At 49.7% G+C, this 71226-nt stretch overlaps 2 protein-coding genes across 2 annotated transcripts; one reads left to right on the top strand and one right to left on the bottom strand.

Moving 5' to 3' along the window:
* The first annotated feature begins 5538 nt into the window (after window positions 1-5538).
* LOC142360225 (olfactory receptor 14C36-like) lies at window positions 5539-6504 on the top strand. Its single transcript, XM_075412444.1, has one exon. The coding sequence runs from the start codon at window positions 5539-5541 to the stop codon at window positions 6502-6504; it is 966 nt and encodes a 321-aa protein (XP_075268559.1).
* A 37886-nt stretch (window positions 6505-44390) lies between these two features.
* Window positions 44391-45326, bottom strand: LOC142360223 (olfactory receptor 14A16-like). The gene has a single exon (XM_075412441.1). The coding sequence runs from the start codon at window positions 45324-45326 to the stop codon at window positions 44391-44393; it is 936 nt and encodes a 311-aa protein (XP_075268556.1).
* Between the last annotated feature and the right edge of the window lie 25900 nt (window positions 45327-71226).

The following is a 71226-nucleotide window of genomic DNA, read 5'->3' as shown; positions in this document are numbered from 1 at the left end:
TTTGCTTCAGAGCTGAGACATGCTGGAGGGGACGACAGGTGGCAATGTAAAGGAGAAATGAGGTGCCCACAAAGAGAGCAAACCCTGCTTTGGGCAAGGCCAGGAGAGGGGTATGCTGTCTGCTATGTCTCTGCAGCCCTGGGGGCCTGTGGTGGAGGTGAAGCTGATGTCAGGAAGGAAGAGATGATGTTGAAAATGTCCTTGGGTGTGGACATCCTGTGATCCAGGCACACCATGAAAATCATAGAATCATAGGTTGTAATAGACCTCTAAGATCATCAGGTCCAACCATCAACCCAACACCACCATGCCTACTAAACCATGTCCCAAAGTGCAATATTCACATATTTTTTGAACATGTCCAGGGATGGTGACTCAATCACCTCTCTGTGCAGCCTATTCCAATGCCTGACCACTCTTTCAGGAAAGAAACTTTTCCTAATATCTAACCTAAACCTCCCCTGATGCAACTTGAGACCATTGCCTCTCATCCTGTAACTAGGTACCTGGGAGAAGAGACCAACACCCACCTCACTACAACCGCCTTTCAGGTAGTTGTAGAGAGCAAGAAGGTCGCCCCTCAGCCTCCTCTTCTCCAGACTAAACAGGCCCAGCTCCTTCAGTCGCTCCTCGTAAGACTTCTTCTCTAGACCCCTCACCAGCCTTGTTGCTCTTCTCTGGACACGCTCCAGCACCTCAATGTCCTTCTTGTAGTGAGGGGCCCAAAACTGAACACAGCACTCGAGGTGCAGCCTCACCAGTGCCGAGCAGAGGGCCACGATCACCTCCCTACTCCTGTTGGCCACACTATTCCTGACACAAGCCAGGATGCCATTGGCCTTCTTGGCCACCTGGGCACACTGCTGGCTCGTGGTCAGCCAACTGCCGACCAACACCCCAAGGTCCTTTTCCACTGGGCAGCTCTCCAGCCACTCCTCCCCAAGCCTGTAGTGTTGCATGGGGTTGTTGTGACCCAAGTGCAGGACGCGGCACTTGGTCTTGTTGAACCTCATACAGTTGGCCTCAGCCCATGATCCAGCCTGTCCACATGCCTCTGCAGAGCTTTCCTACCCTTGAGCAGATCGACACTCCCACCCAGCTTGGTGTCATCTGCAAACTTACTGAGGGAGAGCTCTGTCTTCTCATCCAGATCATTGATAATGATGTTAAACAAGGCTGGACCCAAAACTGAGCCCTGGGGGACACCACTTGTGACTGACCACCACCTGGATTTGGCACTATTCACCAACACTCTCTGCACTCAGCCATTCATCCAGTTCTTTATCCAGCAGAGAGTACACCCATCCAAACCATGGGCAGCTAGTTTCTCCAGGAGGATGCTGTGGGGAACAGTGTCAAAGACCTTACGAAAGTCCAGGCAAATAATATCCACAGCCTTTCCCTTGTCCACTAGGCGGGTCACCTGGTCATAGAAGGAGATCAAGTTGGTGAAGCAGAACCTGCCTTTCAGGTATCCATGCTGGCTGGGGCTGATCCCATGGTTGTCCCTCACATGTCCTGTGAGCGCACTCACAATGAATCACTCCATAATTTTGCCCAGCACTGAGGTCAGGCTGACAAGCCTGTAGCTCCCAGGATCATTCCTTCCAGCCCTTCTTGTAGATGAGTGTTACAATGGCGATCCTCCAGTCCTCTGGGACTTCCCCTGTCAGCTAGGACATCACTACCAGCCTGATCCATGACTGTACCATCAAAGGGATGGTTAAATGATGGGTGAGAGAAGATCCAGCAGAGTTTGAGAGGGAATGCCCTCAAGTGGAGACCCTGCTGTGACGTGCTTGGTGTTCATGCACTGCCATGCATCCACTGGGTAGAGAAGGGACAGACCTTGCATCACTGCAGTGGTGGGACTCAGTGACTGCACAAAGGCACGAAATCTGTGTGAGATGCCCTGGGTGGTGCCTGTCACACAATGACTCTGAAAGAGGATGGGGTTCCTGCATGGGACTTGTACTGTCCATGTCAGATGCATGCAGTTGTCCTGGAGAGCCCTGGCACATTCCACAGTCATAGGTGTCTGTAAATGTGAAATAAATGAAGATTCAGCTGCCCTGAATGAGGTTAGGCAATGAAGGGATGCGCAGGAGACAAACCCCATCATACTGTTAAGGCCACGTGGACAAAACAGCTGACGGAGAACAGAAAGGGAGAGACTTTGTTCTCCCTGTGCCACAGGACTCCATTTGGTCAGGATGATTACATCCATCAGCAGCCCTGGACATAAGGAACATTTAAAGGTTGATTTGTCTTCAAGGTGGGCACTTTCTGTCATTGAAGTTGGCCAAAAGGTTTTCCCACCAGCCTCCAGGAAGGTGCCCTCAGACGCTGCCCTGTCTCTTTAAACTGCTCCATCAGAGCTTGTAGTTACCAGCAAGCATCTTGGTCATCTCTGGAACTAAACCTGTCACCAAGTGTCTGCGTCTGAACATCTTCCTCCTGCTCTCCACCTCCATTAATTACCAAGGGAGCTGAGAAAAGGATCTGCCATGCAGGAGGCTGTTTTGTGCCAATCTCATTTGAGGCAAGAGGAGTCCCACCTCCTGTGGGTTTTGTGGTGAGCATGAGAGAGACCTGAGTCCTCAGGACTTCAAACTCAGGATGAGATGCCTCCAATGACTAGGCTCAATCCCTTCCCTCAGCAGGGGCAAATGAGATTCCTTCCTGTCACTTTCTGGTTGTCCTGTCTTGTGATGGGGCAAGGAAAGGTGATTTTTGTTTCTAACTCTTTCTCTGAGAGGAGAATTGACGCTGTTGAAACTGAGTGTCTCTCCCCAGCTGAGGGAGGCAACAGGACTGATTACTTCAGCCTGTTTCACAGCAAGTTGTCCTGGAGACCAAAAGACACCTCGAGGGAGCCCAGAGTGGGTAAGGATATTGCTGCCTTGTGCTGGTCCTGTGCTGCTGATCTGGGCTGGGCTCCTGGGATGGAGGGAACTCCTGGCAAGTGGGCAGCACTTGCAGAGAAACAGCTGTGCCCAGGAGCAGCTCCTCTGCAAAGCACAGCAGGGCTGAGGGCACTGCCTGCAGGCAGCGAGGGGAGAGGTGCGAGGTGGACATAGGTTAAAGGCAGTGCGGGGTGGGAAGACGCTGAGAGCTCACTGAGGGAGAAATTTTCACAACCCATGAAATGGTAAGTCCCTGGAAGCAGGGCAGTGAATCTGCTGCTGCTGGAGGGATCTCCAAAAGCTGGCACATCCTACAGCCTACAGGATCTTTGTGGAGGATTGTCACAGCTTCTCAAGCCTAGAGGGGGAAGACACCTTCCAGAGAAGTTTTTCCCTGCCCTGCCATCAGAGGAGCAGGGCATGCTGACTGCCTTCTCCGGAGATTACTGGTAGGATGTTACGCCAGGTGTGTAGCCAAGTGTGCCCAGGACGGTCCTCCAGAGCAGGGTCCCTTTACTGCAGGAGTCTGTATGCTGGGGTCAGTGCTCAGCCTGCCCGGGGAGCTCCAGATCGTGCTGTGGGGAGAATCTGTGGGTGGAAGAAGGGACCCCCAGTAGGGCAGTGTTTTTCTCCTACCAGGAGACTGCTGCATGGGTCAGCTGCTCACAGCTCCAGTTCACCCCCAGAATATTTCCTAAGGCTGACTCAAGAAGAAGGTCATGCGCAGGATTACTGTAAAGATAACAAAAACTTCCTCAATTTGTGTTATCAGTTTCCCTTTTGGAAGAGGGAGGGCGGTGTAAAAGGGATAAATGGAACAGGAGCTTTCAGCCTTGAAGCAGTCACTGAGATTCCTGAGCCAGTGATCAGTAACTCTGATAGGAGCCTCCTAAAGCACCCTCAGCCATTCCTCTGCCTATGGACAGCACCAGCATCACCTTTCCTGGACCTACCAGGCTTAGCCTGACCTTTCATTTTCCACCTGCAAACAGGAACACACACCCAGGCAGTGCCCTGCAAACAGGCAGGTTTCTGTAGGGCCAGGGTGAGTGCACAGGGGTTGGGATGGGGTCTGTGAGTGCTGTAATGGAAAAGACATGGGAGAGTGAAACATCTTTCAGGAGGAAAATTTCCAGGCAGCAGATATATCATCAGGGAAGGAGCAGAACAGAAAACCAGATATGATGGGAGGGAGAAATCATAAAACTCTGCATCATCCCCTCCAGTGCAGAGCCCTTCCTCTGAGTAAGCCCCCTTGCCTTCTCTCCCACCCAGCACAGCCTCTGCCCTCAGGGCTGAGGTCTCCAAACCATGAACCACCTCCTCTGCAGCAGAGCTCCAGCAGAGCCAGGGGGCAGCTCTCCAGCCACATCTCCATTTCTCTGCTGCAGATGACAGGGGCTCAGAGCTCAACTGCCCGGCAATGTTGGTGTCTGGGAGGGGACGTGCCCAGCTGGGTATGGGTAACGCTGTGCTGAGGGCGTGGCTGCCTCTGCCCTGGCTTTTCTCAGACACCCTATTGCTGGATATTTGCTTGTTTCTCCTCTTGTCTGTGTTATTCCTATTGTTGTTTCATTGTTGTCATCAGCTTCGTTAGGGAGCTGGAGTTTCAGCTGTAGGGTCACAGACTGATCTTGTGGGTCCTTTCCTGCAGGCGTGTCCGTGGGAACAAGTGCCCCAACTTTCATCTCCCCTGTGGGGCTGTGGTCAATGCAGTCTGTGGGGCTGGAGGATCAGCTGCTTTTCACTTCATCAGATGCTATTGTTAGGACACTTGGCTGTCTCCTTGAGGTGTACTTCCAAGCTCTGAGCTGCCCTCTACAAAGTGAACTTCTCTCCTCACAACCTTTTATTATCTAAAAGCCCCACGGAGAAGCACAGAGATGCTACAATGGAGGAAATGCTGTTGGGTTGGTGAAAGGAGCCATGAGTGTCCTTGGCTAGAAGTGAGGTGCTGAGACCTTTAGAAAGAGTGAGATATTTAGCAGTCTGCACTGAATCCCTCTGTTTTCAGTAGCGTCTGGTTATTTTTCAGGGTAATGCAGCAGTGTGATCACCTTCCATCTCACAAAGAACAAGCCCAGGGCAGGTCAGAAGAAGTCAGAGGGACAGACCAGCTGCCCTCACTCTGCATTAAGCCAGAAGCAATTTCATATGCCTCACCAGTGTCCCTCTCTTCTCCCTGAGTGCAGCAGAAATGCTGAAGGTGTCTGAACTCCAAGAAAACTCCCCAGGTAAGCTGGGGGAGCTTTATGAACCCCAAACTTCTCCAACTTTTCTCTGTTATTGCCGTTCCTAGCACTGAGAGTGCAGAGGCTGACAAGGTGATTTTCTGTGAGGAGCGGTTTCATCTGACCAAGTCAGACACCAGGATAGACCCCTGACACCACTACTCCCATGAGCTCCTTGCTGCATAGCAGGGCAGACTCCTCAAAAGGCGGAGGACAGAGGTCCTGCTCCTTACAGTACCTTCAGCCAGCACCAACCAGACCTCGAACAAGGAAGCTGAAGGAAGTTCTCATTGAAAATGAATGGAAAATGCTCAGAAGTTCAGCAGTATTAAAGTTCTAGGAGTATGGCTTTGCATTTCCAATGACAATTCTCCTCTAACACTTTATTGATTCTTCCTCTAATGACAGGATCCCATGCCCAAAGGAAACACCTGTCCAACAGCAGCTCCATCACCCAGTTCCTCCTCCTGGCATTCGCAGACACACTGGAGCTGCAGCTCTTGCACTTCTGGCTCTTCCTGGGCATCTACCTGGCTGCCCTCCTTGGAAAGACCCTCATCATCACCTCTGTAGCCTGTGACAACCACCTCCAAACTCCCATGTACTTTTTCCTCCTCAACCTCTCCCTCCTTGACCTGGCATCCATCTCTATGACTGTCCCCAAAGCCATGGCCAATTTGCTCTGGGACACCAGGACCATCTCCTATGCAGGATGTGCTGCCCAGCTCTTTTTGGTTTCCTTCTTAGTAGTAGCAGAGCATTGTCTTCTGACCATCATGGCCTATGACCGATACATTGCCATCTGCAGACCCCTGCACTACAGGACCCTCCTGGGCAGCAGAGCTTGTGTCCACATGGCAGTAGCTGCCTGGAGCAGTGGCTTTCTCAATTCTCTGCTGCACACTGCCAATACATTTTCAATTCCTCTCTGCCACGGCAATGCTGTGGATCAGTTCTTCTGTGAAATCCCCCAGATCCTCAAGCTCTCCTGCTCACACTCCTACCTCAGAGAAGTTGGGCTTCTTGGGTTTAGTGTTTCTTTATCTTTTGGGTGTTTTGTTTTCATTGTGCTGTCCTATGTGCAGATCTTCAGGGCCGTGCTGAGGATCCCCTCTGCACAGGGACGGTACAAAGCCTTTTCCACGTGCCTCCCTCACCTGGCTGTGGTCTCCCTGTTTTTCAGCACTGCAGTGTTTGCCTACCTGAAGCCTCCCTCCATCTCTTCCCCATTGCTTGATCTGGTGATTACAGTGCTGTACTCAGTGGTTCCTCCAGCAATGAACCCCTTCGTTTACAGCATGAGGAACCAGGAGCTCAAAGACGCCCTGAAGAAGCAAATTCAATCTGTAGTATTTCAACAGCAATAAGGTGCCACATCTCTTCACAAGTGGTTTCCAACATATCTAGGGAACCTCCTGTGCTTTGGACATTTTACCTGTGACAATTCTGCTTCTCAAGAACCGTGAACCCAGCTTGTCTGACAGAGTTACCTTTGCATATGTGTCTGGCACAGTGGAAAAGGTGCCCTCCCATGCCATGTCTCTGTAATAAACCAGGATTTTCTAAATGCCAGTGTCTCCAGGCTTTGCTCTCTTCCCAAAGCTGAGGTCAGGAAAAAGCTGAAAATATTCTCCCCATGAGGCTGTGCTGCTGTGCTGGGGTTCTCCATGCACTGAGGGGAGGAGTATATGGGGTGATATGTTAGGGAATAGGACTAGAGTGAGCTTTCACTGGTGTCCTCCCTGTTCAGCCCTATCCAGCACCAGCCACTCACCAAAGGTTTATGTGTGAGCTTTTCTGCACAGCCTCTTTGCTCCTCCCGCTGGGTTCAGTGCCTGCACAGGGGGAACAACCAGCCCTTCTCGACCTCTCTCCTTGTACAGACCCTGGCAGACTTCAGAGCAGGCATGTCTGCTAAACCCCACCTGGGATGCAGATAGGGCTGGATAGGTTCCACAGCCTGTGGGAGGCTGTTTCAAGTAGGAGGAACAGAAGGGGAACAGGGTACAAAGAGATGTACTGCAGATCATGAGAGGCAAGCTGCTCCTCACACCGAATACACCCTTCCCCATGCTGCACCTGAACACTGCAGCCATCGGACCATGTGTGGGACAGCAGGGCTGGGCTGGGACAGGCCAGGGAACTGACAGGGGCCACTAAGCACCACTTGCCACGGGGTGACCACCTGGAATTTGTGGCTGCAAGGAGTCAAGAGCAAAGGGAAGAGATTCAGATTTCACATCTCCAGGAATAGTACTGACGAGCTGGAGTGGGTTTAGCAAAGGTTCCCCAGGACAGCCATGGACTGGAGAGCATTGCCTGTTAGGAGAGGCTGAGGGAGCTGGGCTTGTCAAGCCCAGAGAAGGGATGGCTGAGGCTGACATCATCCCAGCCTGCCAGTACTTACAAGGAGATCATGGAGAATACAGACCCATCTCTTCAACAAGATTCATGGTGAGAAGACAAAATTCAGTGGGAGGAAGGTGAAAGAGGAGAGGTTCAGCCAGGACAGAAGGACAAGATTTTTCCCCAGGAGCTCATCCAAGTGCAGGAACAGGTCACCCAGAGAAGCTGGGCAGTCTCTGTCCCTAGGAGTTTCAAACTTGGACTGAAGCAAGCATTGAACTACTTGGTCTGACCAATTTTCAGACAGGTTGCGTTGAAGATTTCCTTATGTCCCATCCAGCTGCAGTTGTCTTCAATTCCTGCGACTATGGGCCCTGTTTCTAACAGGAGCAGAGCAGAGGTCTGTGGGGCTTGAGTCCTTCTGTGCTGTAAGGGACCATTTACACCAACATCTAAACAGGGGTAGAGAGGCTGACACCAGAGTGTGACTTGCTCTGGGCAAAGACTGAGAAGTGCCAGGCAAAGAAGTTTTGGGACACATAGGGCTCTTTGCAAGACACCAAATGATCTATTTTTAATACCTTTAGGTTTTTCAGATGTCATTTAATGACAATGAAAATTTCTGCAAGATTAACTGAAAACAAAGATCTAAAGCAAGAAATATGTCAACACTTCTCAGCTTTTTTTCAGTCTTTAGGTGTATTTTGTGACTTACTTCTATTACCAATACTGTGTCTCTTATTTCATCTCCCTCATCATTCAGGAGTTGCTACCACTCCAGATCCAATGGCCATGTCTAAGCATATCTTCTCAGCAGACTTACATCAGTACAGAGTAGGAGCTGACCTGCTGCAAGGCAGCTCTGTGGAGAGGGACATGGGTGTCTTGATGGACAACAAGTTGAGCATGAGCCAGCAGTGTGCCCTGGCTGCCAAGAAGGCCAATGGGATCCTGGGGTGCATTAAGAAGAGTGTGACCAGCAGGTCAAGGGACGTTCTCCTCCCCTGCTAATGGAGAGAGTCCAGCGGAGGGCTAAGAGGATGGTGAGGGGACTGGAACATCTCTCCTGCAAGGAGAGGCTGAGGGAGCTGGGCTTATTCAGCCTGAAGAAGAGAAGGTTGAGAGGGGACATTAGAAATGCCACTAAATATCTGCAGGGTAGGTGTCAGGAGGATGGGACCAGACTCTTTTCAGTGGTGCCCAGCGACAGGACTAGGGGCAACGGGCACAAACTGAGGCACAGGAAGTTGCATCTGAACATGAGGAAGAACTTCTTCCCTCTGAGGGTGACGGAGCACTGGAACAGGCTGCCCAGGGAGGTTGTGGAGTCTCCTTCTCTGGAGATATTCAAGACCCTCCTGGACGTGGTCCTGTGCAGCCATCTCTGGGTGTCCTTGCTTCGGCAGGGGGGTTGGACTAGATGTCCCACAGAGGTCCCTTCCAACCCCTACTATTCTGTGATTGTGCTAAAGGCAGGAAGAAGACCTGAATTATTGTGGAATAGGTTGAGTTTCGAATTCGAGGCAGCAGAAGGAGGACGTGCATTCCAGTGCTGGGATGCGGAGAGCAATAGCAGATCCAAGCAAGTCTGTGGCTGTGACATCTTGCGTGCTAGAGAAGCATTAACAGGGTGTTGGAAAAAAGCAGTTGCTGGGAAACCAAGAGACATTGGCATACCCCCAGGTAAACACAGCTTTTTGTTTGAAGCAACAGTGAATGAGGACAGAGGGACATCAGTAAAGCTTGGGAGATCTGAGGGTCAGAGTGAGGTGGGGAAATGGGGCAGTAGCTAAAGTCTGCAAGGAAACAAGCACAGGCATAGGACAGTGTAACACAGCCTGTGGTGGGGATGACCAAGGGCCTTGGTGTGGCTGGGACCACCCCCTGACAACACAAATGAGGTCTTCTTCAGTTTGGCTATGGCTGCTCTCCCTTCCACTGAGGCCCATGAGAAGAGACCAGTGCCTTACAACCCGAGGGCATTGTTGACTCCTCACTCACCCCTACAGAGCCTGGGAGGTTTCCCATTGCTCTCCTGCACTGAACATTCCACACCCCACATCACACTGCTCCAAAGAAGAGCCACGAACAGGCTGTGAGGCAACAGACCCCCATTCCCAGGGGATGGGGATCAGGGCTTGGCTGTCCTGCTTTGCAAAAGACATCAAGGCCTTCCACAGCCACACTCCACATCTGATTTTCCACCTGTAACCGGTGCCTCTGACTTCTTGCTTCACCCTGGGGGATGCATCAGGGATGGTCACATCTTCTTGTAATTCCCTCCACGATCCCTTTGCAATGATGGTCCTCAGTGGGGCATGCCGACATCCTTAGAAACTTGAACGTCTGCTGATGAATTTTACTTCTCTAGAGACTTGTTCTCTGGGAAGAACTTCGCTTAAAGTTCTCAATTTTTCTGTGGTTAACTAAAGAGCTTTCAGGAGCGAAAGTCAAAGTGAAAAAACAACAATAAGAAAAGATTTTCCCCCCTTTTTTTGGATTCTTTACACGTTACTTGGTGTCAGCAATCTCCACCTCATAATAATCCTGAGCTTCTCCTAAAGCAGTCTGAATATATATGAAAATAAAGGCCCTTTGTTTACGACAATCAAGTAGTCTTTGTCCCTTCCCCCAACCCCACCATTTCCCTCTTCAAACACCTGGGACTTCAAGAAGCCTTGTTCCAATCTCAGCTTCCTCCCCTTAAGGCTGTAGATACACGTCTCAGCCTGTTGGCACAAACTCCCACCTGTTTTACTTGGAGAACGAGCTGCGTGTAGACACAGAAGGCTTTTTCTTAATGGTCAACAAATAAAAAGAAAAAGGCATGATTTAAAGAAAAAAAAAAATCATTCCTCTGCTTTATATTAAATCCGCTTTACCCCTACTGAAGTGCACTTTCCACAACAGATAACCTTAGACCAACAGAAAACACCTTCTGTGTCAAGCACAGACCCCAAGATCCCCCCGAACACTGTCCCCTGTCCCAGACTCTGTCGATATTTCTTCTTTGCACACAACAAGCTGCCCACTAAAGTCACTAGCTCCCTCGATTCATAGGGCGAAGAAAGGAGAAGTGCTCTCTTTTGCACAGCCAAATCTGCACTAATCCCAATATTTTGAGGTTACAGGGACTTTACCAAGTGTACCCTGCAGCATCTACCACCACTCATTTCTTTATTTTCTGCAGGGTAAACTACATGTGTCTCCAAAGTAGTGGAAGGCAGAGAACAGAGTTATCTCATCTGGTGTTGGACACCTTGCACTCAATTGCCCAGGCTTCCCTTTCTAGTCAAGAGAAAAAAATCAGCTCTCTTAACGGAGATGCCTTGGGCTTCCCTGCCTGGCCACCAGCTCCTCCTCCACGTATGCTCCTATAGGACCTGGGTCACATTTCCCAGTCCCACGTGGGGTCTTCAGCTACCTCAGGGTGTCTTGGAGGCAGTGCCCACCTCTGTGTGGGCAACTGAATCAACCCCCAAATGAAGACTTTAGGTGCACAATGGCATATCACTATGGGCCTCCAAGTGCCAGACCCCAAGTGAGGCCCGGAGCACAGGGGTGTCAAGAGGCCCAAGTCACACCCAAGTAAAACAAAATGACTCCTATTTTCAAGAAGGAATTAAAGGAGGACTCAGGGAAAGACAGGTTGGTCAGCCTCACCTCAGCCTCCACTAAGGTGAAGGAGCAGCTAATCCTGTCAACCATTTCCAGGTACAGGAAGGACAAGAGAGTCATCAGAAGCAGTCTGGCTTCACGAAGGGGAAGTCATTTTTAGCTGACCTTATAACCTTCTCCAATGACATGACTGGCTTGGTAGATGAAGAGAGAGGAGTGGTGATTTGCCTGTATTTCAGAAAATCTTTCAGCACTGTCCCCCTATGATATCGTCATATAGAAGCTGTTAAAATCTGGACTGGATGAGAAGAAAGAGAGGTGGACTGAAAACTTGCAGGCCTAGAGAGTGGCAATCAGTGGCATGAAGTCTAACCATCCACTGCAGGTTTTTCTCCTCCAGGGTCCTGCCTCCAGCCACAAAGGCCTGGGAGAACACAGAGTCAAAGAAGCCATTGAGTACCTCAGCCCTACCTGCTCCTACTCTAATGAAGCTCAGCAGCAGGCTCACATTACACCTCTACATTCTTTTAATGAAGCAGTATCAGCTCATCTTGCAGCCCTTACCATCCTCTGCAAGTATCAAGACTACGGGAGCTTTGGCTTTGTCGTCATTCTCACATCCACGGACGAGGTTTCTAAATTCCTCCTTTGCATCTTCCCCTGTTTCCAACTCCTGTGTTCTGCCTTTCTGCTCTGGAACTCAAACAGCTCACGTCCTCATCCTCCTGAGAAGAATGCTTCTCTTCATGGGTGTTCAGATAGAGCATTCTTGTCCTCCGAGGAGGCTGTAAGCCTTATCAGATTTCCTGAGCTCCTTCCCCCTGCAGAGCTGCTTCCCACCACACCACCGGTATCAGTCTCCCAGGTATGTCAAAGTCTTCTTCTCTGGACTTCACCCGTCTGTACTCCACTGCTGGCCTTCCTCACTCCTGGCACCTGGGACCCCACCATTCTCTGGTCACTACAGCCAAGGCACACGCTGATGATCACTTCCCCAGTCAGCTCTTCCTTGTTGGCCGGGGCCAGGTCCTGGTGAGCATCGCCCTTCTCAGCCCACTTGGCAGCTGTGTTAACAAGTTGTCCCAAGATCCTCCAGACTGCTGGCACCCTGTTTACTTGCCTGGCTGAGGAATGCCAGGGCAGTTACTGTCCCCCATGGGAACCTGCTCATTGACCTGAGACTTCCTCGGGTTGCACACAGAAGACTTCTTCTGCTTCCTCACCCTGATCAAGTAGTTTGTAACTTCCAACACAATGTCACTCTTGCTGACTTCTCCTCTCAACCTCACACACAAAAGCTAACCAAACACGTTACTCAGCTTCTAGAGGAGCTCCATATATCCAAGCTGATCCCTCACACACAGAGCCTCCCCCTGGTAGTCATCCTCTCTGTTACTTCCTGCGGCTGAGCCTGTATCTTTCTGTTGCATCACCCGAGCTCAGATAATTGTCCCACCACATCTCAAGTAATCCAAAAACTTGGTAGTGCTGTGACAAGTCATTGGGCTTCAGCTCCTCCTGCCCGTGCTCCAGCTCCTCCTGGCCATGCACATTCGGGTTGCAACATCTCAGCTGTCGCACCAAGGTAGAGCGCAGGCTGCTCACAGGGAAAGCTGAGCTCTGCTCCTGACCAGAAGACCACTGTAGATTGAGCAGTTCGTGCTGCGCTGCATAGATCGCTCAGCAGCAGGACAACCTCAGCAGCTCATTGTCACAGTGGAGCCTGCAGGCAGCTCCCACTCGGTACTGACCATTCCACCACCTGAGTGGCCTTGTCTCTATCTAACAGTGTAGCAAGAAGTTCTCATGAGAACATCCTTTCTGTTGGGTTTAGAGATGATGAATAGAGCTGTTACCTTGCAAAGAAGTACAAGAAGAGGTTGAATGACTGAAATGAGACAATCTTTTCTATGGAGGGGGTCTGCAAGGCATGATGCATGTGGGTGGGAGTACCTGTTGATGCCACACCGCCCAGGCGTACAACCACCTAAAAGGAAGAAAGACTGCCTATACTATTCTCTCCTTACAATCTTCATCCTAACAGCACATTACCTCACAGAATCAGAGTACCTTTCTTAATTGGCATCCTAACTGACAAGCACCTCCCGGTAAAAAACTCTCGAGGCATACATAGATGCAGTGCCTCTGCTCCCACGGACTGGTAAGGCTGTAGTCTGCAAAAGTAACCACTGGCCTGATCCCCATCCACCGCTGTCTGTTCTCCAGACTCCTGTCTCAAAGCTTAAAGTCCTGGGAGACCTTGTTGGCAGTAACTGAGGCAAAGAGGTCATAGACTATGTGAGATCTATCTAGACCTCCGCTTATTAAATTCAGCAGTGGTCCCACCCTCTCTCTCTCTTTCTTCTTTAACTGTTCCTAATGCAGCACAGCTCATTTTGGTGCCCATTGCATTACCTTTTCAGTTTCAATTCAGTTAAGGATTAATGCTTAAATAATAAGGATTTTAGCTGGGCCTGGAGGAGGCTGTCCTTGAGGACAAGCTGTATCCAGGCACACTGTGAAAAGGATTGTTCTGTTCCTTGACTGTGTCATCATGGCTGTGCGCAATGCCTGCAGCTACTGGATAGGGGAGGGACAGACCTTGCCTCTCTGGTGACATCTGATGACCGATGCCTCTGACTGAAGGCATCAGTCAATGTCACTGAGGCACCAAATCACACTCATTGCGATGGCATCTGGGGTGACCTTTCACACATACCCCGCCCAATATGAGAATTGCTTTTCAGCAGGTCCTCTGCTGTCCCTGCAAGCCCTGGCATCTCAGGTAGCTCTGTGGGCCTGGATTTGGACATGAAATTGAGGAGCTGCCCTGAATTCTCTAAAGCGACCTGGGGAAGAACATGAAACTGCCAATGTAGTCAATGGAGACCTGGTAAATAGAGACAAAGATGAAGAGAGAGACTGAGCTCTTCCTATGGCCCAAGACCTGAATCATTCAGGTGAATGCCTGTGTCGGTCACCCTGAACATAATGAGTAGGGACAGGTTCGGTTGCCCTTATTTTGGGCATCAGCTGTCATTTCTGTTGGCCAAAGGAAATTGCCAGCAGCCTCTAAGAGGATGTCCCCAGATGTTGCCCTGTCTCGACAAACTGCTCCATTTGTACCTGCACATATCTTAGACCACCTCTGGTATCTCACATGCCACCAGACATTTGCACCTGAACCCCTCCGTCCTGGCCTCCATCTCCATTAATTAGCATGGGAGTTGTGCATTTAATGCCCACCTGAAAAGAAGCAAGAGGAATCCCACCTCCTGTGGGGTTGTGGCAGGCACTGGGGGAGCTGAATCCCCTTTGAGTCCCAGGGCTACAGACGCAGGATGAGATGTTTCATTTGACTCATCTGATTCCCTTCCCTCAGCAGGGGTGAAGGACATCCCTGCCTGTCCTGCACTGGCTGTCCTGCCTAAAGATGGGACAAGGAAAGATGATCCTTGGAGCTAGCTCTTTTGGTGACAGGAGAAACGCCACTTTGGAAAATAAAAGATTTCCTCTCTCTCCATAGTTGAGGGAGGAAACATCAGTAATTGCTTTGACGAGTTTCAAAGCAAGTTGTCCTGGAGACCAAAAGACATCTCAAGGGAGCCCAGAGTAGGGAGAGGTGGTACCTTGGGCTGGTCCTGTGCTGCTGAGCTGGTCTGGGCTCCTGGGATGGAGGGAGATCACAGCAGGTGAGGAGCGCTGCAGACAGTGAGCTCTTGCCCAGGAGCAGCTCCTCTACAAAGCCCAGCAGGGCTGAGGGCACTGCCTGAAGGCAGTGAGGGGAGAGGAGCGAGGCAGAGAGAGGTTAAAAGCACTGTGAAGTGGAAGGATGCTGAGAGCTCACTGCAGGCAGGAATTTTTTCAGCCTTTCACACAGTAAGTCTCTGCATGCAGGACAATGTGTCTACACTTTGTGGAAAGATCTCCTTAAGCTGGAACACCCCAAAGCGTACGGCATGATGTACCATGAGGAATATCACAGTTTGTGTCTTATTGAAGATGAGGATGTGCTGCAAAGGAGTGATTGCCTGCTGCACCCTCAGAGGGACAGGCCATGACAGCTGCCTTCTCCCGAGGACGGCTGCAGTGTTGTGAAGGTGGATGTGCAGCCTGGGCTTCCCCAAGCTGTCCTTCAGAGCAGGGTCTGTACACCCCAGGGGCTGCGTGCTGGGGCAGGGACTCTGCTGCCTGCCAGGGTCAGCACTAAGCCTGCCTGGGGAGCGCACGGCATCACGAGGAGAAGCTGTGGGTGGAAGTAGTGACCCCCAGCAGGACTGGGCAGGGTCCTTCTGCTGTTGACGAAGAACTGAACGGTTCAGGGCTGCTCACAGATTCAGATCACCTCAGGATATTTTCCTAAGGGAGTATGTGAAGGGGAAGGTCAAAGGAGGGATGACTATCAAGCTCTCCAGCCACATGCCCATTTGCCTCTGAGAAGGACAGGGGCAGAGAGCAACTGCCTGGCAATGTTGGAGTCTGGGATGTGTGCAGCTGGAGAAGTGTAGCAGTGTCCTGAGTGCCTGGCTGACTCTCCCTCTTTCACGTAGAACCTCACTGTGTTTCTCCTTATTGCTCCACTCGTCTGTGTTACTGAAGTAGTACCCATGTTCTCTCAGTCAGGCTTTCTGGGGAGAGAAGTTTCAGCTGCAGAGTCAGACACTGATCTTGTGGGTCCTCCCGTGCAGTGTGTCCATGGGAATGAGGTGTTCCAGTTTTGTCTAAGCTGTAGGGCTGTGGGCAGTGAAGACTGTGAGCCCAGAGAACAAGCTGGTTTTCCCTTAATCAGATGCCATCATTAGGACACTTGGCTATCTTTATGAGGTGTCCTTCCAAGCTGTGAGCTGCCCTCAACAATGCAAACCTTTCGCATAACAGAATTATGTAATCTCCATGCCTCAAAGGAGAAGTGCAGAGATGCTGTGCCCGACCGAGGAAATGCTCTTGGGTCAGTGAAATGAACCACATGTGTCCTTGACTAGAAGTGGGATGCTGAGGCCTCGGCAAAGGGTGGGATGTTTAGTGGACTCCTGTGGATCCCTCTCCTCTCAGCAGTGTCTGACGGCTTTTCAGGATAACATGGGAGTGCGATCAATCTCCATCTCAGAATGGTGCAAGCCCAGGGCAGCTGGGTAGCTCTGTTCTCCCTGAGCACAGCAGAAATGCTGAGGGTTTCTGACATCCCAGAACACTCCCCAGGTGAGATGAGGAGAGCTCAAAAAAAACAAGACCTTTAAAACTGTCTGCTGCTCTCCCGGTTCCTTGGTGCTGGGAGTGCAGATGCTGCCGAGTTCTTTTCAGTAAAGAGCAGTTTCAGCTGCCAAAGTCGAACACCAGGACTGACCTCTGCCCACACCTTTCCTGTTAACCTGTAAACTCCTCAGCAGCCAGTGGGCAGAGGTCCTGCTCCTCACAGCATGTTCAGCCAGCACCAACAGGGAGTCCAGCCACAGAGATAAATGAAGGTATCCTAGAAAAAGAAAAACTGTGTGTCTCAGGGAGGGGGTATTGGGAATGGCTTTGACTGTTCCCAGAAACTTCTCCCCTTACTTGACACTGCTGTTTCCTCTTTGGACAATGCTCCATGCCCAGAGGCAGCAGATGTCCAACAGCAGCTCCATCACACAGTTCCTCCTCCTGGCATTCGCAGACACCCAGGAGATGCAGCTCTGGCATTTCTGCCTCTTCCTGGCCATCTACCTGGCTGCCCTCCTCAGCAATGGCCTCATCATAACCGCCATAGCCTGCAACCACCACCTCCACACCCCCATGTACTTCCTCCTCAACCTCTCCCTCATTGATGTGGGCTCCATCTCCACCGCTCTGCCCAAAGCCATGGCCAACTTCCTATGGGACACCTGGACTATCTCTTACGCAGGATGTGCTGCCCAGGTCTTTCTGTTTGTATTTCTCATTTCAGCAGAATATTTTCTACTCATCGTGATGGCCTATGACCGCTACGTTGCCATCTGCAAACCCCTTCACTATGGGACCCTCCTGGGCAGCAGAGCTGGTGTCCACATGGCAGCAGCTGCCTGGGGCAGTGGTTTCCTCTACGCTGTGCTGCACACTGCCAATACATTTGCACTACCGCTCTGTCAAGGCAATGCTGTGGACCAGTTCTTCTGTGAACTTCCCCAGATTCTCAAGCTCTCCTGCTCAGATGCCTACCTCAGGGAATTTCGGCTGCTTCTGATTAGTACATTTGTCTTTTTGGGGTGTTTTGTTTTCATTGTGCTGTCCTATGTGCAGATCTTCAGGGCCGTACTGCAGATCCCCTCTCAGCAGGGACGGCACAAAGCCTTTTCCACGTGCCTTCCTCACCTGGCAGTGGTCTCTCTGTTTTTGATCACCGCCATATTTGCTTGCCTGAAGCCCCCCTCCATCTCCTTGCCATCCCTGAATCTAGTGGTGGCTGGGCTGTACTTGGTGTTGCCTCCAGCAGTGAACCCCCTTATTTACAGCGTGAGGAACCAGGAGCTCAGGAATGCAGTGTGGAAACTGGTGACTGATTGCTTTCCGAAAGGTATAGAGTGCCTATCATCTTCAACGTATGACTCATAATGTAACTCCTTACAGGCCCAGTCTGTCTTTATTTGGCTGTTTTTGTTGTCCTTGCTGTTGGCTGGGATTTTTCTTGTTTTTTCTTTTTCTTCTTGTAATATCATTGCCACAAAGAAATGTGGACACCTCAGTTCTATTTTATTTTCTGCCTCAGTAGTGTGACCTCACAACTGACTGTGTGAACAAGGAGCTATATACCATCTTTAAAGGAAATAAATGTGCTTGCAGTGATTTGTCTGTCTGACCCCCAAGCAGCTAAAAATGAACCAGTGTTCTTACTCGTAAGTTCCCTGCCATGTTAGAGGAGAAAAGCAGACCGTAGAGCCTTCCATGGAGAAAAGGCAATGGTGTGGTCATGAACTTCCCCCTACTAGGGACTCAGAATGTTAGACAAATCTCTCCCTCCTCTCTCTCATGACCTGAATGGTGTTTGCGCTTGGGAAAATCCTCATCATTGTGCAGGTGGTGGCAAACCAGCATTTGCACATCCCCACGGGCTTCTTTTAGGACATTTATTCTCCCTGGAGACCTGCATACCCATCACCCTGACCCAGTCTATGGCCAGCTTTGTGGTTGGGAACAGCACCATCTCTGTTCATGACGGTGTTACCACTGTTTCCTGCACCTATTGCTTGTACAGAGCATTTATTAATGGTGACCAGTAGCACGCTGTGTGCCACACCCTGCCATCTGCGAGACCCATGAACTGGGGCATCTGTCTCCAGAGGGCAGCTGCACTCTATCTAGGGGGATTTCTGTCATCTACAGAAATGGTTTTGGTGGTGACTCAGATACAGTGCTGTGGCCCCAGTGGAGAGGAACGCTTCTTCTATGATTTCACCTCATTGCTGGAGCTCTCGCGCCATGACACCATGACACTCATACTCTTTCCTTTCCTAACTTGCATTTTAGAACCCATCCTCTTTTTCCTGTTTGTGTGGTTATATTCTGTGGGCATCATATCTGTGTGGGCAGGGAGAAGGCCTTTTCCAGCTCCTCTTCTCAACTCACTGGTGGCACTGCTTTCTATGACACCCTCTTTCCTGTCTGTGTGATGCCTAGAACAGCCTTCCTGAAATAGTATGACAAAACTCTTTTTTTACTTTATCCTCACTCTCCTGCACCATCCCCTCATCCACAACCCGAGGACCAGAAAGGTTGCAGAGAGGCAGATGCTGAAAAAATGCCCAGGAAAGCTGTGAGCTGTACAGAGATCCCACCGGAGTCTTGGCCCTGATGGAAGAAATTACTTCTGTTGTTCTTCTGAAAAGCCCTTGAGGACTTGAAGAGGTGTTTGCTGTGTCCCAGGCACTCCCCTGGAAGTGTGTAGTATGGAGAAGGCTTTTGGTGTGGGAAGGGGCAGAGAGGTGATGTCAGAGTTAGTTGGTGTCATTGGGAGACCTCTCTTCAACACCTTGGAGAATCCAGAGAGATCATGGAAGTTCCAAGGTCCTCAGAAAAGGCAAATAGAAAACCCAGCTTCAAGAAGGGCAAGAAGGAGGACTGGGAGAGTTAGAGGCTGGTCAGCTTCACCTTAGTCCCTGGGAAGGTGATGAGGCAAATGCTCTTGCAAGCATCCCCAGGCACTTGGAGGACAAGAAAGGGATTTCTCCCATGTGGGAGGGGAAAGAAGGGCGTGTTGTGTTCCTGGACTTTTGCAAGTTCTGGGATATAGTGTCCTTAGAGCAAATTATTTATATCTGGGCTGAAAAAGTGGATGATGCGTTTGGGTGGGAAGATGGCTGGGTGATCAGGAACAAATGCCATCTGTGGTACAAAGTTCTCTGAGGGACCAGATACTTTCAGCACCCCTCAGTGATCAGCAAAATTTCATTAAAAAACATTAATAACCTAGCAATGCTGGATATCAAGACTTTTTTCAGCTGCTCTCTAAAGTTCTTTTTCTGCATAGGTTTCAAATTTTTTTTAAAATTTGGATTCTGGGCTTGATTCATTTGTTCACACAGAGGTCACCTCTGCTGAGGCAACTGGGGCTGTTTACTCTGAAGAAGAGGAGGCTGAGGGGAGACCTTATCACAACTACCTGAAAGGAGGTTGTAGTGAGGCAGGTGTTGGTCTCTTCTCCCAAGCAACTAGCGATAGGACAAGAGGAAATGGCCTCAATCATAGAGCCATTCAGGTTGGAAAAGACCTCTAAGATCATTGTCCAACTGTCAACCCAAAGCCACCAGGCCTACTGAACCATATCCCGAAGTGTCACATCTACAGGATTTTTGAACACCTCCAGGGATGATGACTCCACCACTGCACCGGGCAGCCTGTTCCAATGCCTGACCACTCTTTCAGTAAAGAAATTTTTCCTAATATCCAATCTGAATCTCCCCTGATGCAACTTGAGGCCATTGCCTCTTGTCCTGTCACTAGATCTGTGGGAAGGAAGAGAGGCTTGGCCAACAAACACTAAAGAAAATGTGAAAGGTGTTATGGTGATGTTGCTGTGAAAACCCAGACAGTGAAAACATTCATGTTTAGCCCTTACGCTATCAGTAACCAGTAACCTCAAGCCTTAACCCTACCCTAAATACTACTCCTCATCCTGGCAGTAATCCACAGTTACTAACCTAGCTGAGCTTAGCCTATCACTGACCTCAGACCTTACATCAAAGACATATCCCAAACCCTCAACTCCTTACCCTTACTCTTACCTTATTGCTGACCCTAGCCCCTAGCCTTTATCCTTAGCTTTAATTGCGAGCATTAATTGTTGCCCTCACCCCAGCCCTAAACCAAACCCTAAACCACCAAGATAGCCCACAGCCTTAGCACTAAGCAGGCACCCTCAGAAGAACACCAAACCCTCCCCTGATGCCTTTGCCTAACCCGCAACGCTGAAAGGTGAGCTCTGATCCCTGAGACCTCAGCTGAACACCCAACCCTCCAAAGCCCTCATTCCTCTGCTCTAACTCCCTCCCCTTCAACCCTTCTGTTACGGTCCGGGAAGACCCGAGACATAAAGTTTCTTTCTTATTCCCAGAGTGAGATTAAGACACAAACGAGGTCAAATGCCACCAGTTAAAGAGGTTTATTGATCAACTATTAAAATGAAGGCACGAGGAACCAGTGACAGGAAAGAGAGGAAAAGACAAGAAAGAAAGAAACCTAGCAAGCAGTCGGGATGACAGAATTGCAAGAGACAGTCACCACCGTGGATCCAGTGGCGTCCCGTTGGTCCATAATTTCATTTTGCATCAGTGGTGAGGGTCCCCCTGTTGTTTGGTCACACGACCTTTTCCAATGTGTTTGGGGAAATTGTTCCCTAGGCGATGGCGCATACCCTACCTTCCCCCAGTCCCGTGCATGTGCTTTTTTCTCAGTCCTGGCTCCAGCAGGTCGAGGAGGGGGTCGGTGCCTAGACACATTTTCCACAACGAGGTACCTGTCCTCCAGATCCCTCCAAAGCTGGTTTCGGGTGGCTGATTTCTATTTGGCTGGCCCACCAGGAGGTTCAGCTGGGCTGCAAACAAGATTTACTGGCCTGCCAGGAGGTCCTGCAGCAAGCTTTGCAACAAAGCTTTGAGGCCACTGTCTTAATATATGGTGTCAGACGCCTTCTTAATCCTAACTTATGCTCTTTGGCCTCTTGGGCTAGGGCAGGGATCATGAGGCCCCAGAAGAGTCACATGGCGTTGGAAGAGGACTGTGAGGTGACCTGTGTCTGATCAGCTCAGAGGTCACAAGAGGAGATGGATAGGAATATTATGGTGAGGTCAGCTGTATCTCACGGTCTCACAGGCCAGCAGGAGGCACATGGCTGTGAAGGTGGCTGTGAGGTCACTTCTATCTTTAGAGTTGAAAAGGCAGCAGCAGGAGCATGGCTGGGAAAGGGCTGGTGAGGTCACCTCTCTCTGCAGTAGCTGGTCGGTCAGCCCTTGACTCATGGCTGGGTTATGAGCTTTTTGGCTCACATCTGCCAGCACCCCAAACAGGCCAGCAGAAGGCCTGGGGTTGGCAAGGGAATTGTGTGAATCCCTTTCCTTGGGTACCTGGTAGGGCCATCCAGGAAGAAGGCTTGGATATGGGTTGTCACAGCCCTTCCACCTGGGTACCTCATGGGACAGCAGCAGGCCCATGGCTTGGTTGTGTCTGCCTGAGAAGCTGGCTTGGAAGATTATGGTGTTTGCTTTCCTCTGGTCAGTTTATAGGCCGCAAGAAGGCTGACGGGTTGCAATATCATTATGACATCAACTGTGTCTGAGAAGCTCATAGATGAGTAGGAAACACATGATCATGAAGGTGAGTGAGAGGTCACTTCAGTCTCCAATCTTCTTAGGTGACTGGCCACCAGCAGACACATGGCTGGGGTGCTGACTATGACATCACTTCTGCCTGAAAACCTGACAGCCAGCAGCAGGCACGTTACTGGGTTGTAGTTTTGTACCTAGAGGTTCTGGATTGTTATGTGCCCATGAAGAAAGGTGCATAGACTCTGTGAAGTATCATTTGAAAGGCCATTTGACAGAGCAAACACTACCAACCAAGAGTGAAGACGCCAGCTACGTACAGGGCTGCAGTAGGAGGAGCGTGGCCACCCAAACAAGGGGGTTACCATCCCCCTTGACTCAGCACTGGTGTGGCTGCATCTGGACAACTGTGTCTGAGTGTGGGGCTTTGCGGCCTGCAGGAGCGGGAAGAACTGGAGAGGGTGCAGAGGAAATCTGCCAGGGTGAGGTTTGGGGTCTCTGTGGAGAGGCTGGGGGACCTGGGCTGCTTTAGCCTGATGAAGTGGAAGCTCAGGCAACTATAGTAGTAGCATGCCCCTGCTTGAAGGGTAGTTTAACTGATGATGAAGCATTTCTTGGTAGTCAGAAGAGAAGGAAAGCTCAATAAAATGCTGTTTGGAAGGTTCCAATGGCATGTGCAGAAAAAGAGATGTCACTGAAAGGGTAGCTTTGTGGTACAAGAGGTCACTCAGAGGGAACCTGGATCAACCCATGGCTTTGTGTTTCAAGGAACAGCCAGTGAGTGTACAGAGACATCAATGGAAGGCATAGAAATGCCAGGGTGAGAGTTAGGTAGGAAATAAAGATGGGTGTCTACAGGCTGAAGGTAAAGAGATGCAGCATGGGATGGTGTAGGACAGCCTGCAGTGGAAATGGCTAAGTACTGCGGCAGGGCAGAAAGGCTCAACAGGACCGAGGGCTTTGTCGCCTTGGCTATGGCAGTTGCCTCTGCCATCAAGGCCTACCAGAAGAAACATTATTTGAGGCTCTGGACTTTGTTTCATCCTCATCCCTTCTTTTGGAGGCTGGGAGGTTTCGTGGAATTTTCCTACACTGGGCATTGCTCACCCTCTGTACAGCCCCAGGCCAAAGTTAGCAATTCTCACAAACATCCATCATGAGACACCGACACCAAGATGCACAAATTAAGCAAACTCCTAAATCAGGCTTTGTGCTTTGGGAACTTCGTCAGCTGGATAAGTGAGTGTGGAATACAAGGGAAACCCTGTGGAGGCAGGGTGCTGGCTGTGGGAAACCGTACAACTTGAGACAGAACAGCACTGTCTCATGACCCTGAAGGAGCAGCGCATCCTGTGCCTCCCTTTGCTGTTCTCAGGAGATCAGCTGTTTTCACACATCCAGCTGCAAAAGATCCTGGAAAATAGCAACCGTGAACTTCGCAAAGCCACAAATCCAAAGATGATTGGCTCTAGTAACTATTGTATTAGTATATATGGTATTCACTTGAGCAATAAAATGACTCTGATTGAGCACAAGATTGGGGTCCATGAAGTCATTCACCACAGCTGGCTTGTGAAACCCATCTCCCTCTGAGACGTCAGGCAGGCAAAGTGTTAAGCACTTGTGCATGGCAACAACCAGTCTTGTGGGGAGGGGCTGTGAAAACGCCAAGGCACCCCTCCCCACGCACACAGATTTATTTTCGAGAACTTTCAGGAAGCTGTGAAACAGGTAAATGAAGGCTATAAAAGCAGAGGAAGCCAGGTCCTTGCGACACACACCCACTACCGGAGGACACTGACCACCAGCAGAGACTGCCACTGGATCCAATGGTGATGAGACCTTTTCATTTATTTCTTCCTTTTGTTTTCCTCTCTTTCTCTACCTCTGACATTCTAGGCACATAAAGGTAAGGTTGTTGTAGGTTTGTCAGTCTGCTATGTTCTGTGGTTTCATAAAATCAGACATAGTGTTGTGGTAAGCCTTGCCAAGTCAATATCTGTTCTAATCCCACAGTGCTCAAATGAATGTTATGAAGTTACTAAGTAATCATACTTTGTAATCTTACTGAATTTCAAGTAAAGCATCGGTTTTAGTCAAGCCTCTTGATCATTGTTATGACTTCTGGGTATCGCAAAGAGAAATAAAAAAACCCCTGTCCTTAACCCACTGAGTGGGACAGAGCACCCTAACACCCCACTACTCCCAGGAAGAGCCCTGAGCCACACGTGAGGGACAGGGTCTAGCTTCCCAGGGCCTGGGGCTCAGCCCTTGGCCTTGCTGCTACATAAAGCAGACCAAGGGTTTTCTCAGCATTGCAGCCACCTGCACAGTGCCTCTGCCTACCTGCAATCATGGCCTCCAATTCTCTGCTCTAAGGAGTCCCTGGGGAGGCTTTGTCAGTAATGGCCCTCAGTGGGGCCAATCAATGCTTCCAGGTACTTCCAGTTTTCCTGCTGACTTCTTGAACAGTTTTTTCTATCCCCTGTCAGTACCTGAGCTTCAGGGACTCAACACCAAATACCCCATGGGGCTCATTAAAATACAGGAAGCGCTAACACACTAATGTGTAATTTTCTTTGAGTCTGCAACTTATGCAGCTAATTGGAGTTTTTTCATAGTGTAGTTAAGGAGGAAGATGTCCTACTGCACCTAAGAATTTTTTTTTTTTTTTATTTTAAGGGATATTTTTAATTGCTTTTCAGCTTACAGAAGAAGTGGTAGAAGCATTCTCCAAGTGCTAGTAGTCCAGTGTGTCTCCTCACGATGTCTGGACAGATAGGAAAAACAGTCCCTTCAGGTCCGACAACTTTGCTCCTCACCTTCCCAACCCCAATGTTTCTCTCATCGGCCACCTGGGGCTTGTGTCACTGTTCCTTGCATCAGACTTCTCCAGTGATCTCTGCAGCTGGATGTTACAGCTCCATTGCACCATCTCCCATCTACTGTCCTTAGAGAACTGCCTGCTCACAGACACAAAATGAGTTTTCCTATTTGTAAGGAAGGAAAATTAAAGCATGACCAATTTTCATAAGGAACAAAATACACTCTGTAACCATATGCTAACTAGAAGCTGCCTCTAGTGAGGTTGCTTCTCTGTAAGGGATAAAATTCTCAGAAATGTTGGAGATAATAGGTAAAAGAAGATAGAAGTGAACATAATTAAAGAGGTGCCAAAAGAGACAATTAGACTACTGGAATATAGATGAGCTTTCAACTACCTGAAGCTCAAAACAGCGGTATAAGTGAGAGGTATCTGAACGAAAAAGAAGTAGGAAGATGAAATTGGAGAGCAATGGAAATGGCCTTTGTCTAGGCAGTCTGTGTTTGACAAGACATTAGAAAAGGTCATTGTTTCAGGACAGGTGAGAATATATGAAAGAGTAGAGAAACTAAATACACTGCAGAAGAGGCAGAATAGTGGTACTCATCTTATAGGGGAAGATCGACGTTTCTTTGGAATATCCCTTTTCAAAGGTCATGGGATTGCAGAGGGCTCTTGTGAGTGAGGACAGACCAATGTTGTGCCCATCGTTGAAAGGGGTTGAAATGGCAACCCAGGGAACCCCAGGCTGTACAAGGTCGCATTGGTGAGGAGCGAGCCCTGAAGTAGGGTCCTCTTGGGTGACATTTCTGGGCAGCTGAAATAGAAGACTGTGTCCAAGAATCATCAGCATGTACTTACCAAGGGTCAGTCATGCCTCACTGACCTGATTGCCTTCATGATGGAATAACAGCATTTGTGAATGAGGGGAGAGCAGTGTCTGTTGTTTCTCTCTGCTTCAGCGAGATATTTGAAGTGGTCTCCCTCCATATCCTTGTACCCAGGATAGGCCATTACAGTCTGGATGGGGAGACAGACGGGCAAAACACGAGTCGGAAGATGAGGCTCAGAGGACAGTGGTGAAGGGGTCATACACTACCTGGAGGTGACTGGGACATACTGGGGCATTGTGGGGCAGTGCTGGGAACTCTCCTGGGCCCAAAGCAATGTAAGACCTGTATCCTTTGTACAGAGGAAGCAACTCTCACATGTATTAGTAGCAACCAATTGGGGTATATTCCTTCAGGAGTGGACTGCTCCAGCATGGGTCCACCCCCACAGGCCACAGGTCCTGCCAGAAAACCTGCTCCTGTGTCGGTTCTCTCCATGGGCAGCAGTTCCTGCCAGGAGCCTGCTCCACAACGGTCTTCCATGGGCTGCGGGTCTCACTATCCTAAGGGAGAAACGACAGCCCTGCACGGCTTCTCTTCCGGACTAGACCACCAGACATCCTGCAGGGTGGGTGTTTCCTGTGCCTGTGGGAGTCAAGAAAACTCAATGCTTGTAACAGACCAGTGTCTTGGCTACTGCTCATCCATGTCTGACCAGCGTCAAGGCCTGCTCTGTTTCCACTTACTCCCTTCCAGTGAGTAAGTGGGCAGTGGGAAAGAAGTTGTGAGAGGACACAGCCAAGACAGCTGATCCAAACTGACCACAGGAATATTCCTTACCATATGAACTCATGCTAAGAAATAAAAGCTTGGGACAGAGGAAAAGGATGTGGAGGTTTTTATCATTTAAGGAATTTGAAGGCTGGAAAGTGGCAGAGCATCAGTCTGCTTGTGGGAGTTGGTGAAGGATGGTCTTTGTTTCACTTGGTGAGGTCTTTTTTTAATCTCTTTTCTTCATCTATTAAACTCTTATTATTATCTAGAGCAGAAACTTTTCACACTTCATTTCTTCTTGTTCTCTTCCCTGTCCCACTGGGGAAGGGGAGGAAAGAGTGAGTAGCAGGTGGGCTACTGGCCAGAGTCAACACACAACAGCAAGGAAGCTCTTGATAACTGGGAGTGAGTTCAGTGCAGGCCCGCCTGCTCAGAGGCTGAAGCACTTTTCTGGCAGGAGAAACTGAGGGCAAGGGCCTCATTTAGCCAGGAGAGTGGAAGGTCTCAAGAACCTTGTAGCAACCTGTCATTCCCTACGGAGAAGTTTTCATGAAGATGGAGCCAGTCTTGTCAGCGTGGTGCCTGGCAGGAGGACAATAGACAATAGTGAGATGTTGAAATAAGGAAGGATCAGGACAGAGATAAGGAAAAAAATATTTTTCTCCATGAGGACATCCAAGCATTGCAGCAGGTCTTCTAGAGATGTTGTGCCATCTCTGTTCTTGGCAGCTCTCCAGCCACCACTGGATTACACCTTGAGCAATGTGGTCTGGCTCCATAGCTGGTCCTAACATGAGCACGAGGTAAGAGCAGAGACCTCCTCAAGTGCCATTAAGGAGATGGGAAACTTAAATGATGCTGGGGTTCCTTTCCCCTCTTGGTCTTCCCTTGAGGACCGTAGGGAAAGTTCTCAGGTTCCCCACAAGCATGGAACTAAGTCAGATGTTAGTATAGTCAAAGCAGCTGCAGCTTTCTTGTCCTGCTCCAGGCAGCATTGCTCAGATGCAAGGCTGCTTGACAGGTATCCTCAAAACACTCATCTCAGACATTTCCTTTGCTTCCCCTTCTATTTGTGTTTTCACTCTTCCCACCTCTCCAGTCCTGTTCTTTAACCGTCCTTATCCACTGCTATGCAAAAAAAAAAAAAAAAAGCCAAGTCTTCTTTTCCATTTCCCCACTGGACCTGCGTTTACTCACTTTGTACCCGCATTTCTTAGATGATTGCCAAGGTGCTTACTACCTCGCTTAGCAACTTGATGAATACTGGCACTCTTTGCTTATCTGTAACTACCTAATTCATGGTCATATTAGCACCATGGCACAGGATGACAATAAGTACACATACTTTCCAAGCTGGATGGTTGGAGGTTCTGACCATGGGGACCTTGAGACACCTGGGGATTTGGCCAACAGGAACCTGAATGTTGAGAAGGAAAAGCTGCAGAATAAGTCCAAACAGCAGCATGGGAAGGGATCTGACTAGCAAAGGAGCGCCTTGATAAGGAGGACCAGGGCATCATGACGGCAGATGCCATAGGAGCCAGTGGGCCTCATATTTCAGTCGGAAAGTGACAGTGTCCAGAGGAGGTCTTCCAAAATAGAGGGAGCGGCCTAAAGCATGAAATGTGAGGAGATTCCGAGGAAACTGGGTCTATCTGGCCTCCTGAAGGAGAGGCATGGATTGCCCTAGTAAAAGCCTACTGCTACCTGGAGATATGACAGAGCCAAGCTCTCCTCTGCAGTGGCTAGTGATATGATAGAGGTAACAGCCACAAAGTGCCTCTTAGGAGCTTGCAGCTGAGCCTTATGGAAAATAAAATGGACTAGGAGGTGACTGCTGTCATATCTACCTCTGGAGCTCTTCACATTTCAGCTCCAAAACATCACAGCCATTCTGGAGGCTGGATGACACCCCCAACAGTCTCTTCCCCACCAACACTTCTATGAGCCTGTGCTTCCCTACGTGTTCTACAAGAAGAGATTAAGCTGGAGGTGAGGTCCTCTACATCATAGAACAACTCAGAGTGGAACGGAGCTCAGAAGGTCTCAAGTCCAATGCCCAGCTCAAAGCAAGGCCAGCCCTGAGGTCAGACCTTGTTGCGCAGCAAATGTCAGCATCCACAGAGAGAGTTTACACATAAACCAGGCATCTAAGCCCCGATTACACAAATGGAGACAGTGCATTTGGCCAGCTGCCTGACGACAGCTATTGGTATGCCAGGCCTCCTGAGATTCCTGGGAACATTCACCTTCTACAAGCTTCCTGGGATGTCTTCCCACCATGGGGTGCTTTAGGCTGTAAACAGAACTGAAAGCAAGGCTCTGACTTGGGTACTCTCAAATTAATTGCTAAATGAGACCAAGGTGGAAGGGGCTCTTGTAGGAGATTTCAGGCCTTTGAGGAAGGAGCTGAAGATAACAGTTTGGAACTAGGACAGCCTTCAGATCACTCCACATGTGACGACTCTGCTCCTGACATCCAATCCTTGGCCCCCACAAACGTCACCTGTTCCTCTCCTCCCAAAACCTCAACAAGTGGCGGAAAGAAAGGAAGCAGAAAGGCCTGTGGCCTCTGTGAGTCAGCTGGAGTCTGGCACGTGGAGGTCCACAGTGTCATTTCCTTGTATATCTGACAAAGATGAAGATGGGAAGTGAGTCTGAATGCCCAAGTCATCAAAGTCCATGAACAGGCAAAGCTGTGTCTACAGCTGTGTTTGGAGACCAGTACGTGTACAGCAAAGATGAAGCTGGGGCTGCAGCTCAGGCCTGGGCTAAAAGGGTCTCCTGGGCCCAAGGAACAGAGGTGTGGGTGGAGGCCCCAGGCATGGCTGGTCAGGGCCATGAAGGCCTATGGATGCTCTCCGGGTCCTGACACTGCACAGAAAAAGGAATTAAAAAAAAAAGGCAAAATTAGAGATATAAAATGCGGAAGCATAAATACAGAGTTCCTCCAAAGAACATATCTCCACTCAAACTTCTGTTCCTTGAAACACAAAGAGATGGGCTGGTCTCATCCTCCTTCTGGATGACTTCTTGCACCACAGCACTACCCTTTGCATGACATTTCTTCGGCCTCAAGTTCATTCTCCGCCTGCCAAGCTGTTCTCCGTGACGGTGTTGCTATATCCTGCTGTTTCCTACCTCCAGGGAAATCTCCCACCCACCAGCCTTCTTGAAGCCTTTCACCAGACCACTGAGAAGCAGCCTCCCCATCATCTCGCAAGTCTGCTAGCCTTTCAGCTTCTTGGATAGACATGCCCAAGCTGTGTGCCTGCTGCTGTCCCAACATGTCCTCAGACAGAAGGGACACGACCCTATCCGCACATTCCCTTCAGCAGGCCAGGAAGGCCCAGTTCCCTCACACTCTCCTCACAGTTCACACTTCAGGCCCCCTCACTCCATCTTAGAATCATAGAATCATAGAAAGTTTTGGGTTGGAAGGGACCCCTAGATGTCATCTAGTCCAACCCCCCTGCAGCGAGCAGGGACACCACTAACTAGATCAGGTTGCTCAGAGCCCTGTCCAACCTGGTCTTGAATGTTTCCAGGGACGGGGCCTCCACTACCTCTCTGGGCAACCCGTTCCAGTGTTTCACCACACTCACTGTAAAGAATTTCTTCCTTATATCTACCCTACACCTACCCTGTTTTAGTTTAAAACCATTACCCCTCGTCCTGTCACTGCTGTCTCTACTAAAAAGATTGTCCCCATCTTTCCTATCGGCTCCCTTTAAGTACTGAAAGGCTGAAATCAGGTGTCCCCGCAGCCTTCTCTTCTCCAGGCTGAACAAGCCCAACTCTCTCAGCCTGTCCTCATAGGAGAGGTGCTCCAGCCCTCGGATCATTTTTGTAACCCTCCTTTGGACCCACTCCAACAGTTCCATGTCCTTCTTGTGCTGAGGGCACTAGAGCTGAATGCAGTATTCCAGGTGAGGTCTCACCAGAGCAGAGGAGAGGGGCAGAATCACCTCTCTCGACCTGCTGGCCACGCTTCTCTTGATGCAGCCCAGGACACGGTTGGCCCTCTGGGCTGTCAGTGCACATTGCTGGCTCATGTCCAGCCTTTGGTCTATCAGTACCCCCAAGTCCCTCTCAGCAGAGCTACTCTCGATCCTTTCATCCCCCAGCCTGTATTGATAGTGGGGATTACCCCGACCCAGGTGTAGGACCTTGCACTTGGCCTTGTTGAACCTCATGAGGTTCACACAGGCCCACCTCTCCAGCTTGTCCAGGTCCCTCTGGATGGCATCCTGTCCTTCTGGTGTCTCGACCGTACCACTCAGTTTGCTGTCATCTGCAAACTTGCTGAGGGTACACTCAATGTCGCTGCCCATGTCATTGATAAATATATTGAACAACAGCGGTCCCAGTACAGACCCCTGAGGGACTCCACTCGCCACTGGTCTCCATGTGGACATTGAGTCGTTGACCACTACCCTTTGGCTGCGACCATCCAACCAATTCCTTATCCACCAAACGGTCCACCCATCAAATCCATGGCTCTCCAATTTAGAGAGAAGGATGTTGTGGGGGACCGTGTCAAAGGCTTTACAAAAATCCAGATGGATGACATCCATTGGTTTTCCCTTGTCCACCCTTGTTGTTACACCATCATAGAAAGCCACTAGGTTGGTGAGGCAGGACTTGCCCTTGGTGAAGCCATGCTGGCTGTCTCGAATCCCCTCCCTGGCCTCCATGTGCCTTAGCATATCTTCTAGGAGGATCTGTTCCATGATCTTCCCAGGCACAGAGGTGAGGCTGACAGGTCAGTAGTTCCCAGGGTCTTGCTTTCTACCCTTTCTGAAAAGGGGCACAATGTTTCCCTTTTTCCAGTCACTGGGGACTTCCCCTGACTGCCATGACTTTTCAAATATCATGGAGAGTGGCTTGGCAACTACATCAGCCAGTTCCCTCAGGACTGTGGGATGCATCTCATCAGGTCCCATGGACTTCTGTACGTTTAGGTTCTTCAGGAGGTCCCGAACCTGGTCTTCACTTACAGCTGGAGGGATTTTACCCTCCTGGTCTCCTTCATGCCATTCATCGACTCAGGAGGGGTGAGGAGAGAGGTTGCCAGTGAAGACTGAGGCAAAAAAGTTGTTGAGTACCTCAGCTTTCTCCTCATCTGCTGTTGCCAGTTCGCCAGTCTCGCTCATGAGCGGGGGTACGCTTTCTTTGACCATCTTTTTCCGGCTGACATACCTGTGGAAGCCCTTCTTGTTATTTTTTGCATCCCTTGCCAAGCTCAGCTCTAGCTGTGCCTTGGCCTTCCTGACCCCATCCCTACACAACCGGGCAGCTTCCCTATACTCTTCCCAGGAAGCCAGTCCCTGCTTCCACTGCCTGTGCAGTTCCCTCTTGTTCCTTAGTTTCACCAGCATCTCTTGCCTCAGCCATGCCGGTCTCTTCCCTTCTCTGCCTGACTTCTTACACTTGGGGATCGAGAGCTCTTGCGCTCTCTGGAATACATCCTTAAAGACCTGCCAGCGCTGTTCTGTTCCCCTGTCCCTGAGGACCGTTTCCCAGGGAGTCCTTCTGACTATCTCCTTGAAGAGCTGGAAATTTGCCCTCCTAACATTTAGGGTCCTGACTATGCTCTTCGTTATTCCCGTTTCCCTCAGTAGCATTAGTTCCACCAGCGCGTGGTCACTGCAGCCCAGGCTACCTCCGATCTTGACATCCCCAACGAGCTCACTCGCATTGGTGACCACCAGGTCTAGTATCGCATCCCCTCGGGTAGGGGTGCTTATTACCTGGCTTAAGAAGTTGTCCTCAACGCATTCTATGAACCTGCTGGATTGCCTACAGCTTGCCGTGTTGCTTTTCCAGCAGATGTCGGGTTAGTTGAAGTCCCCGAGTAGGATGAGAGCCTGCGAGCGCGAAGCCTCCTGGAGTTGGAGGAAGAACGCTTCGTCTATCAGCTCCTCTTGATCTGGCGGCCTGTAGTAGACACCAACCACTAGGTTCCCTTTGTTGCCTCTCTCTCTGATTCTTACCCATAAGCTTTCGACCTGCTCGTGGTTATTCTTAAGGGACAGCTCTTCACTCTGTAGTGTTTTCTTGATGTAAAGGGCAACGCCCCCGGCCCTCCTTCCTCGCCTGTCCCTTCTGAACAGCCTGTAGCCATCAAGAGATACATTCCAGTCGTGGGATTCATCCCACCAAGTTTCCGTGATGGCAATCAGGTCGTAGCTTTCCAGCAGCACGATTGCTTCCAGCTCCTCCCGTTTGTTTCCCATGCTGCGTGCGTTTGTATAGAGGCATTTCATCTGAGCTGTCGGCCTTGTTACCTTCATAGCAGAGCACCCCTTTTTTCCCTTGAGGTGTTTCATGGGTATTTTCTTGTTGGCACCTGATACCTCAGGCGCCTCCAGCTCCCTTCCGCAAGACTTCCACATTGCTGCAGACTCTTGGCAGACCTCCTCTGGACCCTCTCCACTTTCTTCACTTTCCTTTTGAAATGGGAGGCCCACTGGCTCCTATGGCATCTGCCATTATGATGCCCAGGCCCATCTCCTCAGGGCACCCCTTCACTGGTGAGATCCCTTCCCATGCTGCTGCATGGAGTTGTTCTGCAACTTTTCCTTTTATATCTTCAGGCTTCTGCTGGTGAAATCCACACGTATCTCAAGGTCCCCATGAACAAAACCTCCAAGTGTCCAGCTTTTAAAGTACGTGTGCTCATGGTCATCCTGTGCCATGGTGCTTCTAATACAACCATCAATTAAGATAAGAAAAGATTACTCATGTTCATGGAGTTTCCAATCAAGGTAGAAAGCACCGTGGCAATCGTCTAAGAAAGAAGGGTACAAAGAGAGCAAACGCAGGCCCAGTGGGGAAATGGTGAAGAAGACTTGGCTTTTTTTTAGCATAGGAGGTCACAAGGATTGTTAAAGCGTAGGACTGGAGAGGAGGGAAGAGTGAAAAGGGAATGAAAGGGGATGCAAAGAAAATGATGGGGACTGTTTGGGGATGCTTGTCAAGCAGCCTGCCATCTAAGTAACGCTGCCTGGAGCAGGACAGGAAATCTGCAGCTGGTCTGACTACCCTAACATCTGACTTAGTTCCACCTGACTTAGTCACGGGAACCTGAGAATTTTTCCTGCTGTCCTCAAGGGAAGACCAAGAGCGGAAGAAACCCCAGCAACACTTGAGTTTCCTGTATCTTTAATTGGACTTGAGGAGGTCTCTGCTCTGGCCTCACATTCACATCAGGAATATCTGTACAGCCTGACCACGTTGCTCAAGTCTTGCTCTAGTGGTGGCTGGAAAGCTTCCAGGGACAGAGATGGCACAACATCTCTGGAAGACCTGCTGCAATGCTTGGATGCCCTCATGGAGGGAAAGATTTTCCTTCTCTCTGTTCTGAATCATTCTTATTTCCACATCTTGCTACTGTTTATTACCCTCCTCCCAGGCACCACGGTGACAAGACTGGCTCCATCTTCATGAAAAATTCCCCATAGGGACAGACAGGCTGCTATGAGGTTCTTGAGATCTTCCACTCTCCAGGGTAAACAAGACCCTTGCCCTCCGTTTCTCCTGCCAGGCAAGTGCTTCAGCCCCTGAGCATCTTGGCAGCCCTGCACTGAACTCACTCCCAGTTATCAAGAACTTCCCTGCTGTGTTGGGTTAAATCTGGCCACTAGTCCAGCAGCCAGGCACTCATTCCTCCCCTTCCCCAGTGGGACAGGGCAGAACACAGGGAGAAATAAAGTGTGAAAAGTTTCAGCTCAAGATAATAACAGATTAATAGGTGAAGAAAAGAGACTAATAAGGTCTCACCGAGTGAAACAAAGACCATCCTTCACCACCTCCCACAAGCAGTCTGATGCCCAGTCACTTTCCAAGAAGCACATAAATTGGACAATAAATATGTCCACATCCTTCTTCCTCTGTCACATGCTTTTATTCCTGAGCATGAGGTCCTTTGGTATGGAATATCCCTCTGGGGAGTTTGGATCAGATGTCCTGGCGTTGTCCCCTCTCGGCTTCTTTCCCACCACCCACTTACTCACTGGGCAGGAGCAGAATAAGAAACAGAGCAGGCCTTGACACTGGGCAAACATGGATAAACAATAGCCAAGACACTGGTGTGTTCCAAGCATTGAATTTTCTACTTTTTGAGTTTTCTATTTTTCTACTGCCCCACAATGCCCCAGTATGTCCCACTGACCTCCAGGTAGGACATGACTCCTTCACCACTGCTCTCTCAGCCTGATCGTCCAACTGTTTTTTTATCCATTTCTTTGTCAGCTCATACAGACAGTAATGGCCTAACCTGGGAAAAAGGACATTGAGGGAGACCATGTCAGAAGGGTCAAAAATGGCATCCACTGTTCTTTACTCATCCACAAATGCTGATACTTCATCATGGCGGCAGTCAGGTTTGAGAGGCATGACTGACCCATCATCAATCCATGCTGACTGCTATCAGACATGTTCTTGTTACTTAGGTGCACAGAAATGCCAAAGTGACCTTGTACAGCCTGGGGTTCCCTGGGTTGTCTTTCTGACCTTTTTCAACAACAGGAGCAACCTTGCCTTGTCCTCACTCACAAGAGCCCTCGACCAATGCCATGAAATTTTGAAAGGGATATTCCAAAGAAATATGGATCTCTCCCTATAACTTCAAAACTGAACCACAGAATGGTTGGGTTTGCAAGGCACCTCTGTGGGTCACCCAGTCCAACCTCCCTGCCGAAGCAGGGTCACCCAGAGCAGGCTGCACAGGACCTTGTCCAGGGGGGTCTTGAATATCTCCGGAGAAGCAGACTCCACAACCTCCCTGGGCAGCTTGTTCCAGTGCTATCCTGCCTGTTAAACAGTATATTGAATATCTCTAATTTTTCTTGTATTTTCAGCTGTCTTGACTATTTCCAAAGTAATTTTTTAAAGATGCAGGCTGCCTAGACAAAGACTCTTTGCATCATTGTCCAGTTTTCTCCTCCCTTTACTCTTTGTTCATTCAGATTCCTGTCACCTATCGAACTGCTCTTTTGACATCAGGGAGTTAAAGGTTTGCTTCCCTTTCAGTAGTCTAATCGTCTCCTTAGCCAACTCTTTAACTATGTTTGTAACTATTTTTTTTCCTCTACCTAGCTACAATATTTCTCATAATTTATGCCTTAAAAGAAGGCAGCCTCATTAGAGGTAGGTTGTAATTACTGTATGTTTGCACAGTGTGTTTTATTTATGGAACTTGTTTGTGCTTTAATTACTCCTTTCTTACAAATAGGAAAACTCCTTCTGTGCTTGTGTGCAGGCAGCTCTCTGTGGAGAGGAGGTGGGAGATGGTGTAATGGAGCTGTAACATCCAGCTGCAGAGATCAGTGGAGAAGTCTGATGCAAGGAACAGTGACACAAGTCCCAGGTGGCTGAGGAGAGAAATATTGAGGTTAGGGAGGTGAGGAACAAAGATGTCCATAGAGTGTCAGACCAAGAGGGACTGCTTTTCCTACCAGTCCAGCCTTCCTGAGGAGTCACCCTGGATCAGGATCACTTTAAGAATGATTCTACCACTTCTTCTGTAAGCTGAAAAGCAATTTAAAATATTCCTAAAAATAAAAAAATATTTTTATTAGGCACAGTATAATATCTTACTCCTTGTCTACACTACGAAAATTCTCCAATTAGCTGTACAAGTCTTGAAGAACTGAAGAAATTTACAGGAGCTTGTTAGCTTAGCACTTACTGCATCTTAATGAGCCCCATGTGGTATTTGGTGCTGAGTCCATGAACCTCAGATACTGAGAGGAGATAGAAAAAACTGCTCAAGAAGGCAGAAGGAAAATTCAAAGTACCTGGAAGCATTGATTGGCCCCACTGAGGGCCATTACTGACAAAGCCTCCCCAGGGACTCCTTAGAGCAGAGAATTGGAGGCCATGATTGCAGGTAGGCAGAGGCACTGTGCAGGTGGCTGCAATGCTGAGAAAACCCTTGGCCTGCTTTATGAAGCAGAAAGGCCAAGGCCTGAGCCCCGGGCCCTGGGAAGGCAGATGCTGTCCCTCACACATGGCTCAGGGCTCTTCTTGGGGACAGCTGGATGTGAGGGTGAGCAATGACAAGTGTAAATTCTGTGATACCTCCCAGCCTCCCAAAGAAGATGCGAGGATGAAACAAAGTCCAGAGCCTCAAAAGTAAGTTTCTCCTGGTAGGAGTCGGTGTTAGAGGCAGCTGCCATAGCCAAGGGGACAAAGCCCTCAGTCCTGTTGAATCTTTCAGCTCTGCCAGAGTCCTTTGCAATTTGTACTGCAGGCTGTCCTACACTGTCCCATGCCTGCACTTCTTTCCCTTCAGCCTGTAGTCACACATCTTTACTTCCTACCCAGCGCTCACCCCAGCATTTCCGTACATTAATTGATGTCTCTCCACGGTCACTGGCTTTTTCTTGAAATTCAAATCCATGGGCTGATCCAGAGTCCCTCTGGGTGACCTCTTACACAACAAGGATACCCTTTGAGTGAGTCTTCTTTTTCTTCACCTCTAGTCTGCACCTTCCAAGCAGCACTTTGTGAAGGTTTCCTTGCCTTCTCACTACCAAGAAAAGCTCCGTCATCTCTGAAACAACCCTTCAGGCAGATGCAGGCTACTACTTCAGTGCCCTCAGCCTCCACACGATTAAAGAAGCCCCGGTCCCTCAGCCTCTCCACACACGCCGTATAACCCATCCTGGCAGATCTCCTCTAGAACCTTTCTGGTTCCTCCTCGTTCTTCCAGACTGGGGAGCCTCACATGCCTCACAGACACACTGGTCCAGATGCGGCTACACCACTGCTGAGTCAAGGGGGTGATAACTCTCTGGTCTGGCTGGCCACACTCCTCCTAATGCAGACCTGTATGCTGTTGGCCTTATTCACTTGGAGCATGCATCACTCACTCATATGGCATCCTTTGGAATGCCCAGGCTCTGCTCCTCAGGGTCACTCCTGAGCTGTTCAGGTCCCAGCCTGCCCACAGCATTTTGAGTTTTTCTCCCCTACTGAATGACTTGCAACTTCTTGTCAAGCTTCATCAGGCTTCCACTGCCAAATGTAAAAGATTCTCAGAGTTACCCCTGGAGCGAAGCTCTGTTTTGACAGCTTTTGATGTGTGCATACGAGATCTGTGGTGTCTCTGACAAGACAGCAGCATGAGGAATTGCGGGACACTAATGGTAGAAGAAGGAGATAGCTCTTCAATGGAATTGCTGACCAAGGGAGGAACTGCCATGGTGACAAGCTTGGAAATGCCGAATGAAGGTGCAAAGGAAGCCAAACTAGGAACAGGGAGGAAAGGTAAAGAGAAACGGGCTGTTTGCATGGGAGGGTACAAGGATGGTCAAGGGGAAGATATCGTGAGTGAGACACAGCTGAAACCAGGACAGTGCCCACCCCTTATTTTATACCATCTACATCACACTCAGATCCCACACTTCCCCATAAATTACCTCTTCTTTTCCTGTCTTCCTTACCATATGGGCCATCCCTCTAATATATGCATTGAGTTCACTTAGCCCATGACTTTGTTCTCCATCTGTCCATAACAATCTTTCAGGCAGGAGAGACGGTGTGTGCTGTTGGATTGTCACCTGCGGCATGTGGGATGACAATGGAAGATTGGCAAGGAGGATTGTCAACACACTCAAGTGACTTGCAGCTGGGGTGTCGGAAAACACATGTAGCATACTGAACAATGATTAGTCTTGTGTGCTGAAGAAGTACGACATCTGTGTTTAGATAACATAGGCCTGTGATTTACTCCAAGGCAATTTGTCGAACATGCTTGAGATTCCTGCCCTGCTGCGGGAAGGATCCAGGCACAGTGGAAAGTTCTGTCTGAGTGAATCCCTGATATACCAATGTGAAAGAAACAAGTTCAGTAGCTCTCAGTCTTTGTCTAGCAGGGACTGAGCTCTGTGGTGTCTGCACTCCTGCTTGGCTTCGGTGCCTCTGCCCAGGTGCTGTATCAGAGATCCCCTGCTTTGTGAGATAATGAAAATAAATCTACTCTTTACATTTCATGTGTGGTTTTGTTGTTGTTTCTGCATCCTGCCTGTTTTGCCTTACACAGCCCCAAGGACAGACACTGCCCAACCTCTCTGTGTGAGCTGTTCCAGCACTTGGCTGAGCTCCTCAGGGAAAAAGTTGTCTTTATTTTTTGGTTGAACCTCTCCCATTTCACCTTTCTCCCATTGTCTTTTGTCCTCCTGCCATGCATCGGGATGAAGAGACTGACTGCATTCTCCATGACGTCTTCATTGGTACTGGCAGGCTCGGATGAGGTCCCCTTCAGCCTTCCCCTCTCGAGTCTGGACAAGCCCAGCTCCCTCAGCCTCTCCTCACAGGAAAAGTGGTCCAGTGCCTGGCTGTCCTGAGGGCCCTTTGCAAAGACCACACCAGCTTGCCTATATCTTTAACGTGAGTATCTGAAATCTGGACAGAATGTTTCACAGAATCCTTTTTCTTGAATCACAGAGTATTTCACAGAATCCTTCCTTCTTCCTTGCTCAGCAGAGGCAATGTACATAAATTCCTTGTCTGTGCCTGTCCTTGCTGTCACCCCCTGGCAGCTGCTTCATATCTGTGCCCTCTCCTGCATTGTCACAACCCCGCTGCCTCAAGTATGTTCCCATGGCCCTGCTGCGAGGGCACAGCACAGGACAGGGTGTGTTCAGAGTGGGGAATGGTTACTCTGACATGGTGCCCACAGCATTTCTTAGTGCTTTGTGATCTCATGGCCTTCCTGTCAGGCAGCTGCTCCAAGGTCCTGGAGAGGCCATGTCACATATGGGGCTTCACAGACAGCCCTGCTCCAGGGTCTGCCAGGGTCTGGGCCAAAAGACGAGGGTCTGGAAAAGGCCGATGAGAAATGGCCAACGGCGGAGTGGTGACAAAGGCCCTGGGCCAGCTTCCTGGTCTATCCATGCCACCAAGGGCACAGACCAGACTCCTTCTCCTATACCTACATGTCATCAAGCCCTTCTGTCAGCCATGGCTCTGCACAACAAACCGCCTGGTGTGAGTCTTCACCCTTCACCCTTCATGAGTTATACACTGATGTTTTTCTCTCCCAGGTATCTCCCAGTCCAGTCCATCTCCCCTCCAAGCTCTCCCACCTCCCCTGCCCTCTTTCCACTGACAATGCCCTCTCCCCAGCACAGCCCAGTCTGGGCTGGCCTAACAGCTGTGCCCACCACAGGGTGCTCTGGGCAGTCGCTCCACAGCCTCAACCCCTCTCAAGGGCACAGCAGCTGCTGGGGGACAGAGAGGAGTCAGGCCCAGAGATGAGGGATCATGCATGGCAGAAAGCAAAGGAGGCACCCTGTGTCCCCTGCTCTCCTCCCCTGGAGATCCTGAGAGCTTTGCAGCCCCTCCATGCCATCCTGTCTCCCCAGACCAGCACAAAAGCCCTGGCTATTCTGGTTCTCAAGAGCTCTGACTGCTCCAGGCACAGACCAGCCTTCCAAGAGCTGGGGCAGCCAGCAAGGTGTTTCGTTTCCCATTCATTGCTTATACTCTGAGGGTGCATCTCAGACACAAATATTTCTCCAGTTTCATTGATTTCACATAGATACAATAAGATACCCCACATTTACACAAAGCCTCTCGGTCACTGCTGTCCCATCATGTGCTCGGGCGCAAGAGACACGGCACCCAAAATACCAGCCCCCTTCCTGCAGTGAGCCTGGGTCCTTCGGCAGAGGGGATCTCCCAGTCACTGTGCCAGTCAGGTGCCTGCTGCTGGCCTGTCACAGACACTGGCAGAGGGGAGCTGAAAAGCACATATCCCCACTATGAGTCAAAGGCTGCCCTGTCAGCGGCTTCAGAGAAAAGTGACTTTATGGTCCCTTTCTCAGGTGCGTAACTGCAGTTGACAAATGACCTCCAGAGCCAGAAGTGATCTCACAGCCCCCTTCACAGCCTCTGACTTTGTACAGGATTGTAAGTTGCCGACATGCAACTGAGCACATGGTACCATAACCAACAATTACCCTCTTTGAGGCCCAGCACCTGAGCAGATAAAATTAAGCCTGTTTCATTAAATTTATCTAATAGATTCCTTGCTAATGGTTTGAGTGGAGGAATGTTCCTTGGAGGAACTGCTGTATTTGTACTTGTGAATTTTATGTCTCTACTGCTTCCTTTGTGCTTTTTCTTGTTTCCCTTTCTGTTCTGGGAGGAGTGGTAGATACACCAGAAGGTTGTGCTGCCATTCAGCGTGACCTGGACAGGCTGGAAAGTTGGGCAGAGAGGAACCCGATGAGGTTCAACAAGGGCAAATGCAGCGTCCTGCACGTGGGGAGGAACAAGCCCATGCATCAGTACAGGCTTGGGGCAGACCTGCTGGAGAGCAGCTCTGCAGAGAGGGACCTGGGTGACCTGGTGGACCCATGAGCCAGCAGTGTGCCCTGGCTGCCAAGAAGGCCAATGGCATTCTGGGGTGCATTAGGAGGAGTGTGGCCAGCAGGACGAGGGAGGTTCTCCATCCCCTCTACACTGCCCTGGTGAGGCCTCATCTGGAGTACTGTGTGCAGTTCTGGGCTCCCCAGTTCAAGAAAGATGAGGAGCTACTGGAGAGAGTCCAGCGCAGGGCTACGAGGATGGTGAGGGGACTGGAGCATCTCTCCTATGAGGAGAGGCTGAGGGAGCTGGGCTTGTTCAGCCTGAAGAAGAGAAGGCTGCGAGGGGACCTAATAAATGCCTATAATTTCTGCAGGGTGGGTGTCAGGAGGATGGGACCAAGCTCTTTTCAGTAGTGCCCAGCAATGGGCACAAGGGGCAATGGGCACAAACTGAAGCAGAGGAAGTTCCAGCTGAACATGAGGAAGAACTTCTTCCCTCTGAGGGTGACGGAGCACTGGAACAGGCTGCCCAGGGAGGTTGTGGAGTCTCCTTCTCTGGAGATATTCAAGACCCTCCTGGACAAGGTCCTGTGCAGCCTGCTCTGGGTGACCCTGCTTCGGCAAGAGGGTTGGACTGGGTGACCCACAGAGGTCCCTTCCAACCCCAAGCATTCTGTGATTCTGTGATTCTCTGATTCTGTCTTCCAAGAGCTCTCCAAGGAAAATATTCATTGAATCACAGAATAACACAGGCTGGAAAAGACCCCTGAGCACCACGGTACTGGGTCTGGCTGGTACTGAGTCACTTTTGCCACAGCAGCCCACATGTTGCTGTGCTTCAGACTCATGGCTGGAACGGTGTTGATCACGCACCAGTGTTTTGGCTATTACTGAGCAGTGCTCAGACCACATGAAGGCTGTCTCTCCAACCCCCCCAAAGCTGGCTGGCTCAGGGTGGTCCAGTGGTTGGGAGGTGACATAGATGTGACAGCTTACCTGAATTGAACAATGGGATATTCCGTACGTTATGACATCATGCTCAGCATTGATACTGAGGTAAAGGAGGGATGCAAAGAGATGATATTTCTTAGTCAGACATTTGTCTTCCTAAGGAACCACTACGTGTCCTTAATCCTTGCTTCCCAGGATGTGGGTTGGTGTGACAGGACTTCCTAGTGTCTGCCCAGCAGCCACTGGAACAACATCAGCCCCCACAACTCTGGGAAACTCAATAGAATTTATGTATTTTGCATTATTGCTCTATTTTTGGTGTTATTAGTAAAGTTATTTTAATTTCCAGTTTGTAAGTCCCTCTCCCTTTTCCTCCTTTTTCCCTTCCCCTAGTAGGGGGTGGGGGGGGGGGTGTGATAATATCACACATCTGCCACTCATTTATTGCTGCCCTGCTCTAAACAGTGACAAACAGACAGAAGAAACTGCCCCAGAAACATCATCCCAGACCCCATTACCCCATACCAGCCCCAGCCCTAAGTCAGGTAGGGCTCTCCCCTTGTCACTGTAATGGCTCCAGGGACTCAAGAGACACGTGGGAATACATCTATGTTTTAGTTACAGCTGAGCAGTGTTTGTGCAGCATCAAGGACTTTTTGGCTCCTAATGCTGCCCTATGAGCAAGTAGGCTGGGGGTGCCCCAGAAGTTAGGAGGGAACAAATCTTGGACAGCTGAGTGCAGATGACCAAAGGGACATTTCCATTTCTAAGAAAGGACTCCAGCGATTCAGCTGATGTAAATGTGTTTGTAGATTTTTCTAAAATATAGGAAATAATAAAATTGTATACTTTTTAAAACAGACATCAGGTATCTGACCATAAACAGGCAATGCCACTGTTAGGGGCCGCAGTGTACCTGGATTGCTGTGCTGGGAGTGGCTTCTATCTCAGAGGACCTGTGGGAGACCAGAGCTCCTTGGAAGCTGCAGGAGGAGGCTGGGGAGGGTTTGCTAGATCATCTCCACTGGCACCAGGTTTCTGTGTCAATGTAGCTGAAGATACGTGTGTCCTACATCCATTCCCTATTCTGGACAACACTTCTCAAAAAAGGATATCCTTGAAAGTCTTAGAAAAACCTGAAAAGTCCATTGAGCTGTGTCTTTGCTTTGGGTCTTTGTCTTCAGCTCTTCTTACTTCCATTTTCATTGCTATTTAAATGACGTCTGACAGGCCTACAGGCATTAGAACAGGATCTTTTGGTGTCTTGCACAGAACCTCACTCCCTAAAAGCTTCCCTGACCAGGGCTTTTTAGTCGATACCCAGAGCAAGTCACATTGAGGTATCAACCTCTCTTCATGGTTTTAAACGTTTGTTTAAACAGTCCCTTACAGCACAGGAGGATTCAAGCCCCACAAACATCTGCTCTGCTCCAGTTACAAAAAGGGCGCAACAGGATCTTAAAGGAACAGTGCCTGGATGAGACATCCGGAAGTCTGCAGTGCAACCTGTCCAAAACAGGGTCAGACCAAATGGTTCAAGGCTTGATTCAGTTTGAGTTTGAGACTTCCCAAGGACAGAGACTACCCAGCCTCCATGGGTGACCTGTTCCAGCACTTGGTTGAGCTCCTGGGGAAAAATGTTGTCCTTCTCTCCTGGCTGAAACATTTTTCGTTCACTTTCCTCCCATGGTCTTTTGTCCTCCTGCCATGCAATAGGGTGAAGAGACGTGCTCTCTGTTCTCCATAACCTTCTTGTGGGTGCTGGCAGGCTGGGATGATGTCCTGCTCAGCCTTCCCTTCTCAAGACTGGACAAGCCCAGCTCCCTCAGCCTCTCCTCACAGGCCAAGTGCTCCAGTCCCTTGCTGTCCTGCGGCCCTTTGCTAAACCCACGACAGCTTGCCAATATCATTCCTAAACTGGGCATCTGAATTTTGGATCCCTTCTCTTTACTCTTAACTTTTCTTGCAGCCACCAAATCCAGGTGGTCACCCCATGGCAGTTCCTTTGTGACCGCTGCCAGTGCCCCGGCCTGTGCCCAGCCCAGCCACACTGTCCCACAGATGGACCCACTGTTCCAGCTCAGCACTGGAAAGGGTGTATGTGGTGTGAGGAACAGTTTCTCGTAGGTGATCCCCAAGACATTCCTTTGTGCCCTGTCCCCCTTCAGTTTCTTGTACCTGAGACCGCCTCCCATAAGTCCTGATAACTAGGCAGTCTTATCCACACCCCATGTGGGGTTTCGCAGATGTCCTCGCTCTGGGTTTTGCCAGGGTTTGGACAAGGAGAGAAGTGGAGCAGGGCTTCCCTTTCCACCTGTGCAGTCACTGAGCCCAGCAGGAAGAGGGAAGTGGCCATGCAACAAAGCTCACACATAAACCTGTGGTGAGAGGTCAGTGCTGGAAGAGGCCAAAAAGCGAGGCCACCAGTGAAAGTTCACTGGAGTCCCATTCCCTAATACATCACCCCATGTCTTCCTCCCCCCATTCCATGGAGAACCCCAGCACAGCAAACTGTACTCACAGGGTCAGTTTCTTCAGCCTGCTCCTGACCTCAGCCATGCAAGGAAAGCCCAACCTCTAGCCAATGCCACTGAGGAAATCCACTTTTATTAGAGAGATTTTACAGCGGAGGCCAGCTGTAACCTTGTGACAGACACATGTGTAAAGACCTCAGGGTTAGACAGGCTCAATTTATGACTCTGGAGAAGTGGAGTTCATGCAGACATTCCTGAAGAAACAGAATTATCACAGATAAAATGACCAGAGCACAGGAGGTTCCCCATAAGCAGTAGAAATCACTTGTGAAAAGAAATGGGCACATTATAGCTGCTGAAAGACTAATAACAGAATGAGCTGCTTCAACGCATCTTTGAGCTCCTGGTTCCTCATGCTGTAAAAGAGGGGGTTCACTGCTGGAGGAACCACCGAGTAGAGAAATGACAAAACCAGATCCAGGTATGGGGAGGAGATGGAGAGGGGCTTCATATAAGAAATCATGCCAGTGCTGATAAAAACAGACAAAACAATCAGATGAGGGAGGCACGTGGAAAAGGCTTTGTGCTGTCCCTGCTCAGAGGGGATCCTCAGCACAGCCCTGAAGATCTGCACATAGGACACGACAATGAAACCAAAACACCCAAAAGCCAAAGAAACACTAACCCCAAGAAGCCCAACTTCCCTGAGGTAGGACTGTGAGCAGGAGAGCTTGAGGATCTGGGGTATTTCACAGAAGAAGTGGTCCAGGGCACTGCCTTGGCAGAGAGGAATTGAAAATGTATTGACAGTGTGCAGGAGAGAATTGAGCAAAGCACTACCCCAAGCAGCTGCTGCCATGTAGACACAACCTCTGCTGCCCATCATCAGTTCATAGTGCAGAGGTTTGCAGATGGCCATGTAACGGTCATAGGCCATGACGATGAGAAGACAGTACTCCCCCACAATCAAGAAGAGAAAGAAAAAGAGCTGGACAGCACACCCTGCATAGGAGATGGCCCTAGTGTTCCAGAGGGAATTGGCCATGGCTTTGGGGAGAGTGGTGGAGACGGAGCCCAGCTCAAGAAAAGAGAGGTTGAGGAGGAAAAAGTACATGGGGGTGTGGAGGCGGTGGTCACAGGCTATGGCAGTGATGATGAGGCCGTTGCCCAGGAGGGCAGCCAGGTAGATGGCCAGGAAGAGGCAGAAGTGCAAGAGCTGCAGCTCCCTTGTGTCTGCAAATGCAAGGAGAAGGAACTGGGTGATGGAGCTGCTGTTGGTCATTTGCTTCATCTGGGCATGGGATTCTGTTCTTAGAGGAAGAACCAATGAAGATTTAGGGCAGACTTCTCAGAGCAAAATCAAAGCCTTTCTCCAAGACCCTCACCCTGTTACACACATTCATCATTCGTTTTCCAGGAGCCCTTCCTTCAGCTCTGTGGCTGCAGCTCTGGTTGGTTGTTCCTGAGTGTACCGGGAGCAGCAGGACCTCTTCCTTCCGGCTGCTAAAAAGCCAGCTCTGCTCTGCGGACAGTGGGTGCATGGGCATGGTGGGGCAAGGTCCAGACCCGTTGTACAACTTTGTCAGACGAACCTCCTCCTGTCACAGTAGGAATTTTCAGCATCAAAACCGTAGAGGTCAGACTCAGAAATTTTGGGTTTTCACAGCTTCCCTGATTTCCCCTTGTGGTTGTTGTCATTAGATGATGGAAACTCTCCATGTTTCTGTTGACTGCAGGGTGAACAGGGCAAGTCCTGTGAGGCAAGAGGAATGACTGTGGTTTAATGCAGAGATATGGCAGCTGGCCTGTCCATCCTTCTATTTCTGAAATGCCCTGGGCTTACACCCTGATGGACTGATGGACTGATGAAGAGATGGAGATACTACTGACAACAGAGACCACTAAATGTCTCACACATTCTGTGGGTCTCAGCACGCCACTTCTAGCCAAGAATACACATGGCTTATTTCACCAGCCCAAGAGCATGTCCTCGGTTGTAGCTTCTCTGCACTTCTTCATGCAGCTCTAAGATAAAACAGAGGTGCTATGGGTCACGTTTGCTTCCTGGAGGGCAGCTGACAGCTTAGAAGGACATCCCAAGGAGCTAGCCAATTGTCCTAATGATGTCATCTCATTGAGTGAAAATTCACTCAGTCCCCAGCCCCACAGGCTGCATTGCCCACAGCCCCAGAGGTTAGAGGGAAGGTGGGACACTTGTTGCCGTGGTCACATCTGCATGAACGGACAAACAAGATCACAGTTTGAGTCTGCAGCTCAGACTCCCATCCCCAGAGAGTGACAGCAACAAAAAGATAAATTCAAAGGAGAAAAGAGGAGAAACAAGGAAGAATATAGTGAGGATTTGGCTGAGAGAGGCAAGGGGAGAGGCAGAGAAGAGAGGAAGGGGGCTGCTCAGGGAAGGCATCTGCACTGCAGGCCATGGCCAGGAGGTGCCCATATCTCCCCTGCAACAGGGTTTCCATGAGCAGTTCCCTCCCTTCCTGCCCATCTCGACTGCCTGGAGCTGTCCCTGCCAGGAGCTCTTGCTCTGGACCCACATCTCCTCCCTGCCAGTGCTCACAGACCCCAGACGATCCCCTGTGTGCCCAGCTCTGCCCTGCAGCCTCTCCGTGAGTGCAGGGACTAAAGGGCAGCTCACACAAGCCCTGATGAAACTGGCCAGGGGATGCTGGTGCTGTCTGTAGCCCCCAGAGCTGGAAAGTGAAAATGCAGACTCAGGAAAGCTTCTCCTCTCTACAGTCATCCCTCCTTCAACTTTCCAAATGAAAAGTTCCTTTGGAAATCTCCCACTGCCTATGTAGCACACAAAGAGGAGAAACCTCAGCAGACAGTCAGCTTCCCTTTCATAAAGCTCCATCTTGAATAATTCCCTTGGAAATGCCATGGGGGTGATATGGAGCTGTGAGCAGCCCTGACCCATGCAGCAGAAGCACCCTGTCCTGCCAAGGGTGGCTCCTTCCACCTACAGCTTCTCCCTGTAGCGTCATGGTGAGCTCCTTGGCCAGGCAGAGTGCTGACCCTGGCAGGCAGCAGAGTCCCTACCCCAGCACACAGCCCCTGGGGTGCACAGACCCTGCTCTGAAGGACAGCTTGGGGCAGCCCGGGCTGCACATCCACCTTCCCAACCCTTCAGCCGTCCCTGGGAGAAGGCAGCTGTCATGGCCTGTCCCTCTGAGGGTGCAGCAGGCAGTCCCTGCTTTGCATCACGTCCTCACCTTCTACAAAAGAGAACCTGTGATACTGCTCATGGTCCATCCTTTAGGTTGTGCGGTGTGCCAGCTTTAGTAGATCTTTTCACAAAATTCAAAGACATTGTCCTTCATGCAGAGACTTACCGTGTCAATGGCTGAAAAGATTTCTCCCCCAGTGAGCTCTCAGCATCCTCCAACCCCAGACTGCCGTTAACCTCTCTCTGCCTCTCTCCTCTCCCCTCGCTGCCTGCAGGCAGTGCCCTCAGCCCTGCTGTGCTTTGCAGAGGAGCTGCTCCTGGGCACAGCTGCCTCTCTGCAGTGCTGCCCACTTGCCAAGACGTCCATTTGTCCCAGAAGCTCAGCCTCAGATCAGCAGCAGAGGACAAGCTCAATGTGTCTCTGTTTCTTCTCCCTCTGGGCTCACTTAAGGTGTCTTTTTGTCTCCAGGGGAACCTGCTGTGAAACAGGATGAAGTCATCACTGATGATTCCTCCGCTGGGGAGAAACTCCTCTTTTCTTTAGTGTCATTTCTCTTCTCAGACAAAGAGTGAGAAAGAAAAAAACCACTTTGCTTGTCCCATCATTAGACAGGAAAACCAGTAAGTGGCAGGGAGGCATCTCCTTTATCCCTAATGAAGGAAGGGATTCAGCCTAGTCATTCGAGACATCTCATCCTGGGTTTGAAGTCCTGGGGCTAGAAGAGGACTCAGCTCCCTCTCATGTACAACACAAACCCACAAGAGGTGGGATTCCTCTTGCCTCAGTTCAGATGGACATTAAATAGGCTCTTGAATGGGAGCTCCTTGTCTCAGCTCCCTTGCTAGTTATTGGAGGTGGAGGGCAGCAGGAAGATGTGCAGACACAGACACCTGGTGACAGGTTTGGTTCCAGAGGTGACCAAGATGTGTGCTGGTAACTGAACACTCCACTGGAGCAGTTCATAGAGACAGGACAGTGTCTGAGGGCATCTTCCTGGAGGCTGGTGGGAAATGTCTTTGGCCACCTTAAATGACAGAAGGTGCTCACATTCTAAGACAACTTAACCTGTAAATTCTCCTTATGTCCAGGACTACCCATAGATGTAATCAGCTCATGAAAAGGAGTCCTGTGGCACAGGGAGAGCTAAGTCTCTCTCTTTCTGTTCTCTATCAGCTGTATTGTCTACATGGCCTTAAGAGTAAGATTTGCATTGGTCTCATGTGCATCCCTTCATTGCCTAACCTCATTCAGGGCAGCTGAATCTTCATTTAATTTACAAATTGAGGCTTGTAGTGCTATGTGAAATGCCAGAGCTCTCAGGATAACAGTATGCACTTCACAGGGACATCACAAGTTCTGTAGAGGAACCGCAACCCCACTCACACTCGTTGTGTGACAGGCACCACCCAGGGCATCTCACACAGATTTGGTGCCTTACAGCCAGTCACTGAATCCCACCACTGCAGGGACGCAAGATCTCTCCCTTCTCTACCCACTGGATACAGGGCAGTGCATGAACACCAAGCACATCACAGCAGGGTCTCCTCTTGAGGGCATTCCCTCTCAAACTCTGCTGGTTCTTCTATCCCCCATGATTTAACTATTTGCTTGATCTCACAGTCACGGGTCAGGCCCACAGTGTACTTGGATCACAGGATGTCCACACCCAAGGACATTTTCAACATCATCTCTTCCTTCCTGAGATCAGCCTAACCTCCACCATAGGTCCTCAGGGCTGCAGAGACACAGCAGACAAAATACCACTCTCCTGGTCTTGAACAAAGTAGGTTTTGCTCTGTTTGTGGGCACCTCATTTCTTCTTTATGTTGTCATGTGCCACTCCCTCCAGCATGTCTCTCCTCTGAAGCAAAGCCTTTGCACACACAAGGTCTTGGGCATTTGGTAGAAGGCTTCTTTTTGCAAGTATCCTCTCAGCCAAGATGAGCCACAGTTGAGGTGCTGCAGCCAAGATATGCACCAATGGCCTCAGCCTGGGGCACAGAGAGGAGGAGCTGAAGCCCTGCAGGACATCTCTTCATTCCACTTTGAGGTAAGAACAGTTAAACTCCCTTTGCTGACTTTCATTACCTTAGTATTCACTGGAACGGGACCACAGCTGCATGCAATTACTCCTGGAGGTATCTGGCAGGCTTTTGGCCACAGCTTGGAACATAGGTCTTTATTGCACAGCTTCCAGATTGGTCAACAGTGGTGATGCTCCTCTGAATCTGTTCCTCACAAAGAAGGAAGTGCTGATCAGGGATGTGAAAACCAGACTCAGCCTTGGCTGTTGTGACCACAAAACAGCCAATAGTGGGGTCTTACCTCCCAAAGGGAGTAAGAACGAGGAATAGAAGACTGCCAAACCCAGACCTCAAAGAAGCAGACTTTGGGTCCTGTTTTGTTGACTTTAAATAGGGGGTGATGTGTGAGCAGCACAGGGGGGCAGCAGATCTCCATAAATCTGGTCTTCAAGGACGGAGTCTTTCATGTACAAGAATGTCCATACCAACATTCAGGTAAAGAGAGCAGTCTGGAGAGCAGCTTGGGGAAACAGAAAACTCATGGGGATGCACAGAGGAAGTGGATGCAGCGACTTGAAACAAAGCGGGTGATGTCCCATCACCGCAGGGGAAGAGGGAAGGGTTTGTGAGACACACGAGAGCGCAGGGAGAGAGTGGGGGGTGCGTAGCCATCTGTGGGTTAAAGGCAGGAAGAAGACCCAAGATAGCATAGAGGGAGGGAGTCTCATGCTGAAGAGAAATAGGTTGAGCGCGTCCTTGGCTAGAAGTGAGGTGCTGAGGACCTTGAGACAGGGTGAGACATTTAGCTGTCTGCACTGGATCCCTCTGTACTCAGTAGCATTTGGATGTTTTTCAGGGTAAGTGTGATCACCCTCCATCTCATGCAGAACTAGACGAGCGCAGCTAAGAACAAGACAGAGGGACAGACCAGCTGCCCTCTTGCTGCACTAGGCCACAAGAAATTCTTACACCTTGCAAGACTCTCTCTCTTCTCTCAGAGTGCAGCAGAAATGCTGAGGGTTTCTGAAGTCCCAAGAAAATCTTCAAGTAAGATGGATGGAGATTTAAAAGCTCCAAACCTTTCCAACAGCCTTCTGCTTTCCCCATTGTTTAGTGCTGGGAGTGCAGGTGCTGACAAGCCCTGCTGAGTTAGGAGCAGTTTCCTCTGACCAAGTCGAACACCAAGACTGACCAGTACCCTCATTTTTCCCATGAACCCACTGCTGCAGAGCAGGGTTGACTCTTCAGCAGCCAGTGGGAAGAGCCTCTGCTGATCACCTCAAGCTCGGCCAGCAAAGGCTAGAGCTGCAGCAACAGAGCTGAAGGAAGATCTCCTGGCAAAGGAAAGGATGAGGGAGGAGTACATGAGGGTTTAGGTCTAGGAGAAATGCTTTGCTTTTGCTTTGAGATGTCTCCCCTAATTCTTCATTGCTTCTTCCTCTAAGGATAGGACTGTGGAGGATGAAGCTTGAAAGGACTGGGGACATGTGAGCAATCCAGCATTTCTCTATAAGGCCATGAAGCCTTAGCATAAGGCCGCAGAGCCTTAGCGTAAGGCCGCAAGGGCATCTAGAGGACAAACTGCAGTTGAAAACAAGGAAGTAAAACGCAGAGAAAAACAACTCCCAGATGCTGAACAGGATCTTGCCGCCTGCAAGAAGGCCACGAGCACAGCGCGTGAACAAGTAATGCACACCAATCATAGTCGTGTTACTATGTGATTTAATTTGATTATTGCCAATGGGAGATCGCCGCGTATGTAATGGGGAATATAAATGCGAGCTATCTGGGGCTAATAAACGGCTTGTACCTGATCACATTGATCTTCGTGTCGAGTATGGTTCATCTTCCGCGACATCTGGCGCCCGAACAGGGACCCTTGTGTGCCCCGAAGACTTCAGATGATGGAATCCGTCTGGAGGTAGAAGGAGGCGACCAAAGGCGGAGAAGCCAGCCGAAAGCAGCTGCTGCCCCGGCGGCTTCGGTTCGAAGTGCCCATCGGACTGGGAAGAAGACACGCGTGCTGATTGAGGTGGGACGGTTATCCCCGTGGGGATCTCACCAGGAACAGGTGAGCGGCTGGGGAGGAGATGGGGTCCACGCTGACAAAGGAAGAAAGTGCAGTGGTGAAGCTCCTCCATCATATGCTCTCTAAGAGAGCGGTCTCTTACGATGCAAAAGTACTGAAAGAGCTACTGATGTGGGCACGAGAGCGTAACTTAATCTCCGGGGCTGGAGCCACGTTTGAGTTACCCACCTGGGAAGCCATAGGACAAAGCCTATGGGACGAGTTCAGTAGCGAGGATAAGACCGCAGGCTGTTATTCTACGCTGTGGCGGTTAGTAAAAGAGACTTTGAGAGAGATGAAAAGCGAAAGAGCTGCCGCCACGTCTGCTTTTGTTGCCCTGACCCCTGCAACGCTGCCAGCGTCGGGAAATGCTACGATGCTTTCCAACGAAGCGCGGAATTTGTTTGAGAATAGCATACGGATGCCACCTCTATGGGCGGTCAAAGAAACAACGGTGGCAGAGACACGTGATGGGGACTTAGCTGAAAGGGCTAGGAAGGAAATTCCGCCTGAAAAAATATACCCACAACTATCGCCGACCCGACCAGGGTCCCCAGATGGGGAATAGGAGTCGGGGGCGGGGGAGGACGGTTTGCTTAAACAGGTATTGAAGGAGATCAGCCAGCAGTTAAAAGATTTGTCGTTGCGGTCACCTTCGCCGGGGACTGGTGAAGCGCTTGGACCATCGGTGCAGGCAGAGCCGACGAAGGGGAATCCATTCCGGTCGGACTGGAATCCTGAGCTGCCACCCCCCCCGGTTCCGTTGTTACCGCCAGCACCACCCTTACAGTTGCCGCCTGCTGCACCCTTACCCAGCCACTTACTTAATCCTGTGCTGCCACCTGCTGGAGAGACGCATCCTGGAGAGCGATGGAGTCTTTCGAGATGCGCTGGTGGAGGGACAAATCATCACGTTTGTTGCAGCGTACCCGGTGGTGACACAAGTGGGCGGGGGGTCGAAATGGGAGGCATTTGATTGGAAGTTATTGGAGAAAGTTAAGACTTCCGTAATGCAGAATGGGTTAAGATCACCGGTAACCCAACAAATGCTAAAGTATATTTTTACTGCTGATCAGTTACTTCCTATGGATATTTTACAAATTGCTGAGATTGCGCTAACTCCCTCACAACAACTTTTATTCCACAGGGCGTGGTCGTGACTGTGTGATCAAGAGGCTGCACGGCCTCGGGATCAAAATGATCCTTTGTATGGCATCCAATCACAAACGCTCACTGGACAGGGTCCTTTTGCGGATGGAGATATGCAATTAGGTTTTATACCGCAGGTGATACAGTTGTCGCAGCATCTTGCATTACAAGCAATTTTTTCCGTGCAGGAGCCGGGTCAACCTCATGCTTTTGCACATATTAAGCAGGGACAAAATGAGCAGTTTAAGCAGTTTGTTGACCGACTTTACAAAGCTATCGAGACGCACCCGGACCTAACAGGGGATATGAAGACTGAAATGTTTCAGTTACTAGCTTTTGACAATGCCAATGAAAGGAGTAAACAAATACTAGGCTCGTTGCCGCAATCTGCGCAAGTAGCAGACATGGTTGAGTTGATGGAATGAATCCAACAGACCAAGTACACTGCATGTGTTTCTGCAGCGGTACAAGGGGCTATTGCACCATTGCTACACGAAAATCGGGAAAAGAGAAATTCGGAAAAGCGGTATTTTAAATGCGGGAAAATAGGACATTCTAAGGCGCAATGTAAGATGCAGACAAGATCATCCCAAGGGTTGGGGGACTCAGGATCGTGCCCCCGAAACAAGTGGTGTGTCACTTGTTGTAGAGATAATCATAACACCTCTAAATGTTCTAAGTCGGAAAACCGGGGGGGAGCGCGAGGGTCCCGCGCGCTACGACACAAATGCAGGGGGCATGGACAGTGGCACCAGAGCCCTCGACTTCCTCTGGGCCGCTGCTTGTGGGAGTGCCAGAGTGGACGTGGAAACAGCAGTAGATAAAACCCTGGTAACAACGGAAGTGGTGTGTATTGACACCAGTGTAAAAGGGCCTTTAGGCCATGGGCTGAGTGCCCTATTATTAGGATGATTGTCAACATCTAAACAAGGCATTTTTGTTTTACCAGGGGTCATCGACGCTGATTTTACTGGAGTGGTAAAGGTAATGGTGTATACCTTGGCTCCTCCGTTGTCCATTCCCGCCGGCAGCAGGATTGCCCAGCTGGTACCGTTTCGAGCTTGTGTACCACATGCCACACCACACCACCTTGGAGATGAGGGCTTTGGGTCCTCAGGACAACCGTATGTATACCTAGCATTAGACATCATGAAAAACAAGCCAGAAATTGAAGTTCTGGTGAAATCAAAAGACCAGGAGATGATAAAATTAAAAATGATGATTGATACTGGAGCAGATGTAACTATCATATCTGCTCGGCATTGGCCTTCACATTGGCCAACGGTTGAATCATTCACGGGAGTGTACGGTGTCGGAGGGGCACAATCCACACGCATTAGTCAGGATCTCGTGGCTTTTCATTTTTCAGACGGTGCGGTAGTGTCAACATGACCTTATATTATGCAAATTCCAATCATGTTAATAGGAAGAGATGTACTCGGTCAATTGCATACTACTATCGTTACCCAGCCTTTTCGGGGCGGCCATTGAACAGCAGCCGGTTTTGAAGATAAAATGGAAAACGAATAACCCAGTTTGGGTTGATCAATGGCCACTTACTGCCAAACGGCTGCAAAAAGTCAATGAGCTGGTAGAAGAACAGTTACAAGCTGGACATATTCAGCCATCTACTAGCCCTTGGAACACACTAATATTTACTATTCCGAAAAAGAGTGGGGAATGGCATCTACTACATGATTCGAGAGCAGTTAACAATGTCATGGAAGACATGGGGGCGCTACAGCCAGGTCTGCCATCACTGGTCTTGATCCCAGAGAAATGGACAGTCCTAGTTATAGATTTGAAGGATTGTTTTTTTACTATTCCTTTGCATCCCGAAGATGCTGAAAGGTTTGCTTTTTCTGTACCATCAATAAACAAGGCAGAACCTGCCTGTAGATTTCATTGGATAGTCCTACCTCAGGGTATGAAAAATTCACCAACCACGTGCCAAATTTTTGTAGCATGGGCTTTGCAACCAATTCGTAAAAAGATGCCGCAGTTGTTAATATATCGTTATATGGATGATATCTTAATTGCAGGAAAAGATATGAACAGGGAATTCGTGCTTCAAAAAATTGTTAGAGAGGTAGAGTTCAGAGGATTAAAAATAGCTCCAGAAAAAACACAGAAACAGGAGCCCTGGAATTATCTGGGGTGGATAATTTTACAAGGTACAATTAAAGCCCCAAAAATACAGTTAAATCCCGAAATTAAGACATTGAATGATGTGCAGAAATTGGTGGGTGACATTCAATGGGTCAGAGCATTATGTGGCATAACCAGCGATGATTTAGCACCCTTGGTTGAGCTTCTCGGCACTACATCGAGAGCCGACGATAGAAGAACCATGGGACCCCGACAAAAGCAAGCCTTAGAGGTTATTCAGAACAAAATCATTAGTTCTCATGCATCCAGAATAAGGTCAGAACAGCCTTTAACGTTGATGTTAATCAACTCTGCTCATACGCATCAACATCCGTTTCCTATATTAATGCAGTGGGTGCCTGGAGAAAATCCATTAAGGATTCTTGAATGGATTTTTCTTTCTATCCGGCCGAAAAAGACGGTGACCACACGGATAGAACTGCTCAGTCAGCTGATAATCCAAGGGAGAAACCGATGTGTAGAAATTGCAGGATGTGAACCACAAACCATCCTGGTACCTCTGATGCAGGAATATATGGAGTGGCTGATAAGGACGTCTATAGAATTTCAGATTGCTATTAGTAATTTCCCAGGGACAGTTGACAATAATTACCCTTCTCACAAATTAATGCCATTGTTGTCAGGGATGATTTTCGAGGAATGGCCAATACAGTCCAATACCCCATTGGAAGGGATAACAGTATTTACTGATGCAGGGAAAAGCTCCAAGAAGGCGGCGTGTACCTGGGAGAGACCTCCAGGTATACGGCACGATCAGGTAATCGAAGGAGACTTGCAGGATTCGTTACAAACGTTAGAGCTCAAAGCGGTTGTTTGGGCTCTTGCACAGTGGAATATGCAGCCAGTCAATATTGTTTCTGATTCTTTGTATGTAGTAGGAGTAGGGACGCGTTTAGAGCGTGCTATGCTCAAAGAAGTATCCAATAGACATTTGTATAGAATGTTACAGCAGTTGTTATTTATGCTAAATAGTAGAACAGTGCCGTATTTTATAACCCATATTCGTAGCCATTTGATGACAGGAGGCCTTGCAGAAGGAAACCGACGTGCAGATCAGCTTGTTATGCCGACATGGACGGGTCCACCCACAGATAGCTTTGCTCAGGTGCGCAACTCCCATGAATTTTTCCATCAGTCCGCGAAGGTATTAATGAGACAGTTTCGCTTTCCCATGCATGATGCTCAAGGAATTGTGAAGTCTTGTCCAGACTGCCAAAATATAAGTCCAGGTCTCGGAGTGGGTGTCAACCCCAAAGGACTACGATCCTTACAGCTATGGCAAATGGATGTCATGCATGTACCAGAGTTTGGGCATTAAAAGTACGTACTTGTAGTGATTGACACATTTTCCATTGCCTTTTGGGCAACTGCACAGTCAGGAGAGACCACACAGCATGTAACAAAGCATCTGTATGCTAGTTTTGCGGTGCTAGGGATTCCCACAGAGATAAAAGCAGACAGTGGTCCGGCATACACCTCAACAAAATTTGCTCAGTTTTGTGTACTCTGGGGCATCCACCATACCACACGTATCCCACATATGTCCCACAGGACAAGCCATGATAGAAAGAGCACACCACACATTGAAACAATTATTGCATAAACAAAAAAGGGGGGAAACTGGGAGTATGCCACAGGAACGACTGAACAAAGTATTGTACGTCTTGAATTTTTTACGTTTGACAGGGGACAGAAAGGAACCTCCAGCATTAATACATCACAGAGCGTTGATGGAAGGGGAACATAAGCAGGAAAAGGTGTTGGTCCCGTTCAAGAATTTGCAAACAGGACAATGGGAAGGACCAGCCGAAGTGAAATTAACTGGTAGAGGTTGTATGTGCTTGCTTACAGAAAACGGAGTAAGGTGGGCTCCTGCTCAGTGGGTCCGTCCGTGGAAAGGTCCCGATAGAGATAACAGTGGCGCAGATGTCCAGGATTCAGAAAAGGAAGATTAATGGACGCTGGTGTGGAAGCACATACTGGAACAATTAAGTGTAACTATTGCGAGGCGTGTAATCCATGGATTTTATGTAATTTGTTATGTCTGTGGGAAACAGTGGTGGTGTAGAGTAGCACGTGTACAACGCTGGTGTGATCAGTGAAAGAGACGAGGATGCCAGCAGCCATGGCGCTAGGGATAACGATATGCCTTTGCCTATTTGTTGAGAATGCAGGAGCCATTCATCGCATTGATGTGAGACAGAATATGTGGGTAACCTGGGCCAATCAAACAGGTCAGATGGATTTTTGTCTGTCTTTAGCTACTCCAGGAGATCCTTTTCGCACATGCCTGATTGGCTATCCTATCATGAATGGGGACTTTGTGAATGAGAGTATAAATGATTTGAACGAGTTGTATAACAAATCCAGGCAAAGTGGGTCAGAGAAAGGTGAGTGTGCGTGAAGTAGTGATGTGCCAGTGATGCAGAGTGCCTTTTTACAGCAGTGGATTGTGACACATTTAAATCACTCTAGTTCACTTCCTCTGCAAGAGCTAGAGCTGCTAGGCTCCATGGCACCCGCTCAATGGGCAAATGTGTCTAACCAGCCAAATTGCAGCGATTTGCATCAGCAGTCGCAGTGGTTGCCGTGGAATGGCACAGGAGTGACTGAGTTCGGAAATCCGTGGCGTCTTTGGTTGCATAGCCAAGGTGAAAGGCAGTATACTACAGGTTATCAAAATGTAAGTGGGAATTCAAGGCATTGGAATTTTTCGCTAAACAACATGGGAAGGTTTTCGGTTAACACCTCAGGGGGATTCCTGTTGCCATCAGGATATTTCCTCATCTGTGGAGATCGTGCGTGGGGAGGGATTCCCGTTCACCCGGTAGGAGGTCCGTGCTACATAGGAAAGCTAACATTGTTCACCCCACGTATCAGAGATTTCTTGAGTCTCAATAAAACTCGTAGTAAGCGAAGTCTTAGACATTTTAATCCAGGGTGTGATAATAATGTACAGCTAGGATCTGTAGCTGGAACAGTAGCGTTATCCTTTTTCCTCCCTGGAGGCGCTGCCGCCAGGAATTGGAATATTCTTAAAAAATTAGCTTGTTGGAGCTTGAAGCAGTCTAATACCACTTCAGAGATATTAACGCAGTTATTAATGGATGTAGATAGCGTTCGCCATGCAGTCTTACAAAATTGAGCGGCTATTGATTTCTTATTGCTTGCGCAAGGTCATGGGTGCCAAGAGTTTGAGGGGATGTGTTGCATGAATCTGTCTGATCATTCTCAGAGTATTCACCAACAGCTAGCTGTCTTGCCGGAAAGAACAGAGCATATTACGTACAATACATCACCGTTTGACAGTTGGCTGTCTTCTTGGGGTCTGTCAGGGTGGATAAAGGAATTAGTTAAACAAGGTATTGTTATTTTGGTAACAATTATTGTGTGTTTAGGAATTGTAGGTTGTGCTTTAAGCTGCATAAAGAAATTGATGCTTAAGGTCCTCAACCAGGCCTGGATTGCTCAAAACAAAGAAGGGGGATTCGCGGAGGATGAAGCATTAAAGAACTGGGGACATGTGAGCAATCCAGCATTTCTCTATGAGGCCATGAAGCCTTAGCATAAGGCCGCAAGGGCATCTAGAGGAAAAACGGTGGAAACAAGGAAATAAAATGCAGAGAAAAACAACTCCTGGATTCTGAACAGGAACCTGCCACCTGCAAGAAGGCCACGAGCACAGCGCGTGAACAAGTAATGTACACCAATCATAACCAGGTTGCTGTGTGACTTAATTTGATTATTGCCAATGGGAGATCGCCGCGTATGTAATGGGGAATATAAATGTGAGCTATCTGGGACTAATAAACGGCTTGTACCTGATCATATTGATCTTCGTGTCGAGTCCGGTTCATCTTCCGCGACAGAGTTCCTGAACTGCAGACACTGAAAGATGAAACAAACCTCCAATGAAGTGAAAAGCAGAAGCAAACCCCAAGTTTCTGAGGATGTTTGAGACTCCACGAAGGGCCATCACTCACAAAGCTGTGAAGCAAACAACCCGTCGAGGTGCCTGTCCCTGGAGGCTGCTGAAGCAAAAACTTGGAGACACTGGCTGCAGGTGGCAAAGGCAACGTGGAGGTGACTCTGATGCCATGGAAGCCCTTGGTGTTTGTTTATCACCAGAATGGCCAAGCCCTGACCCTCCACTCCTTTACCAGAGCCTGGTAAAGGAGAACCTTTCTCTCAACTGTATCTCAGGGCTCTGTCTATGGTGTGTGTGAGTGTGTTTGTGTTTCAGGGTGGGGATTTGGTACGAAGTGGTGTTGCTGTAACCACAAAGCTATGGTCTTCTGAGGATTTGGCATTGCCTGTGAGTTCCCCACAACCCATCCAGCTTCTTTCATAGCTCTGCTAATGGTCCTCAATCACCTAAGAGGTCCCAGTCCCAAACTTGCATTTATTCTTAATTTGGATCCATACCTAGAATCATAATCACAGAACAGTGAAGCCTGGAAGGGACCTCTGGGGATCATCTAGTCCAACCCCCCCTGCCGAAGCAGGGTCACCTACAGCAGGCTGCACAGGACCTCGTCTAGGCGGGTCTTGAATATCTCCAGACAAGGAGAATTCACAACCCCTCTGGCAAACTGTTCCAGGGCTCCGTCTGCCTCAGACTGAAGAAGTTCTTCCTCATGTTGAGACGGAACTTCCTGTGCTTCAATTTGTGCCCGTTGCCCCTTGTCCTGTTGCTGGGCACTACTGAAAAGAGTTCGGCTCCATCCTGCTGACACACACCTTCTCCAGGCTGAACAAGTCCAGCTCCTTCGGCCTCTCCTCATAGGACAGGTACTCTGGTCCCCTCATCATCGTCGTAGTCCTGTGCTGGACTCTCTCCAGTAGCTCCTCATCTTTCTTGAACTGGGGAACCTAGAACTTGACATAGTACTCCAAATGGGACATCACTTGGGCAGAGTAGAGGGGGAGGAGAACCTCCCTTGACCTGCTGGCCACAACTCTTCTTAAGGCACCCAAGGACACCATCAGCCTTCCTGGCAACCCGGGCACACTGCTGGCTCATGGTCAACTTGTCATCCACCAGGACATCCAGGTCCCTCTCCACAGAGCTGCTCTCCAGCAGGTCAGCCCTGAGCCTGTACTGGTGTATTGGGTCGTTCTGGCCCAGGTGCAGGACCCTGCACTTACCCTTGTTGAAGTTCATCAGGTTTTTCTACGCCCAACTCTCCAGCCTGTCCAGGTCTCGCTGAATGGCAGCACAGCCTGCTGGTGTACCCACCGCTCCTCCAAGTTTTATGTCATCAGCAAACTTGCTGAGGGTACGCTTTGTTCATTCATAGAGGTCATTGATGAATAACCTGAACAAACCTGCCCTGAGTACTGACCCCTGGGAACCACCACTAGTTGCCAGCCTCCAACAAGACTCAGTGCCGCTGACGACAACCCTCTGAGTTCTGCCATTCAACCAGTTCTCAATCCACCTCACCAACCACTCATCCAGCCCACAGTTCCTGAGCTTCCCTAGGAGGGTGTTATGGGAGACGGTGTCGAAAACCTTGCTGAAGTCGAGGTAGGCAACATCCACGGCTCCCCCCCTCATCTACCCAGCCAGTCATGCCAGCGTAGAAAGCTATCAGATTGGTCAGGCATGATTTCCCCTTGGTGAATCCATGTTGGCTACTCCTGATAACCTTCTTTTCCTCCACTTGCTTGAAGATGACCTCTAGAATGAGCTGCTCCGTCTTCTTTCCAGGATGGAGTTGAGGCTGACCAGCCTGTAGTTCCCTGGGTCCTCCTTCTTGCCTTTTGGAAGATTGGAGTGACATTGGCCTTTCTCCAGTCCTCGGGCATCTCTCCTCTCCTCCAGGACCTCTCAAAGATGGTGGGGAGTGACTCAGCAATGACATCCGCCAGCTCCCTCAGCACTTGTGGGTGCATTCCATCGGGGCCCATGGATTTTTGAGTGTCCAGGTCACTTAAGCAATTCCTCACACAGTCCTCCTCGACCAAGGGAAAGTCATCCTCTCTATAGGCTTCTTCTGTTACCTCCAGGGCCTGGGATTCTTGAAGGTCTGCCTTGGCACTGAAGACTGAAGCAAAGAAGGCATTCAGTCACCCTGCCTTCTCCACATCGTCCGTCACCAGGGCACCCACCTCTTTCAGCAACGGCTCCACATTGCCCCTAGTCTTCCGTTTGCTGCTGACGTACTTCAAGAAGCCCGTCTTATTGTCTTTGACATCCCTTGTCAGATTCAATTCCAGACGAACCTTAGCCTTCCTCATTGCATCCCTGCATGCTCTGACAACATTCCTGTACTCCTCCCAAGTGGCCTGTCTCTCTTTCCACGTTCCATAAACCTTTCTCTCGCACCTGAGCTCTGCTAGAAGCTCCTTGCTCATCCATGCGGGTCTCCTGCCTCCTTTGCTAGAACTCTTTCTCGAAGGGATGCACTGATTCTGAGCATGGAGGAAGCATGTCACACGGCCAGAGAAAGTCTGCCAAGACAGGGTTAGGGCTTGTGTGTAGAGGCTGACAGAACTGGGCTTTCTATTGTGGTAAAGTGGAGACTGAGGGAAAAATACTAGGAGTTCGAGAGAGATTGAAAATTTCTCCCCAAGATGATGGCACTTTTTGATGGGTAGTGGGAAACGGTGTGAGAATGGACAGCCATTAGAAAGTGCAGCTTTGGAGGTCCCAGGAGGACCTGAGGATAAAGAGATGTCATTCTGAGGGCAGTGCTGTGGTGCAAAAGGTCACTTAGAGGCAGTTTGGATCAGCCCATGATTTTCAAGTTTCAAGGACCTTCTGGCAAGGATGGAGAGACACCAGTACAGGTAGGGACACAGTGAGGTGAGAACAAGCTGGGGAAGCGCATTGTATGTCTGCAGCCTTCAGGGAAACAGGTACAGGCATGGGACAGTGTAGAACAGCCTGTAGTGGAGATGGCCAACGGCACTGGCAGGGCTGAAAGGCCATGAGAGAGCCGGGGTCTTTGTCTCCTTGACTCTGGCAGGTTTCTCTGCAGCCGAGGCCTAGAAGGAGAGAAATGGTCCTCATGGCAATGGGACCTCGTTGCCTCCTTGCATCCACCCTGGGGACAGCAGGAGGTGTCATAGCATTGTCCTTCACTTGTCATCACACTCCCCACAACTCCAAGAAAAGCCTGGAGCCACGAGTGAGGGACAGGATCTCCCTTCCTTTGAGCTCGGGCTTGGCCATCTTCCTTCATTGAAAAGCCAAAGGGTTATCTCAGTGTAAGGGTTGCCTGAAATTTGCCTTTGCCTCTGTGGAATCATGGCCTTCAATTATCTGCTCTAACATGTCCAAGAAGAGCCTGTGTCAGTAATGGCCCTCAGTGGAACACACTGAGGCTTCAAGATACCTTGGGTTTTTCTTCTCATTTTGACTTCTGGAAAAGTTTGTGCAAAAATCCTCTTCGAATTTCAGATTCATGGACTCAGCACAGAATGCACCTTGGGAGACCTTACAATGCAGAAAGCCCTCATGTGCCTTTCTCTTCCTACACTATTTTCAAGACTTCACACCTTGTACAGCTAATTTAAGCTGCCTTTGAGGTAAGTAAAGAAAAAGAGTACGATGAGTACTTAATAAAAAACTAGGTTTGCTTCTTAAGGGTATTTTTGCTGTTTTTTCAGTCTATTGAGAAAGGGTACCAGCACTCTCCAATGGACATATCCCTACCCATTACACTCAGGTTTCCTCCTGTGCTTGTTCTTTGGTCACTCAGATGCCTCTCCACTATCTGGTTTCTGCTTCAAGGTTCAGGCAGAGAGACAGTTGCCTCATCTTTCTTAAGGCTAATGAACAGTCAAGACCTTCATTGCCTTTGTATCTCTCCTTTCTTATGTCTCTGTCTAAAACTGTTCTTTCATGGAAATCCCTTGTGAAACATGGACCACATTAGATGCTGCTTGGACTTAGCATAGAGCTGAGGAGAGAGTTTTAAAGTTGATTAAATTGTATCCTGTTTCACTTTTGTTTGTTGGAAAGGAAGAGAAACCTTTCTGTGCCTGTGTGCAGCCCAGTTCTTGAAGGAAAGCGGGTGGCAGCTGGTGCAAAGGAGCTGTACCATGCAGCTGCAGAGCTCAGTGGAGAAGTCTGATGTGAGGAGAAGTGATGCAAGTCCCAGGAGACTTATGAGGGAACTGGTGGGCTTGGGGAGGTGAGGAGTAAGGTTGTCCACATAGACCCCAAGGCACTACTTTTCCTTTCTTGCCACTTCACTCGATTAGATATTGGTTTAGATGGTCACTTACAGCACAGGAGGATTCATGCCCCACAAATATCCTCTATGCCCAGGGCTCAGCATCATAGGATCACAAGGGAACCGAGGTTGAAGGGCCCTCAGGAAGTCTGCAGTGCAACCTGTCAGAAACACAGTCAGACCAACTTATTCAAGGCTTGATTCAGCCTGGGTTTGAAAAGCGCCAAGGAGGGTGACTGCCCGACCTCTCTGGGTGACCTGTTCCAGCACTGGGCTGAGATCGTGGGGAAAAAAGTTCTCCTTCTGTCCTGGTTGTACCTCTCCTCTTTCACCTTCCACCCAATGTCTTTTGGACAAGCCCAGTTCCCTCAGCCTATCCTCCTCAAAGGCAAAGTTCTCCAGTCCCTAGCTCTCCTAAGGGCCCTCCACCTTACAAAAATTGCCCCTGAATTGGAGATCTGAAATTTGGATGGAGCATTGCAGAGTATCCCTTCCCTGGATCTCCTGGCCACGCTCCTGGTTGTGCAACCCAGGATCTGGGTGGCCTCCCTTGCTGCCAGGCCACATGACTGCCTCCTTTCCAGCTCCCTGACCACCACAAAATTTCCCAGAGGGCTGCTCCCGGCCACGCAGCCCCCAGCCTATTGCATTGCTGAGGTGAATCCCCTGCAGCGGAAGAAACTGGTATTTATCCTGCTGGCATCTCCTGAGCTTCATGCCAATAAGTTCTCTCGTCCTTCAGCTCCTTCCGTGAGCATAGAGGCCTGGGAGACCTTTTCAGGAAAGACTCAGGCAAAGAAGGCATTGAGTCCATCAGCCCCATTGTTGTCTTCTGTTACTAACTACCCGTCCCCATCCAGCAGGAGCCCTGCATTTCCCTTATTCAACCTTGGTTTCTAACACGGCAATTTAAGCTCTTTTCTTTGCTCTTTACCTGTCTTGCAGCCAATAACTCCAGGTGACCACTCCATGGGAGCTTCTTTGTGATCCCTGTCACTGCCCTGGCCTGTTCCAGCCCAGCCCTCTGTACAACACACAGTTCCCCAGTCCCACTGTTCAGGCACAGTATGGGAAAAGGTGCATTCAGTAAGCGGAACAGTTTCTCTTGCATGATCCCCAAGACAACCCTCTGTGCTTTGTGCCCTTGCTGTTCCTCCTACAGGAGACAGCCTCCACTTAGTCCTGCAACCTACCCAGTTCTATCGGCATCCCATGTGGTGTTTCTAACACATCCCTGTTTGGGGTCTACCAGCGACTGGACAAAGAGAGAGGTTGAGCATGGATGGCCATTCCCTTCCTGCAGGCATGAAGCACAGTAGCAGGAGGAGGGAAATGGCCACGCAGCAAAACTCACCCAAAAACCTGTGGTGGTGAGTGGCCAGTGCTGGAATTGGCCGAATAGGGAGGCCACCAGTGAAAGCTCACTCCGGTCCCATTCTTTACCATATTGTCCCATGCCCTCCTCATCCCATGGAGAACCCAAGTAAGGCTTCATGGGGTCAATTTCTTCAGCCTGTTCCTGACCTCAGCTTCAGAATAGCCCAGCTTCTGGACACCAGCAATGAGGATGTGCCCTTTTACCAAAGAGATGTGACACGGAAGGCCAGCTGTACTGTGGTGCCAGACACATGGGCAAAGACCTTTGAGTCAAACAGACTGTGTTCATGCCTCTGGAAAAGCTGAGTGCATGCTGACATTCCTGAAATAAACAGAATTACCAAAGATTGAATACCAATCCACAGGTGTTTGTTATGAATAGGAATTTGTTACACCGCTTTGATTTAGCAGCAATTTAGGATTTATTCATATTTTTGAGGTAGATCACAAGATTACATTGTAGAATTACTAACAACACTTAATCATCAGCCAAATTAACAGAGTGATTCAATGAAAGCACAGCTGTAATAGTGATTTAGGGTTGTACACACACATGAAAGTTAAATCACGCTTATGAGCAGACAAAGAATTCTGAACGATATTGCACACAGACAGGGAAATGGTTCTGAACCAAATCACGTACACAGTTCCACACGCAGAGCAAGAGGTTAACCTGTGGTTAAAACTGCCCTTCTTGTGACTTTCATGGATATACTCCAACTTATGTGCTGGCATTCGTCACAGGACAGTCAGTGAAGTGTGCCAAATCAGGCCTTTGAGTCCTTGTGAAATCATCGACGGACAATCATTCAATCCTTGTTAAATCTACCCTGAGAGATGTCCCAGCTCATGGGGAGATACTGGGTCACACAGCCTGCTGTGGACCCAGAGAGCTCAAAGGGTCTCACCTTTGGATATTGGTTTATGGGATCTTGAGATGATTTTCTTCGGTCAATACTCGCCATTCTGGCCAGAATTCGTGCTGAGTCATTCTGGCAGAGAGATGAGGCAGCGGATGGCCAAAGTGTGACCAGGGGGTGTCTGGCCACCCCATCTCCAGGCTATTGCTCTAGTGACCAAGATAACAATACAGTGGCAGTTGTTTCCAGAGCACTCAGAACTTCTCCTGGTGTGTCATTCAAACAGCAGATGATCTAGGTGTGACCAAAGAGTGCCTGATACTCTCATCACAGCACTTGTATGCAATATAACTACACAATGGATCTTAATCTCCTGTGTCCTAGTGATCTGGGTGGTGGCAGGACCACAGAGACTCACAGATACAAAGAAAACCAGTTATAAATAGACATGGGCAGCTTATTGTTGCTGAAAGACTACTGACTGAATAAGTTTCTTCAGTGCATCTTTGAGCTCTTGATTCCTCATGCTATAGATGAGAGGGTTCAATATTGATGGAACCTCCGAGTACAGAACAGCCAACAACATGTCCAAGGATGGGGAAGAGAAGGATGAGGGCTTCAGATAGCAAATCATGACAGTGCTGAGAAACAGGGAGACCACGGCCAGGTGAGGGAGGCATGTGGAAAAGGCTTTATGCCGTCCCTGCTCAGAGGGGATCCTCAGCACAGCCCTGAAGATCTGCACGTAGGACAGCACAATGAAAACAAAACACCCTGAAGCTAAAGAAACACTAACCCCAAGAAGCCCAACTTCCCTGAGGTAGGAATGTGAGCAGGAGAGCTTGAGGATCTGGGGGATTTCACAGAAGAACTGGTCCACAGCATTGCCCTTGCAGAGGGGTATGGAAAATGTATTGGCAGTGTGCAGGAGAGCATTGATAAAAGCACTGCTCCAGGCAGCTGCTGTCATGTGGACACAAGCTCTGCTGCCCAGGAGGGTCCCGTAGTGCAAGGGTCTGCAGATGGCAACGTAGCGGTCATAGGCCATGACAGTCAGAAGACAACACTCTGTTACTAACAAGAAGGAAAACAGAAAGACCTGGGCAGCACATCCTGAATAGGAGATGTCCCTGTTGTCCCAGAGCGAACTGGCCATGGATTTGGGGACAGTGGTGGAGATATAGCTAAGGTCGAGGACAGAGAGGTTGAGAAGGAAGAAGTACATGGGGGTGTGGAGGCGGTGGTCGCAGGCTATGGCAGTGATGATGAGGCCGTTGCTGAGGAGGGCAGCCAGGTAGATGGCCAGGAAGAGCCAGAAGTGCAAGAACTGCATCTCCGACGTGTCTGCGAATGCCAGGAGCATGAGATCAGTGACAGTGCTGCCATTGGACATTTTGTCCCTCTGGAAATAGAAACACAGTCCAAGGAGTAAAAGGCAGTGACAGTTCAGGTGGTTCTTCTATGAGTCATTGCTATTAGACCCTCCCCCTGCTACACACACACCTTCTTTTCTCTTTCTGTGAGAATTTACTTCAGCTCTGTGACTGAATCTCTGGTTGCTGCTCCCTGACTGTGCTGTGAGGAGAAGGACCTCTTCCCACGGGCTGTTAAGGAGTCAGCCTTGCTCTACAGATGGGGTTTCATGGGCGTGGTGGAGGAAGGGACCTGTATGGGTGTTTGTCAGATGAAACTGCTCCTTACTCAAAAGGGCTGGCCAGCACCTGCACTCCCTGCCCTAAGGAACTGAGATAGTAGAAGGAAGTTTGAAAAGTTTGTGATTTTTTAACAGCTCCCCTCATCTCACCTTGGGAATGTTCTCGGATGTCAGAAACTCTCAGCATTTCAGCTGCGCTCAGGGAGAACAGGGCTGCCCAGCTGCCCTGGGCTTGCACTGTTCTGAGATGGAGAGCGATCGCACTCCCACGTTATCCTGAAAAGCCACCAGACAGCTGAGAGCAGAGGGATTCACAGCAGACCACCTAACATGTCACCCTTTCCTGACATCTCAGGACATCACTTCTAGTCAAGGACACCTGCAGCTCAGTTCACCAACCCAAGAACATTTCCTCGGTCAGGCATAGCATCTCTGCACCTCTCCTTTGGGGCTTTCAGATAACGCAGTTGTGTTACGAGAAAGATTTGCATTCTTGAGGACAGCTCAGATCTTGAAACGACACATCAAGAAGATAGCCATGTGTCCTAATGGTGGATTCAGATTATGGGAAAAATTACTTGTTCTCTGGGCTCACAGACTTCACTGCCCACAGCCCCACAGCTTAGACACAGCTGACACACCTCATTCGCCTGCACGGGAGGACCCACAAGATCAGAGCTTGACTCTGCAGCTGAAACTCCCATCCCCAGAGAGCCTGACTGAGAGAGCAAGGGAACAGCTTCAGTAACACAGACAAGTAGAGCAAGAAGGAGAAACACAGTGAGGCTCTAGATGAAAGAGGCAGAGGCAACTGGGCACTCAGGACACTGCTACCTTCACCTAGCTGTGCACTTTCCAGACACCAACATTGCCAGGTCATTGCTCTCTGCCCCTGTGCTCCTCAGAGGGAACCAGGCATGTGGCTTGAGACTGTCATAGTCATCCCTCCTTTGACTTCACATATCCCCTGGTAAATATCCTGGGCTGATCTGGATCTGTGAGCAGCCCTGACCCATGCGGTGATTTCTCAACCACAGAAGGACCCTGCCCTGCCTCCCTGGGGGTTTCTCCTTCCACCCATAGTTTCTCCTCACAACTCTGCAAGGAGCTACCTGGGCAGGCTGAGTGCTGGCCCTGGCAGGCAGCAGAGTCTCTGCCCCAGCACACAACCCCTGGGGTGCACAGACCCTGCTCTGAAGGACAGCTTGGGGCAGCCCGGGCTGCACATCCACCTTTCCAACCCTGCAGTCGTCCCTGGGAGAAGGCAGCTGTCATGGCCTGTCCCTCTGAGGGTGCAGCAGGCAGTCCCTGCTTTGCAGCACATCCTCACCTCCTACAACAGAGAAACTGTGATATTCCTCATGGTGGATCCCATAGGCGGGGAGTTGTGCCAGCTTGAGGAGATCTTTCCACAAAGTGCAGACACATTGTCCTTCATGCAGAGACTTACTGTGTGAAAGGCTGAAAAGATTTCTCTCCCCCTCTGAGCTCTCGGCATCCTCTCACCCCACGCTGTCTTTAACCTCTCTCTGCCTCACTCCTCTCTCCTCACTGCCTGCAGGCAGTGCCCTCAGCCCTGCTGTGCTTTGCACAGGAGCTGCTCCTGGACAGAGCTGTCTCTCCGCAGCTCTGCCTGCTGCCATGAGCTCCCTCCATCCCAGGAGCCCAGCCCAGCTCAGCAGCAGAGGACCAGCCCAAGGCACTACTTTCTCTACCGTCTCTGTTCTCCCTTGAGATGTCTTTTGGTCTCCAGGACAACTTGCTGTGAAACAAGCTGAAGCATCACTGATGTTGCCTCCCTCAGCTGGGGAGAGACACTTGGTTTCAACAGTGGCATTTCTACTCTCAGAGAAAGGGTTAGAAACAAAAATCTTCTTTCCTTGTCTCATCGTCACAAAGGAAAACCAGAATGTGACAGGGAGTGATCTCCTTTACCCCTGCCGAAGGAAGGGATTCAGCCTGGTCATTCAAGGCATCTCATCCTTGGTTTGAAGTCCTAGAAGAGGACTCAGGTCTCTCTCATGCTCACCACAAAACCCACAGGAGGTGGGATTTCTCTTGTGTCATTCAGATGGGCACCAGCCTGCATGGCAGCTCCTTGTCTCAGCTCCCTGCTAATTCATGGAGGTAGAGGGCAGGAGGAAGATGTGCAGACACAGACACCTGGTGACATGTTTGATTGCAGAGGTGACCAAGATGCCTGCTGGTAACTGCAAGCTCCATTAGAGCCTTCCTTCCTAAGGTCAGCTTCACCTCCAACACAGGCCCTCAGGGCTGCAGAAACACAGCAGACAACATACCCCTCTCCTGGCCTTGCCAAAAGCAGGGTTTGCTCTCTTGGTGGGCACCTCATTTCTCCTTTACATTGCCACCTGCCATCCCCTCCAGCATGTCTCTGCTCTGAAGCAAAGCCTTTGCACACACAAGGCCTTGGGCAATTGGTAGCAGGTTTCTTTCTGCAAGTCTGCTCTCAGCCCAGATGGGCCACAGCTGAGGTGCTGCAGCCCAGCCATGCACCAATGGCCTCAGCCTCAGACACAGAGAGGACGAGCTGGACCCCCCCAAGCTATCTCTTCGTCCCACTTGGAGGGAAGAACAGCTGAGGAAATTTGGGACAGCTGACATGATTGGTGTGCTGTGATGGGTGAATACAGAGAAGAAGGAGTGAGAGGACAAAAAGAGAGGTGTCCTCAGTGTGAAGGAGCTTCTTAGATGTGTGGAGCTCCTCTAGGGGATGAACAATTTGGGTAAGCCCTTATGGGTCAGGTTCAGAGCAGAGTCTGGTAAGAGTGATGCTCTGGTGGGAGATAAAGAATGAATTAATGTCCCTTTGCTGACTTTAATCACCTTGGCATTCCCTGGAAGGTGACCACAACAGCGTGCAATCAGTGCTGGAGGTGTCTGGAGGATCTTGGTCAAAACAAAGTTTGGGAGACTAATCTTTGTATCTCAGCTGCCACACTGATCAAAAATGGTGATGGTCATACGCATCTGCTACTCACACAGAAGGGAGAGCTGATCATGGATGTGAAATCCAGAGTCAGCCTTGGCTCTCGTGACCATGAAAAGTGGGGTGCCACTTCCCACAGGGAACGAGAACAGAAGACTGTAGATATTAGACCTCAAATTGTTGTCCCAAAAGTGTGATTGTTTACCCGGTGTGCAGTAAGCCAAGATAAACTCAGAGCACAAATATTTTCTTTGTTGCAGGTATGCACAGATGTGGGTGCTAGGTGATAATTTCACAAAGCTAGCACACAGCTTAGCAGAGTCAAAAGGACTGTGTACTCTGGGATTCACAGAGGACCTGCATATGTCTGAACTTCCTGGGAATCCCCCAGGGCATTCCCCGCTCCTCATTTTTCCTGTTGGTCACTCCAAGAATGTTGTATCTCCATCCACCACAAGAGCCATGGGAGCTGTCCTGCCCCACCTCAGCTCTTGTTCCACTGATGTCACAGCTCTGCAATGGCTCTTCATGCACCTTGGGCCGTGGGCTTTGTTGTCCATTTGGGCTACAGCTCTTCAGTTTTGGCACTAGGGACAGGGTAGATTTTCACGTGGAAACCTGGTACCCAAAGATGTGGCCCCTTGTGTGAAAGGCTTTGCTCCACAGCAGAGGCATGCTGCAGTGGATGGCGGATGGCAACACAATGATGAATGATGGTTCCACAACAAGAACAAAAGCTGCAGTCCCCAAAGGCCAGAGAGAAACAGGCCTGGGCTGGGCAGCCCTGGCAGGGGAGGGGCAGCATCTGGGGCCTTGTCGTGGAGGCTGGTGGGGAGTCCCTTTGGCCAACTGAAATGATAGAAGGTGATCATATTTAGGACAACTCAACCTGTACCTACGAAGTAGGCTTAGGGCAGTTGATGGAGGTGTTCATCTGATGAAACTGAGCCATGTGCCACGGGGGGAGCTCCGTCTGTCAATCTCTTCTCCATCAGCTGTATTTCCTGCATCTCCGCTAAGTGGAATCGAAGGTTTCCCATGGACATCCCTACACTGCCTAACCTATTCCAGGGCAGCTGCCCAACTTCATGGCCAACTCCAGGCCTGTAGTGCTCCCTCAGATGCCAAAGCTGCCCAGCACCACTGGAGCGTACAGCTGGCTGGACAGTGCAGGACCTGCAGGACAGCTACTCCCCCTGAGAGCTGGTCCATAAAAGACACCCCAGGGCATCTCAGGGAGATTTGGGGCGTGTGAGCAAGGGTCAGACTGCCAGCCCTGCAGTGAGACAAGGTCTGTCCAACGTCTTTCCAGCAGATGCAGGTGGTGCATAAATCTGAGGAAGATCACAGCAAGGTCTCCACTTGTGTGCCAACACTTTGAAATGCTGCTGATCCTTCTTACTCTCATCCTTTATTCACCCTCCTGATGATACAATCAAGGAACATGGGTATTAGAGATTGATCACTGGAGAGAGTCCAGAGGAAGGCTACGAGGATGAGGAGGGGACTGGAGCATCTCTCCTATGAGGAGAGACTGAGGGAGCTGGGCTTGTT

Source organism: Opisthocomus hoazin, unplaced genomic scaffold (genome assembly GCF_030867145.1).
Source record: "Opisthocomus hoazin isolate bOpiHoa1 unplaced genomic scaffold, bOpiHoa1.hap1 HAP1_SCAFFOLD_78, whole genome shotgun sequence".
NCBI classification, from domain to species: domain Eukaryota; kingdom Metazoa; phylum Chordata; class Aves; order Opisthocomiformes; family Opisthocomidae; genus Opisthocomus; species Opisthocomus hoazin.
Note: the sequence above shows the minus strand (reverse complement) of the source record. Positions and strands in the feature narration are given on the sequence as shown.

Excerpts from the sequence above, each read along its gene's own strand:
- LOC142360225 (XM_075412444.1), top strand. The coding sequence starts at position 5,539 with ATGACAGGATCCCATGCCCAAAGGAAACACCTGTCCAACAGCAGCTCC.
- LOC142360223 (XM_075412441.1), bottom strand. The coding sequence starts at position 45,326 with ATGACCAACAGCAGCTCCATCACCCAGTTCCTTCTCCTTGCATTTGCA.